Source organism: Ruditapes philippinarum, unplaced genomic scaffold, assembly GCF_026571515.1.
Source record: "Ruditapes philippinarum isolate M1 unplaced genomic scaffold, ASM2657151v2 ctg1168_1_1_1_1, whole genome shotgun sequence".
Taxonomy (NCBI): Eukaryota; Metazoa; Mollusca; class Bivalvia; order Venerida; family Veneridae; genus Ruditapes; species Ruditapes philippinarum.
Window position 1 is genome coordinate 14,553 of NW_026866966.1, and position 68,098 is coordinate 82,650.

General features: G+C 31.3%; 3 protein-coding genes across 4 annotated transcripts in view; 2 read left to right on the plus strand and 1 right to left on the minus strand.

Moving 5' to 3' along the window:
- LOC132734362 (interferon-induced protein 44-like) overlaps window positions 1-2,702 on the minus strand; it is a 10,656-nt gene extending 7,954 nt beyond the window's left edge. For both annotated transcript variants that reach the window (XR_009626304.1, XM_060721091.1), the window contains exons 1-2: window positions 2,558-2,702; window positions 2,222-2,270 (exon numbers count right to left, since the gene is read on the minus strand). Coding sequence is in view for 1 of the 2 variants with exons in the window: in XM_060721091.1 (XP_060577074.1) it covers window positions 2,222-2,270; window positions 2,558-2,566 (58 nt within the window). In the remaining variant the exon portion in view is untranslated. The remainder of the gene's footprint in view (window positions 1-2,221; window positions 2,271-2,557) is intronic.
- A 1,033-nt stretch (window positions 2,703-3,735) lies between these two features.
- LOC132734358 (uncharacterized) lies at window positions 3,736-11,018 on the plus strand. Its single transcript, XM_060721083.1, has 8 exons — window positions 3,736-3,884; window positions 5,040-5,090; window positions 5,650-5,733; window positions 6,896-6,926; window positions 7,414-7,647; window positions 8,044-8,397; window positions 9,051-9,275; window positions 9,841-11,018. The coding sequence occupies exons 1-8, from the start codon at window positions 3,864-3,866 to the stop codon at window positions 10,083-10,085; spliced, it is 1,245 nt and encodes a 414-aa protein (XP_060577066.1). The 5' UTR covers window positions 3,736-3,863; the 3' UTR covers window positions 10,086-11,018.
- Window positions 11,019-24,512: 13,494 nt separating this feature from the next.
- On the plus strand, window positions 24,513-59,787 carry LOC132734359 (gamma-aminobutyric acid receptor subunit beta-like). The gene is made up of 12 exons (XM_060721084.1): window positions 24,513-24,641; window positions 27,947-28,055; window positions 28,961-29,025; window positions 29,222-29,289; window positions 30,676-30,905; window positions 35,487-35,569; window positions 35,746-35,883; window positions 36,226-36,545; window positions 38,052-38,261; window positions 54,216-54,293; window positions 54,637-54,675; window positions 54,925-59,787. Exons 2-12 carry the CDS (start codon window positions 27,970-27,972, stop codon window positions 55,006-55,008), a joined length of 1,401 nt encoding a protein of 466 aa, XP_060577067.1. The 5' UTR covers window positions 24,513-24,641; window positions 27,947-27,969; the 3' UTR covers window positions 55,009-59,787.
- The last annotated feature ends 8,311 nt before the right edge of the window (window positions 59,788-68,098 follow it).

Here is a 68,098-nt window from a genome sequence, read left to right on the forward strand (position 1 = left end):
CTTAAAGAAGCGGTTTTACCTAAACCATCTGATTATTTTTCGAAAAGTGCGAGAATTTCTCAGAATGAACAGGCTAAACGAAATAAGCATCTCTTTTCATACACACTTTACCACATATAGTGACTCGATTGTGATTGTAAGCTGCACTGTTCTTTATAATATTAACTTAACGACGAGTTTGCAAAGGGCAGGTGGGGGGCGTTGACATTGATAGGCCAGTCTCCAAGTAGACATATTCCAGGGAAACGTTGTCATATCTTACTTGGGTATAATTGTTTTAGTATTTATTATTAATAAGTATTTTAGTTTTATCACGTGTTATACTCTTTACATAATATAACCATAGCGTTTATTATTTTATGAGTCCACGCCTTATAAAATGGAACTATTGAACTTCAAGTGCTTGCTTTGTGTAATTACTAATTCCGGTATTTGAATATAAATCACCATTGGATCTAATGACTCTTGACTCGTCAGAAGCTTCTTAAGAAAGTTCTCAACCATGATAGACATTAACCTCCTTTCAGAAACAATATGCCAAATGTTTGGTTTAACAACTGTTCAAAACGATAATCTGGCATTACGCAAAGAACTGCATCGACGCACATTCATTTCGAAAGAAATGGTGGATGTATGGTTCACTAATCTGAAAAGTGATGATCCTTACTGAGAATGTATGATCAATGATTCACGCCGCTGTTTTCCCATCTGCAATAATACCTGAACGTGCTTGCTGAAAAACGGAGTACACCATTTTTACCAAGTGAAACAAATTAAGGTGGACACCCCTAATGGGCACTTTAAGGAACTGTAAAATTGACAACCTAGGACAGTTATATGCCTAAAATGTCACCTGTATGTAAATTTTAAACAAAATTTACCGTGTGGTTTATGAGTTATGACATTTTCTGAACTAAAACTTTGGCATTAGAAGGTTTTTTTTTCAGAAATGAGGAAACTCTAAATAATCTATAATATCATCATGACGAAAAATGTTTTCCTTTTGCTCATTGTTAAGAAACAAATAATGACATTTAGGTGACAAATTAAACAAGCAAAATGATGTTTTTAAACGAAATGTATAATATAATATAATATGTATACAAATGTAACCCTACCCCACCCACTTTTAACACTTAATATTTGACCATTTCCCTATGTAAAAAAGCCCTATTTAAAATATCCCTATAATTTTCCACGATGAGGGGCTGTATTCAAAGTTTGACTAAATATTCTTAAATGTATATTGGTTGGTCTTGCAAAATATAGAATACTTTTACCGTGTAGGTTTTATTAAATTAAACTTTGAAAATATCTGGTATCATATTTGCTATTAAATTTGGTATCATTAAGTTGATAAATACCTACAATAATTATATAACTAAAATGACACTTTTTTCTTCACTTAGGGATCTGAGAGATTAATAAAAAATGTTTAAAAGAAAAAAAAACGAAAGAAAATATATATTAAATAAAGCAGGGCAAAATTCGGGCCAAAATAAATTGTTCTTTATAACCGAAAGTTCGCTATTACCGTGTTCGCTATAAGTGAAGTTTACTGTATTTGCATTGAAACGCCTGCTCATCCTATGTTGTCTGCTAGATTGATTTTGCACAAAGTAGTACAATCTAGTGATAGGTTAGTTCCTCTTATGTCGTTTGCTATTTTTTGTCTGCTGACAAAGATGTAAAGTGTACTGTCAAAAACACTGTGTTCGCTGATTGCACTATATCGTCTGCTTGTCCTGGCGCGCCTTCCGACAAAGTGTTACCATTAACTTTCATTAGCACCGTATCATCTACCTGTCCTATTGCGGTATGTAAGACATGCATCATCGATAATGATGTTCCATCTGCTTTGTCAATAGCACCGAATTATCTGCTCTAGCCACGTCTTCTACGAGGCATGTATCACTACTGAAAACTTTATACTATAATATATGCTATCAACAGACTCGAGTTTGGTGTTGAAACAATAGGCTTGTAAACAAATGTCATGAAGTATCCGTGCAATTCTACAAATTTTCTAACGACTACCTTTACAGTTTTGCCTTTCAAACTATTGTCGTTTTCTAGTTATAATGAGAGAATACCACCATGTTTGGCTTTACCTCCAGTTTTATAAACTTTGCTGAAACCTCAGATATAACGTCAACTAAAAGAGCAACCAATGTTTACCAAAGATTTCAGTAAATGTGTATATTTTGCCTTAAACACTTACCTTTTCGTGCTTTCCCGGTGACATTGTGCTTTTTCGTACTTTTAAGAAACTATAATGATAAAAATATAAGATACATCGTATGTAAGTCTTTCATGTATTATTTTGATATTCATTCATTATTTAGACTCAAAGGTAGTTAAATTGTGTAAGTGAAGTAAATTATTGCCAACAACAAAACAACAAAATGCTAATAGTAACAATAGTTCACTTTATTTATTTTTATTCCTATTTATTTTTTTTATTTAAACAAATAGAAAGGAAAGCACATTCAGAATATAATATCATATATAATATCATATAAATATGTAAAATATGGCTTTACATGCAAACATATACCTTCAACATATCTCCTTATATTCGTTTGTATTTTTTATCTTTAAAAAAATCCAGTACCTTATAAGAATGAGAAAACCTTCAATTAATTTAATAAATTTAATTGTGTTATTTTTTTTTCATAATCAACCACAATTTGTCAACTTAAAAGATCTTGGAATTTGTAAGTGCTATTGATTAATGCGTTTTAATTATTCGATGGTTTTAACGATACATACTGTTCATCAAAAACATTCCGTCTATCTTACACTTGCAATTCATAAACTGGGATATGATAATAAAAGTTTTGTTTGGCTTACTAAGTATTCTGTTTACATGGAATCAGTTTAGTATGCATGCTCAAGTCTAAAGAAACGCAGTCAATCACTTTAATTACCCAGGGTAAGTCGTTGTTTATATATTGAGCCCGAGCCGCTTAACTCGTTTAAAAAGCGATCCTGTTACACACCAAATGTCCTTATAAACAACAAAGTTAACGTACTTAATAAGAAAAGAAACAAAAGAATAGTTTCATAAATTGACAACAACCGTATTCATGGTTAATAGGTACGTCACGCTTCTTCCAATAAAATCTGACGCTAAAAACGTGCTGTTTTGAAAAAAAAAATAGTCAAGAAAAAACAAAAGTTATTTTCTTTATTGCTTTGAAACAGTAAAATTATATGACAAACAACAAATCTAAACTAAAATTTTACCATCATCGCATATCATTAATGAAATGTTTTTTCAATAGAAAAAGTGTAAAACTATGAACAACAAAAAAAAGTCATCTTTAAATTACAAGCTGTTCTCACTGCGGAATCGTTACTTTCCGCTACAAACCTTAAGACAACGTTTTAAAATATAGTTGTTATGTTGTTAAAAAAATATCTACCAATCAAGACATCAATTTCTAACATAATTATGGATAATCTTAGATCCATTTAGTATCACCACACCCGGGAATTATCATAAAGCCCTGATGATCAGGATACAGACCTTTTGGAATAGCTTTTTTGAATACCAAATATAATGTCATTGTAGTCTTCTTAATATGTTAACTTAACAGATAACGTCATAATTATGATACAAGGTGCGGTGCAAATTAATTTAAACGGACAGTTATATAACTAGTTTTTTTATCACGATATACACGCTTTTAAAGAGGATATTTATTTCACAGCAGGAGGTATGTTATATATTCCTGTCCACACATGTTGCATACCAATATACAGGCATGCCATTACATGGTTAAATAAAATGATATTTAGATTTTTAGATACAGGACTTATTGCTTAAATTTGTGTATCATTCTCTGTTGAAATGTAAAATGGGAGGAATAAATTCATGTGTAAGTTGTCGTCGTTATTTCAGTTTGATAAATTAAAATCAAAAAATAAAATGTACGGTGCCTTTGTGTATTTAAATGGCAATAAATATCGTTTTTCGAACGAAATCTCTATACTGTCAATGACAACATGAATTTATATTCCATTTTGGTTTACCATTATTTTGTAAACTGTGTTAGAATATCTTACAGCTTTATGTATTGGTTTATTTTTTTATTTACAACTAGTAAATATTTTTTCAACAGCGATACACTATTTAAGGTGTAGTGGAAATATTATGTTTCAATGAACGGGTATTTATTAACCTTGTACTGCATTTTTGTATATACTCTCTCAACATGGAAATGTAAAATCGTAAAGCATATTTTATATGTTTAGGAAAGGCAAACTTTAAGTGTGAACGATTGTTTAAGAGAAGAGAATATTGATGTTTTGAAGGGAGTTTTGTTGTAGTTGATTGCCTATAATTGTATGATCTTAATTGATCTATATTTATTGCTTGTATCTAGTTGTTTTGGTTTTTATGTTTAGTTATTAAGTAGTTTTTAAGATATATATAGTTGATATTTTTTGAGTTTTATATTGTCTTTCCCCAATTTATGTTAAGGGCAGATCACTTATACGAACGTCTATAACAGCTAATTTTGTTACTTTATATATCCTCTTATTTTTATATGCTTATTCAAGATGTTATTGAATGTCGTAGATTGTTTGGTTTCCAAATACTAAGCTAAAGTTCTGTAAAAGAATATCCTTGTTACAAAGTTTAAGCCTATTTTAAGTAGGCATAGGTGTAAGAAAATGATATTTATACGTAATATACAATAAGTTGCTCTTGAAAATTAGTTTTAAAATTTTATGGGAAGTCTAGTAAATAAGCTATGACTAACCTTGAAAATAGTAGTGTACATGAAAAAAATGGACAGTGCAATGCAAGGGCAGATTATCCGAAACTACTCCGTGACTACCATATCTCTCGCGAAAGCTTCTGTTGCCATATTGAATGACACAGTTGAAAAAAACTATTTTTAGAATTTGCCATAATGCATGATTCCATTCAAAGTACACGAAATATGATTCGTAGTAAACAAACTAATATTTTGGTCGAAGTAACATCAGTGACATTTAAGATACGTTTCTTCTCTCCTTTGTCATAGGTTAGTGAAAAGACATCTAAAAAACAAGATATTGAAGAAGTTTTAAAATGGGTAAGTTATACGATGAAAGTATGTGACAGGTGGTAAAAAAAGTTTCAGATAAGAAACAACATATCGGTTTTATTCATTATGTCGTTCAGATATTTATACTACAAATTTTGTTTCATGAAAGCATATGTAATTTGTCTTTTGCCGTACTTTGAATATTATGACAATTCCGTTATGTTAACGAATCGTGATATGTAGGAAGAAAACAAGATTAAAATTTGCAACGATCATTCAAATCGTTCACGAAACGACCAACTGTAAATGATTGCTGTATCGCAAATGATTAAAATACTATTTGTTGTATGTCTTACAAATTTAACAGGATGAGACATAAAACATCTGTGTTTTTAATGTGCTATGTTTCAACAAGTTTATTTTATTCAAATGATACCTTAGACATACCTTAAAACCTTAGACATACCTTAAAAATTACAATTTTTCAAAACAACTATACATCCACGCATGTTCACAAATCAAGCAATGGGCTATTTTTAGATTTGTTGTCTTCTTTTACTGTTTAAGTTCAAGTCATGTTCAGGTCTAACGCATATTATTTTTTCAGTTTCAGCATTTAGACCAACACAGTGATGGTGACGAAATTGTCATACCCAGGGAAACTTTCAACAAATTATTTGAACGTTTGAAGGTAAAGTTTCTATCTAACTAACCAATTTGAAATAAGTAAAGTACTGAAATATATCTAAACAATATAGACGGTTACAAATCTGATTTAATTTTTAGCAATGAAAAATATTTTATTACTTTTATAACATATGCATTTTTATATCACTGATTATTCAGAAAAGAAAAGAAATGACATACACATACACGCACGCAAACGCACAGACGCACACACGAGTGCGAAAACACTCCGTCCGTCCCTACACATACACTCTATACAAGTATTGGTTTAAACAATATTTTATTTCAGCAAATATATATATATATACACACAATATATTACAATAAAATGCAAAAAGGATTGAGTAGAAAGCTAGAAGCTTTTTTAGAAACTCTCTCCTTGAAATGAAACAGTAGTTATTAATGATAACATTCATATATAAACAAAATATTGTATGCTTGTAATTCTAAGAGTTCAATAATAATCCAAGTACAAAAATTATGAAAATGAAACTAAATAAATTAAGATAAACATTAAGACATTGATATACATTAAAAGAAAATTTAGCAAATAGTATATACAAGTATTGTTCTTTTTGTCACTATATTGTCGCTCGCATACCAGTTCTGCTTTAATGTTTGTAGTTGTTTTTCTTTTTTTTTCTTCTTTTTTTTGCATTTTATCTTCAGGTTCCTTTTATTTGACCTTTTTGAGAAAAAACAAATATATACTGACGCATGACTTTATTAAATCAAAACAAAACTATAAAGACACAATTTACATGTGAGAATGAATTAATGTAACCATCATACCTGCATTTTCAATAACGCCAATAAAACTTTTGTTCTCACACAAAACAGTTAATTTGTCCTTCTCTTTTCAAAAACCTGTAGGATTATACAAAAAAACAACAGAAATACAGTTTACCATTATCATGCAACTTTACAAATTGGTTTTGGCCTAATAGACAATTAATTATACAATAAAGTTATTTATGTATTTTAAAATACAGTATTCCATTTTTGCGGCACAAGCCGTACCGTGAACTATTTTAAATTTTTAGGCTGCAATCACAAGTTGTGACCCGTGATCAGCCTCAACTTAAAAGCACAGCAAACGGATATGCAGCTCTACTTTCTAACATATGAGGTTTCTCAACCCAGACTACCGTTTTTCTTTATTTCAGGAGATGGCAAATAAAGATGAACACAAAACTGGTATGAACTTAATGCTTCAAAGCACGCAGTTTGAAAATGAAACTACTGAAATAACGAACATTTATGAACATCTTGTTTAAAGATCAAATAATAACGATTAAGGGGGTATCATATTTTAGACTAATATCGTTTGATTTTAATGAACACTTTTCAACAGGTTGCTGACATATTATAAATACTATTTATCTAAAATTACTCAATGGTTAAAAGCCGTAACCAAAGTAATATTTATAATGATAAAATGAATGAAAAACTGTCCAACTTAAATGTAAAAGTAACAAAACAAAGGAAGTTCATTTATGTATGCACGTTTCCGATTTGTGTAAAATACTAAAATGACCTTGAGTATTTAATATTGTCGCATATGTGTACTCTGGAACAAAATATATATCCAACTTCTTAAGAAGTTCCTTAAGAACTAAATTATATTATCATGTCTAATAAACGCTTTCATATTTTGCACGATTATTTGTTTCCTTTTTACTAGATCAATACGTCAGTGCGCCGAGAGTTCAAATACTAGACACACGAAGCACATCGGCAGTTACAATGTTTATAAAACAGTTGCAATATGAGATAATGCATCGGAATCGTATTGATACTGCAGTTATTGGAACAGTAGCAGAGGCACTTCAGAAAACAGTTTTAATTCTCGTGTGCAACAAAGGACAAGGCGGATCCACAAAAGCGTTGGTTGAAAAATGTCTGAAAGATGTTGAACGTGATTATCCTTTTCGCTATTTTCATTAATATCTAACTTTAACAAAAAAAAGAGTAATTACATGCAGATATTGAGTCAAATGGATATCATTATATCCCCGTATTGATAACGACAATTGTCTTTTAATGTACTGTAACAATACTTTCACTTAAGTTTTCCCAGACGTTTTATAACGCTTAATCCTGGAACACTACATGACGTTTTAAGACTAGTTTCTTCGACTCTGTGATGTAAAAACAGTTCAAATCGGTACTATAGTAAATATTCAGTTAGTATGAAAGAAAGATATTAATTGCTTGCCTATAATTAAAACGATTAATTGTTTTATTTAACCGTAATCGTTCAAAACCTAATATGATGCTATGGCTACAATCAAGCATGAGCATTTTGTTTCAGATTGTCACTACAACAGAATTATTTTAGTTATTGTACACGTTATGAGAGAACAAAAACTTCCCAAACTTCCATCTAGTGGCGAGGTAAAAAGCGAGGAAAGTTTCATGAATATCGGAAAGATGGTTGATATGGGTTTCTATGACGACACTATATATCAGTGTGATATGAATATAAAAGCCATTGAAGAAATTGTGCAGTTCTGTAGAGAATTTCGTTACCCTGCTAAAGACGAGAGTCAAGCCCAACATACAATACTTTCCGTCTCTAATCAACCAAAAGATTCCTCTGACCAGGAGACAAATCAACCACAATTTAATTATAGGAAAACAGACGTCATTGCCTTTGATGGCAGAAGTTAGTCATAGTCTTTTTTTTTTTGATAAAATGTTTATATTTATACTATATGTATACTATAACTTCATACATATACCGGTACCGTTGGTCTGGTGGTTAAGGCGTCCGCATTCGGTACGGATGTCAAAGGTTCGAGCCCCACGGGGAGCGTTAATTGAAGGACGAATGTTTCTTGTAGGACTCGTTCCGCTTCGTGAGCCGCAAGGTAGTTAAAATGAATGGTTATCGATTCCTATCCGTCTGGCGCCTGGCATAGTGGTAGGAGTTGGGAGGTATATAATATTCAAACAATAAGTGTCTCATAAGTCAGAAACGGCTGGCCCTTTGAGTAGGGGTGACATTATAATAAACAAGACCTTTACTTATTCTACAAATAAACTCTACTATGAACAGCTTGGATAGTTTGGACTAAAGCATTTTAGAAGAATTTCAAAATATTTGTCTTTCATTAAGTTTCTTTAGTAAAGTTTTCACAGACAAAACATATATATATATACGTACATTTAAAGTTGAAAAATAACTATAATTAAGGAACCCTGTACTATTTTCTTTATTTCTGTTTATATACATATATTTACATATATCAAGTATGGTGAAAGTTGTGTTTAAAACTGCTTTAAACTGTTATTATGTCTAAATGCTTTTATTTGTAGGATATCCCCGCAAAGCGGTATATTTGATGACCCCGTCTAAAACGAATGCTATGTCAGCGTTTACTAAGTTATTTCAAGCAAGAATGAGGGGTTTTGGAATCGAGATCGAAGAAAAGGAGCCAAGTGATGCTAAGAACCTTGATCCTAGTTTGCTGTTGATGATAGTTTGTAATGTCACAACGCGCATTGAATCTGACATCAAGCGCTGCTATGATGACAACTTACGTATGTAACATTAATTGCTGTTTTTTTAAATTTCTTAATAGTTTTAGATCGGGACATTTGATCCTTACCAATTTACATTCAATTGACGAGATTTTGTAGCATTATATTTATCGATTAATGTTACTAATAAAAACAGTAGAATTTCTACATTTACCTAATTTGTGAATTGGTCCAAAATATATTGTCTGAAATAATATAAGTAATAAAATGCAATAAAATATGTTGATAGTTTTCATATACATGTTCGGAAAAAATATATTTAAAATAGCAGATAATAAACTGTGATCTAAAACAAATTATTAACATAAAAGCTCATACTGAATCACTTACTACTCTATCCATAATTTATTTTTAGGAAAAGTCTTATAACAGTATTCAAATTATGCATTTCTTGTGTCTGTTCATTGTTTATTCAATTGTTGAATGCTAATGGAAAATATGCTCATTGTAGACAACTGCACTTTAGGAGTAATTAAGATTTTCGACATACGTACACTGTGCCAAACATACTGTTACTTACATATTTACTTTAAAGAAAAGAAAAATATATATCTGACTCTTACAGAAGCCGCTCAAAACAGAACAATTTTGATAGCACTGCATGTCACTACAAAAGGAAAAGAGCCAAAGCTGTTAACAGAGCAGAAACTAGCAGCGGACAGTTTATTTCCGGACAGTTCATTGATTAAGATTATCGACATTGCTTTTAATACTGAACATGGAATATATGAATGTGCAATGAACTGCACTGCAGAAGATTATTTTCGTAATCTTGAGGCAAATTTAACACCCATCGACAACGTAATATAATGAACTGTAAAAAAAGATTTTTTTCTCTATTTTCCTTTTTTCTTGTATTTTATCTCGTTCTGTACTTTTATTATAATTATTCTTATAATTCGTTATAATTGCAGAAAATGGCAAAGAGGTTAATCGGATGGACGCGTTTTCTTTGTAGACACTTCTGTTTTGTGCTTTCTTCCATGTTTCTGCCCCAACCAAAAATAAAAGAAATAATGAGACAGGGTACATGAAACGTAAAAAACACAATAAATCAAGGTGTGTTTGAGAAGAAATGACGTGGTATTTCAAAGTCCTGTGTGTATAGCAATTGAACCTTCTATCAAACAGTCAGATGAGATTGACTGATATTTTTCACATTAGAGGATGCTAGTCTTTGTAGTTTCGTTGAATTGTTTGGTCACTGTGATTAAGGTCAATGACACATATGCCGCATTTGGTTGAGTGGTTTAGTTGGTTGACTGCAAACCACTGTCTCCTCACCGCAGGTAGTTAACTCTCAACAGAGAATGTGGAGTGTTCCATATCAGAATGCTGTTAAACTAGCATACGAATTGACATTAGTTTTACGCGGGGGCCAAATTATGTCTGAAATAATGCAAGGATTGGCATCTGAGGTTTATTGACACTTAAAAAATTGCATGCCACTGTACAAAAAACAGTAGTGGGGCGACATAACGCCTCCCCTTTCCAATAAGAGACAAAGAAAATTTGCTTTAAAACATGTTTTTCTATACAACCTTTAAAGTCTTTTTTATAAAATTATGTCTGAAACATGTCCTTAATTCTTCTCTACCCTGAGTGATTTAATTTGGGAGACAGCATGAAGATAACCAGTGCTTATACACACTGAACACACGTTGCTGATATTGTTGATTTTATATTTGTGCTTTATTATTATAACTCATTATTTTAACATAGTGTGATAATAAAGTTTTAGCTCTAAAGAAAGTTTGTAAGTGTTTATTGTTATATCAACTTGAACTTTAATTGGCAAAATATTTACAGTCGGAACATTAGTGCGTTTCAAACACACGTTGTGGTTATTGTTTTATTTCTTTTTATTGTACTATATCACTAAGTGTTTTATCCTTGTGTGATAACAGAGAATCGTTTATCGGTATTAAAATAAAAATAGGGTCATCGATGTGTACCTTTCGATGTTGACAATTCGAATATGATGAAATAATTTGTAAAAAGGTTTAATATGTAAACATGTTTCCACTTGCCCATACTGCACAACGACTAGAAATAGTATTTTAGCGGACTGTCGGTGGTAAAACGTCGTCTGCTATAATGTATTGTCCGAATTTAGAACAAATAAAAGTAATTTTGTCTGCTTTGCTTATTTAGACATACCAGTAACGCGTTTGTTGCAAACCAGATATAGCGTTTGATTAAAAAAATCAAATAGTAAACTGCTTTGAAGGCCCTCATTACTGTCCCGTTATCAATGGCGGACCTAAAACTGTACAGTCGTCTGTAAGACAATATTGCGACGTCCAGTCGCCACGCCAAAGTTGGCTAGAAAATTTGAAAAGGGGTCCGTGCAAATAAAGTCAAGTTTCCTGTTTAATTTTAAGCCGTGTTTCAAATAGTGAGTAAAAAGTGTTAAATTGAAGATTTAATAATCATCACTGTATAATTACATTTGTGGGATTAGTTCAAATAAGCCAATTTTCAAAAATCTGCTTTACTTAGGTAGACGAATACAAGGTGGTCAGAAGATCGTATATATTACTGTAAGTAGTGATCAAATTGAGCATGTAACATGTCAAAATGTGCTAACTCTGGCGTTTATTATTAAAATTTCCATTTTTATTAATTTACCTAGACCACTTTGCTTATTTTGTCTTGTTTTACGGTGCATCAGTATATTTTAAGATTTATGGTACCGGAACAAGATCGATGGTTTTTCCTACCCGCGAGTATTACAGTTTTAGGCAATACCTGGGAACTATCCACCTCATTTGCTGGAGCATAGAGATGCATATGCTTAAGTAATCCGAACACATTTTGTCGCCTCGTACGATTCCAAAGTGATCTACGGTGGTTACACCTCTGATGCCTCAAACCTTAAATGCACCACCTCAGCAATAAGGGGTAACAAATAAAAATGAACTCGAAATTGGAGGATTGAAAAGATAAAAACAAAATATAAACGATTATTATATTTGTTCAAAAAGTTTGTGCATACAATAATTATTTATTCTTTCCAGTGTAATTTTTATTATTTTTCTAAATTATGAATATCAATTTTGCATTTTAGTAGCGACTCTGTACGTGTAATGTGAAACGTACACGCTTTAAATTAACAGATGCAATACTTTCAACAATCAACAAACAATTTTAGACTTTTGGAAATCAAAGATTTGAAATAAGTTCAGATGAACTAGGAAATTAGGTAAAATAAAAACGAGATTTATTAATGCGCGCCTTGCTATATACAATGGAACAATAATGTCACGTTATTCATTAGAATTCTATAAATGTTTACATCTTTAGAATGGGCAAACATGACTCTCAGTATGTTAACATTTTTGGTTTTATGTTTGGTACCTGACAAAAGTAGTGCTATGTGTGCAATGATTTGTTATTAATGTAGTAAAATGATAACTAGGTAATATTTTGACTTCATATGAAAAACTAAATCAGTCTAAAAGTACTAATACCAAATGCAGCTGAGGAAAAAAATGATTGATATATTTATCCAATGATGAGCTTTAAGGACATTATAAAGATATGTCAATATAAAGTTTTTTAACAAATAAACGGCCAAGTATTTCTTAGGCATAATATACATTTAAGTACTTAATTATGTAAGTAGGCATTATTGTCATGTGTTTTTTCATATAAACGGAATAATAACTTGGAAAGACATTTCTTAAAGATTTGTTAAAGTCTCGTAAAATCTAATGAGCAATAACACATTGAAAATAAGAGACTTTCCATCTCCTTCAGCGCGTGTAATTTGCGCTATTCGTTATCTGACTATTGCAGGTACGATGTTCACCTTCTTGATGTCATGCGTCTCCATATCTGTCAAAATCATTCTGTGGTGTTTGCATTGAATTTAACATCATGTTGTGGCTACACGCTACATTCATTAGAATATTGCTTACCAAAACTCGAAATATGTTAGATGTTTGCAAATACTAGTGTTGCAATCAGTTTTAACAAACGGTTTTAATCAATCATTCTCCTCATACTACCAGAAAGGCGTCTTTTGCGATTTTGAGTTATAATTTTTCAGTCTTGGTGCAAAGATTGTTCAAAAATTGCAGGTTTACTACCGGTGGTTCGTACCATTGTCAAAATAAAATCTAAATATTTAATTGTGTTCATGTCAAAATTAAGGCAAAGTATTTCACTATGCTGTTATTTCAAAGGCCAATATTTTAAAGTTCGCCATTTTAAAACAAATTACTTTCAAACTGATGACGTAAAGCAACAGTCGAATATTTTTTGTGCTAAATGCAAAAAGGGCTTTATTGAGCACTAATTATTGGGTTGTGCCTGATATGCATACTTTGACAGTTATAAAGGATTACGCAAAATTCACCGCGCCTTTAAATTGAATTAGAGGTAATGTAGAGCATGATGTCAATCGGAAATCAAATGAAGTAAAAGATAAGCAAAATCCACGATTTACTGGGACGACCCTCATTTGTTATGTTTTTGTAAGAAAGATCGGGGACATTCCAAGCATATAATTTATTTAATGTTCCATTGTTTCGATGGAAGAAATGCAACTTTAGACAGATCATATAAGATGAATATTACATGGAATTGAATTATCTATTCACATTGTTTTGTTCAAAAATTTATACAATAATTATATTTGAATTGCAAATTTTCTAAATTGTTTTATATGGAATTTGTTCTGACAATATTACATAACACTTCATTATCCTCAATTTCAGATTCTCTTATAATTACTTATTTTTCCTAGTATATAATTGAGGAATGTCATTGTATGGTTGTTTATGAAATTATGATCAAATATTGTATCATAATATCTAGCGATAACTATCGCATCGTATTATATTATGCATATTTATTATGACGTTTTGAATAACATTTTGTGTAAATCGTGGAAACCATATTACAAGATCTTATATTTCACTATTGCACTTGTACATATGGTGTGCACTTTCTGCAGCAATGATGCTGAAAGCTTAGGACACCTCTTATTTTGACAATTTAGTTGTTTTTGATATGATTCATGGTCGTTGTGAAAATACTCATTTGCATTCGACAAGAGTACAATTTATATGCATACAAATGCAGATAATGAAACGAATATTTTCCTTTTTTTATTTTAATTGTAAAGAAGTTCATTTATAATTGTAAAATAAAGTTAAAAAAAAACATGTAAAGAGGTTGCCAAGCATCACATTTAATACTAATACCAAATCGAGAGGGAAACGCAAAAATAACGTAATTAACAAGGAAGATATTTTTGAAAAAACAACGGGAAAGATTTGAAATATATTTTCTTTTCTTCATTTCAAGATAAGTTTTGTAGTGTGGCATTATATCTTTATTATGTATTAATTATGTTTACATACAATATGAATAGAAACAATTTTCATAGAAATATTTAGAGAGATATTACACTTATCACAGACCTCTTTTTATTTTGGTTTGAATGTTGCATGTGTTTTTGTTGGTTCGATTTAGATATACATGTCTTTGTATGTATGTTTGTATGTATGTATGTATGTATGTATGTATGTATTAATCTTTTTTTTAAATAAACGTGGTTACCCTTTAAGGGCCTAAAAAGAGAAACTTAGTTCATAAACAAATGTGAATTTTAAATTACAACATTTGTTACGAACATTTATGAGAGCCTTGTCTAATGATTCTTAACTTATATTGAAATGAGAACATGTAAAAGATTTATTTTCCATATTCTATACCATAGTCATAAAACAATCAACAAGGAAAACCAATCATATATGTATATTCATATATCTTAATATATCGTTAGAATGAAACATGTCTTCACAGGATGCTTTTGTACCTTCATTTTCTAGAACAGAAAACTTTGCCAAGAGTTCAAGTTCATATACTTGACACCAGAAGCACGACATCATCCTCAATGTTTGTGAAAAAACGTAGTATCAAAATTGACAACACTGTTATTTTAATATTCAAATATACAATTAAAAACATTCTTAGTTCTCATGTGCATGGGCCTAGATATCAGTACACAGGTATGTCAAATGTAACTTGGGAATAGTCAAAGTGTTGACACGAGGTGGAGGGGAAAATGTTTGAACTATAAAAAACACTATCCCCGAAATCGAGGGACAACTGTTCCGAAATAACATATGAAATAACTGTTTTATTACCTGGTCAATAACTATTTTAACAGTACTTGCAGAAGAAAAAAGGAACAAGTAAATAGTTTTATAAATGTGTTAAAGCTTCCAATGGAAATCCTTTATGACGTCAAAACATAAGTGAAACAGTCAAACTTATTGACCGGTCAACAGTTTGCGAAGTCAACTTTTTGACATTCGCAAAATTTTTGTGACGCATAAAAATCCACTTATACAGTAAATTATACTAGGTGTGTATCTAGACAAAAAGCGACTTTAGGAACGTGCAGTATTTTACGTTCCATTTTAAAACGTAATAGATAATGCCAAATTATCACGTTGTTTGATTTTGTCCCGAAAATTCAAACCATGTTAATTACGAAAACATAGGGTTACGAACAGTATTTTAGTTCAGATGTGTATATAACGCTATCTTTATTTGCCTTAAGAAACGGTGCTCCGTTAGGGCCAGTGCGTTTTCTCTAAGACCAAAATGCTGAATAAGACAGTTAGATGATGACAGTGCGACAGGATGATGGTGACAATACGGCATTAAGATGGCGAAGCACGACAGCACAGTCTGTCATTGTGGTGTCGTGCTTCACCATATTACTGTTGTATTGTCACTACCGTACATCGTATTGTCACCATCGTACTGTCGTTCTGTCACCATCGTAACTATTGACTGATAAGCCCTCGTATAGCATCTTTTGGGATTCGAACTCACTCCTCTAAGAGAGCCTGTCTCAGTTCTTGGATGGTGACTGGTTTAACATGTTAACTGAAATCGCTTTCTGAAGAATATCAATGGGCGACCACCAAAGCAGACGACCGTTTTATTGTGTTTCAGGCACGACACAACCGCTTGATGAACGCCACATCCAAAATGAGGTTCAGAATTCATCAGGGTACATACAGGTAAACAGAGACGACAGGGAACGACCAATAAACGCTTGGCACCAGTATGCATAGCTAATTATGACCAGTATGGTGTGGGTTTGGTTATGGTCTGGGCAGGGGTAAGCATGCAGAGGAAGACCAAGCGTGATATTTTGCCAATGTGCTAAATAAAACTGAAACTGGAACATAATATATTATATTTATTAGTTTTTAATGTGCAGAATTAATCAAAATAAGAATTTTAATTGGTATACACAGACAAACATGCAATACATTGTCATGGTTACATTCAAAATGAAATATATATACAATATCATAACAAAATCAAAATCAACTAATGCTGTCTTTAAAAAAATTATTATGTTAATTTGCTGTAAGTGGCATTGCTATGGTAGTCTTAAGAATTTACATTGGTATTGACAGATTTATACATAGATATAAGTGTTATTTTTAAAACAGATAGAATTATGGTAACAAATTAAACTATTTACCTACTTATAATCTACAATGACAATCTTACTAGTAAGTAACTTACTTACTTACTTACTTAGTGGTTGAAAAAAATATTATTTTCTCAAAATACAGACGATAGGCTAAAATGATTAAAATAATCCGTTCAAATAAAACATACGAAGAAAATATATATAATCAAAGAAGCATATTCATTTGGAATAATCATGCTCAACCAAAATAAAAAAATAAATAAATAAGAGAAACAATTCTGGTTACTTATATACTTTTGAAGAATAAAGCATTACATACAAAAATAAGGCCTTACATACAAAAATAGAAATTCTGACTTACTATATGTCCAATGTATATAGAGAGTACATGTATATATGTATATATGAGCGGGTTCCTTGTAAAAAAATGAAAAGCGTATTGTAAGATAAAAAACTTTGTCAAGAAACAACGGATAAACACTTGAGCATGTCGTTAACAAATGAAGAAAAAGAACTCGGAGAGCACTGAAAACACAAAACACGATAATCACAATTGATTTCTACATTTTCCCGTGATAAATATACAGTCGTTGTGATGTTGTTGATATTAGAATCAAAATGTGAGATTGATAGTTTTACAAATGAAATTAAACTAAATATGACGAATAGGAAATTAATAATCAAAACCTGATTATATGTACGTCACTTACAATGTTGAGGTCGCACCTACATGACAGGTAGCAACCCTTACATCTGTGCGATACTGGACATTGTACGGTTATAATGGGGCAAACACCGTTATTGTTATTCGTACATTATGAACAATAATTATAAAGTTTGTGCTACATGATTGTATGATAAAATAGGCACATGATAAGGGCTGATATTAATAATTATAGACGAAAAAACAATTAAAAGCATAACAAATTAAAAACTCAAAATTAATGTTTCCAGAAAATAAATTCAATTCCGCCAAAGATTATAATAAACTGCCGCAATAATACCGTATATTGACAAGCACACGATAAAACGTTGACATTAACAACCACGAATTGAACCTGAAAAATAAAAATGAAAAATCAATACAGTTGACAACTTTTTTTATTCAAATGTTCACGCACACGCACGTACACATACTCAAATTCAATTTATTCCCCAAAAACTCAAACTCAAGCATTTGTAGTTAACTGTGAACAAAACTAATGAATAAATTAAACAATACACGGCTATTTTCATTTGCATCGTTCAAATGATTTCACTATCAGCTAAATAGTAAGTAAACAACCACAAACCGTTTCATGCCGGATTCTACAGCAAGATGCTTGATCACGACTTTCATTTGATATCAATGAACAATTCTCCCCTAATAAATCTTAAATTATTTTTCTGTCTTCTGTGAAATTGATTTAATAAAATAAAACAATACAAAAAACATTACATAAGTAACCTCTGTTATACATAACATATATATCATCTCGAGAGAAAATGACAAAAATATTCGGACTGAGTCTTATAACTTATATTCAAACAAAACTGGTTGTTACATTGAATTGTTACAAAGGTTTCTTACATCAATATTCGGTATGGTCCCTTGGAAGGCCACAGCAAGACGTCAACACAAATTTAATTTTAAATTATCAAAATGATGACATAAAATAATATTAAACGCTATAGACACAAATTAAAACTCTATGTTTATCTAATATTTGATACAGCTTAAAAGCAAGACAGAAAATGTCCAATATTTTTTTTAGTTTTTTATTTCTATACAAAATGTTAATGATAGAATAACTGAATAACTGTATGACATTTTCCCCATAAAATTAATCAACTGCATACAGAATGTAAAATATCCCAGGTCATACACAATCAGAAAATGAATCAAATCTTATTGGTATATGAGTGAATGCATTAAAAGTGACCTAGGGTGGGCCGGCTAAATCCATGCATCTGAATTATCTTATTGTATAGAATATATTCATTTTTAAGCAATGCTATACTCGTACTAAGCACTTATCCATATAGATTAAACTGTTTTCATATACAATTCAATGACACAAAAATGACACCTAGATTCAGAGGGTCCGACCTTAAACACGTAGCTCCATAAATGAAGACAAAAATAATGTAAGGGAAACCTTTATTACGTTTCAGGACTTCTTCTCATAGATTAAAGTAAAACATGGTAGATGGCATCAACCTGAAGTAATTCATTGCAATGAAAGAAAAAATATGTAATATTTGCTCTACATTAGAAGACAAACTTATAATGCGTAGTGTTAAATGTTGGGGATTAAAAAAAACAACAATAACTATACTGAATTGTTAACACCACAAAATGAAAGTGTTAAGGGAAAATCGTTAAATAAATAATATCTAATAATCTTTTAAATGTCTGCTTCAGAAACTAATGGTTATTATCTTTCAATTATATTTTATAGGTAACGTAATATTACATACTTGATTTTATTAAGTGAAACTTATGTTTAAAAAAAGTAAAACCACATGTAATTCGTCATTAATGAGGATATGTGTACAACATGACTATTAACAACTTGGCAAAGCTAAAGTGTGACATCGGGGCATGATTTACCTAATCTTTGTTGTGGACCAATATGCCATGCAACGTGGCCAAAACCTTGGTGACATTTTTCCCTATGCAAGTTAATGAGATGTTGTTGATTTAGGAAATGATGGTTCGGTCTGACAGCAGACGACATATCACGAGCAACATGCTTCTGAGCATTTGTTATGATTTCTGATATTGAAAGAAATTATATAATTATGTTTTCAATATCTAACTTAAACACCTTTTGAAACATATGATTACATGTGTTTGCCCAACAAAACATATTACATATACGATTTGCACTTACTTTTAACGGAAACATACTGTAACATGTCAAATAATTATAAAGCGTAATAGCAAAGAAAAAATTATGAATATTTGATACACACACTTTTATAATTATAATTTCACGGACTTATTCAAACTTTCATAAACGTACCTCTCTGATAAACGTTTGATACCACTCTTTTAGCTCTTTCTCGCCAAACATGTTTTGAGCCTTCTTAAAGCGTTTATCGGCGTTAAGCATTTCCATAATGTCCTTAATTCCCTCATGGATTTTTATTAAACATTGTGTCTCGTCTGATTCGTGTTCATTTTAAAGTAAAGCAAATAAATTAGTTTTATCATCGGTTAAGTACATTGCATTAAATAGGACATGTTACATGGGTGTGCTATTCTCATAATGTTTCGCCCTAATTTTCGTTATTTTCGCAATTAATTAATTAATATATAGATATATCATCATATATTTGAAAAATGTACCATTTGTTGTCCTTCGGGAAAAACACATTTAAATTGCTTTCCTTGTATCATAGTTAAGATTGAGACATTCATCATTAAATGTCACTCGCTATTCTCACTAATTGATATTTCACAACATTTCAGGTCTTGGTGATTTTTGCTATGCCAACAACTAGATGTATCAGCTTTAAACTCGGTTCATTATTTTGATTTTCTGGGCTTAAATTTTATATTGTTTATTAGATTTACGTCTTTTTCATTACTAATTCCTAAATGATAGCTTAATTTCTCCGAATCTACGGTTGACGCCGCTTATACGTCTACACCTGTGGCGAAAATACAGGGTCGGTCAGGTTACTGGAACCACAATATCATTTTGTTTTGGCATAATCTCGCGTGAATGAGTCTCGCGAGAATTGTCTTTGTTTTAAACATGAACGAATATTAGTATAATATAATTATTTTATAATAATTATTTGAAACAAAAAGAAGAAAAAACGTGATAAAATAATTCAAAATGAAAAACATATACTTTTTATTAAGACACGTGACTAAAGTTTTCGCTAAAGAAAAACAACATCCAATGAAAATGCGTTATTTACACCACGTGGTTTACACACGCATCGGGGTTTGCCTAAAATACGAAAGTGACTTTTTTTTGACGAAAGTGAGCGAAAGTGACTTTAAAAATATGAATTATAGCGTTTTAATAGAATTTTACAATAAAATTGCAGTTTGCAGACGAATAATATTAGAAACTAATTATATTTATTATCAAAAATAATCATAATATTGATTTAATCGCCATTTATTTGCATAATTTCTATACACAAGTTCTGAGATCTTCCTTTCGCTCACATTGAAAAATACGAAAGTGACTTATAAGATATAAAAAAAAAAGCTTTTAAATTGGAATTTATGCTAATATTGCAGTTTGTAGACGTTTATCATCAGAAATTATAATTATTCATTATCAAAAATAATCTTTTTTTATTATTAAGGTTCAGCGATACTCTTTCTGCTCACACTGAAAAATACGAAAGTGACTTATAAAATATTAAATATAGCATTTTAATTGAAATTTAAAATAATTTTGCAGTTTGTAGACGTATTTGTCATAATGACTGATACAAGAGTTTACATTTGGTATAAATAAGATAACCACTGAAATGGTACCAAAATTAATATTAGAATCAACTGCGTAGAAACATCTGTACTGGTGGATACTAGTTCAAGTCTGAAATGAAGAAAACAAACACAAAGGCTTACAAAGCACTATCAATCACAGAAAAAAAAAAGAAAAAAGGAAACAGATTTACAGTATATAACCGCTGAATTTTATTCAATTAAAGGAGCATCAGACAACTTGTTATGCTCTGAAACTTCCATAGATCGATCTCGGAATTTTGATCGTGATCAAATCAGTATCAAGTGATGTGAAATATAATAAAATATTTGATAAATATAAGTCAGTGTTCTAAGGACTCGGAAAAGGAAAAGAAGCAAATAAAATTCCATATTGATGAAAAGATTGTGCCGTCTGCAGAAAAATGTCAGAAGAATCTCTATTCACATTAGTGAAAAAGAAACCAAACATCTCAAAAATCTGAATGGAATTGAAAAAGTGAACGGAGCAACGCCATGTGTTTCGAACTTGCTAGTCGCACCAAAGTCGAACGCGCTGAATATGATACGCTTGTGTTTAAGGATGAGAAAAGTCAATCAAGCATTTAAGTGAGAGAGACATGTTGTTCATACAATTGATGGCATTATTCTTGAACTTAATGGCTCAACCGTATTCTCAAAGGTGGATATCCATAAAGGCTTTCAACAACTCGAAATGTCTGAGGAATTAAAAAATGTTACAGTATTCACGTCCAATATTGGACTCTGGAGATACAAACGGTTCAACTTTGGAGTAAGTGTCGCGCCTGAAATATTTCAGAACGAAAGAAGACACGTTTAAATAAACTTAGAAGGTACGCTCAACGTTTCAGACGACACAATTATACATGGACCTAGTGAAGAAATGCACATTGCCAGACTTGAAGACCTGCTCAGTAGGTTGCAAGATAGAAACCTAACACTCAATAAGCAAAAGTGCGAGTTCGGAAAAGCATCAGTCAAGTTCTACGGATATATCTTTTTAACAGATGGCATTTTCCGGATCCAGCAAAATGCACTTCTATCAAAAAGGTAGCAAGACCGAATAATGCAGGAGAGTTAAGATCATTTTTGGGCATGACAAATAATCTGTCAAGCTCATTGAACGCTATTCATCTATAATCGCGCCCCTCCGTCAGTTGCTGAAAGAAAATGGACCGAATGACAGCAACAAGCATTCAATCAACTAAAAATGTCACTCAGCAGTGATAAGGTGATGACGTATTTTGATCCGAGCAAGCAAACACAATTATGGTTTGATGCCCAGAGGGTGTTTCCGGAATATTGATCCAGGACAACAATGTGATCGGTTACGGTAGTCGGTCGCTTTAAAAACGATATAGTCAGACGAGAAGATTATTTAGCAGGTACCCAACTATTAATTGCCCTTCGCAGAGCGTGGCAGAAGAAAGATTATGTTAAATTTATAACCAAGCAGGCGTTGCCGAAATCACTTCGCCTACCAGATATGGCTTATACTACGCAGGATGATTGCATATTTAAATGTGTGATGGACGCCTTTTCAACAAACAGGAGGAAATAGCAAAAAAGTAGGAAAACGAAGGAATTTCAATGCTACATACACTATCAAATGAACTATCTATAGTGCATACTGTGAAAGGAACTGTATCGTTACGAGATATAAGGATATGCGTTCCGCAAAATCTGCAAAGATGCGTTGTTGATTTACCTTATGAGGGTCACCAAGGAAATGTAAAATCCAAGGCGTTCTTGCGTGAAACTACCTGGTTTCCCTACATTAATAGACTTGTGGGTTATGTAGTTCAGAATTGCATACCGTGTCAGGCTGCTTCTACGAAAATAACACCTGATCCAGTAATATGCCGTTTGGAGTAAAATTTCAGTAGATTTCTGTTGTCTTTTCCCATTTGGTCATTATTTCATGGTTATAGTTGATGACTACAGCCGCTACCCCATCTTTGTCGCCAAATGTCATGTTCTAAATATAACCAGACCCTTGAATGGATTGTTTGATAACACAGACCCGAAGGATAGTTTCTACCTTTTAATGTTTACTGTACAAATGTATTATAAGAACTCACTACAAGTATCAGACAGACAGAGCATGAATTATACATAGGAGGCGAGGTTTATCATAACTGACATCAATATACTACACCTGTGTCTAGCGGAACGTTATTATCACAGTCCTGTTCGTATCATGTAATACTTTAAAGCAGCATGCCTCCAGATCCATGCTAATTTTCATGAACATTTTAAAAATGTTTCTTAAGGTAAAATATTGCAAAGTGAACAAAGATATTAATTTACACATTGCAAACGGCGCGTACAATGCACGAAATCATGAAAAGTATGTAAAAATATGCAAGTATATGCCTTAATGCGTTACTAATGCGTTCAATTTGTTCTGTGCTTAATAATAAAAAAATCTTACTTCGATACAGATTATATTTATTTATAAATATTTTCCAGATCCACTGTGGTCCAGACGCCAGACAAAAATCCACAAAGAACATCATATACTTAATTAACTTGTTAATTATCGAATTTTTGCTTGGCGGGGTCGCGGTACGAAACACGCTAATAAGCTTTATCAAACTTCGCCTCGCGTCCCTGCTAATAAGCGTGTTTTCGTCCCGCAACTCCGCCGTTTTATTTTTTAAATCTCGCTCCGCGCCTACGCGGGGCGGAATTTTATTTATCAAACTTCGCCCCGCGCCCTCGCTTATTAGCGTGTTTTCGCTCCCTCCTATTTTAACTTATTAATTTTCGACTTTTCGTTTGGCGGGGGGGGGCGGGGCGAAAACACGAAAGGCACAAATCAGCCACCATTATTTAAAACATGTAAAGATCACAAATTATAATCTCATGTAATGCAAAGCTCGTTTTTAGCATAGATACATGGGTTTCTACATTACTATAATCTTAAAAATTATGTTTGCTTAAACTAATAGTGAATAAACTGTGCGCTGATTAGATCAGACCTTGTTGACATGATAACACATTTTGTGATCGATTGTACTGCTTTAAATGAGCGGATGTTTTTATTTGTCAAATGATAAAAAGCAAACTCTCAACAAAGTATGGAATGACCCTGGTATAACATACAACTAGAAATTCATAAATGTATCAATATTTCAAAACCAGATGTTTAGATGTTTCAAAACTAAATAGAACGGTCTGCTATCAATTAAGGTTTAACTCAAAAAAGTAATGTTAAGTTACCCGAGTACATAAAAAAATGATAGTGTTTTAGTGGCAATTAACCATATTGCTATTGCCATGATTGTTAAATTTGAGTACACACCGTTTGGGTTTTGTTATAACGTGTATTGCTTACTCTCTTATCTGCTCGACTTTGTACTGTTAAAACTTATTTTACGCCCCTTCTTACGAAGTTTGAAAAGATTCATCTTTAACAGATAAGTGCAAGGTTAGTATCTGATTTATTTATGTGAATATTATGTATTTATATTGATTGTGTGATTAAATTGTTCGCCTTTCGACTACTTTATTGAATTATAAATAATGTTCTAAATGCCTTTATTCAAATAAAGCTGTTCAATCACTTATCTAACTGACAAATTACATTATCAAAATTTATTTTCTCTGTACTAAGATAAAGGAGGTTTTTCACGATTTTATAAGCCACATGCAAATATATGTCAATATGACTGAAATTTATGGCGTTATTATATTTTAACTGCCTTATTATAGAAGTATTGGTAATTATGAAAACCCGTTTCAATCGATGCCGTTTCATCAATTTTAGATTTAAAAAACGAATGTTATTATTGAGGATTTACACATTTCTTTTCAGAATCATCGGTTAAGATATAACCCATTAAACGATATTTTGCACATAAATAGCAAAACGTCATCACTTTAAAATAGTATTATAATTGGAATAAGTAAATAAGTAAGTTAGTAAGTAAGTAAGTATGTAAGTAAGTAAGTAAGTAAGTTAGTTAGTAAGTAAGTAGGTAAGAAAATACAAAAGTAAGTCAAGTGAAGTAAGTTGTTTATAATGGTGACATATGAAATATATTACGCATGTACAATAATATAGACGTATTGAAAGCATCCGCCCTAATAGACCTATAAGTCACCAAATCCTAGACATCATAAGCAATTCAGGTACTGATCAATGTTATGACAACATAGATTGTAAAAAATAGAGATTTTTAGTTAGACGAACATAGATATGTTTAAAGAAGAATCATGTTATTTTATGCAGATATTAATAATCAATATATTTTGATGATTTTCGCGGATAATAGTTTAACAGATATGCAAACTAACCTACAAGATGCATGTAAAGAAATGTATTCATTCTAAATATGGGTATTTGGAAATGCAACTTGTAGATTTGAATAGGCTAGGATCCGATTCATGAAAGCCTTACACAAATAATATATCAGAACACTCCTATTATAACGCTTTAATTATATAAGCAGACAAATGTTTGCAACATTTCGCCGTGTTATTGCTATAGCGTCAGCAATGTAATTTTGGATCACACCCGGTTGTAATAAAGACCTTTTTTCTGCCGAACCGTGCATGTGCCTGTGATATGTACATGAAATGGAGAAACGTATTAAATAATCTAAAATAAAAAAAATTACGTTGGGCTAGTATTCGGTCTTCTTGATTAAAGGGGTAAGACCGATTACTTTGGAACACTCTTGTATCGATCAACTATTGTCTTCGCAGCACAATCCATTTATCAAAGCAAAGTATATTGAATAGTTTAGGCATATTTAACCCCAGCAATTAACAATTTGTTCCATTGGTTATTGATTTATGCTTAACATTATGAAAAGAAGCGTTAACTGTGACATCAAAATCATGCGAAATCCACTGGTTGGTTCCATATATTTATCGTAGGAAGGAGTACCTATCACGATAGGTAGATTGCATTCAACATCTTTCCATTCTTCCAACTGTAACAGAAACAAAACCTGTCGATGCAAGCTATTCTTTAAACAGTTGAATATCTTTAAAAGACGTTTTAAGTCAATGTCATTTACATACCGTTTAAATATCTTAATACGGACAATTACTATAATAATAGATAAAGGCTGAATAATGTTAAATTTTATCTTATAAGCTCAAATTGGTTTAAACATTCGGAACATGATTATATCAAGCTTAAACAATAACTTACTCTCTTGTGTACGAAGGCGCACGAAAGTCCGGACTCTCTTCATGTGTTCTGTTATGTTTCACATCTTAGATTATATAAACGAGACCTTGTGTACTATCTTATAATCCTTGAAAAAATGTGTGATAAGATTCGCTAGTTTTAATCACATTGAATTCATTATCTTACTCGATTTGATCAAGTAGCTGTGTGTAGGTCATTTATTATCATACTACCTCCGTAAAACAAAGTACCTTAGTACTGAATTGAACAACAACAAAAGATTTTTTTTAAGAATTAATAAAAAAGTGATTTCGTAAATATATCTTTTCATTTTGATATTCTGTTATCAATGTTAACACTATTTTTTAATTTCTGTTTGCTGTATTGACCTTTTATTAAAAGAAATAATTTGCTACATACTAGGGAATGCATCGGACATTAAGGTGTAGCTTAATCCGTGAGTCTCATAATCAGTTTCCCTCCTCGATGATTCAGATTTTACGTTGTTTTCACCGATGTATTATATATCACGTTGATTCTGCAATAGTATATAATTAATAGTCGGTAGCTTTCAGAGAACTTGGTAATAACTTGTTTCTTAGATGGAAACCCTCTTAGGTAAACCACATGCCAAGATATTGTAAAAAAGTGTTTTAAAAAATAAAAAATTTGGAAAAGAGAAGAAAATAAAACATGCATATAAACCAATAAGGAAAAATGTAATCTATTTCGGTATCTTAAATTGAATTGACAAAAATATGTAACACATTATATTATTAACGGAATTCCTTATAATGTGATTTTTATGTCAAAAGAAAAACATTTAAAACATTAAAACGTAGACAATAAATGAATTACTGATACAATTGCTATTGATTTAAGCAAAATGATTATATTCAATGGCAGATGACTCAAAAACATTTAAATCATGTTGTCATTTGCTTTTCTGTATTTGGTTTGATATTGTTGTTGTTGTTGTGTTTTTTTTTACGAAAAAAACCGACTTTTACAACATTTTGATATAATTTCAAATTTATTAAAATAGATTGAGAAGAAGATGTATCAATTTTACATTTTCACGGGATAGATGGGGTAGATGTTATTGTATAAGGCGGATCGTAATTTTGAAATCGTGCACAAAAATATTATAACATGAACATGTTTTGATACTTGTACGATATGACTTTGAGAGTAAGTAACCTAAATGTCGTTATCTTTTTTACTACTTGAATGATGTAAGATGTTTTATGCCTTTAAATTTATAACAATTTTTTGCTCTGTAGGAATGTCATGAAGCTTCATGACAGTTGTAAATGTAAGGTGGTGAAAATGTTTTACAAATAATAATGTTTTACATGTAATAAGTTTTTCTCATAGAGATATAGGTTTTGATTGGATATTTAACTTTATTTTGTTAAAAACTGATTTACTGACATTCAGTGATATCATGTCAAACTTATATTAGTTATATTATTTTGATATGTACCAATATTTGGTGTGTAGTATCATTGAGTACTTTGACTTATGCTGCATAAATGTTGATTGTCTTTAATATATTAACTGATAATGAAATAAATCGTTTATACTTTCAGGTCAGGTCTTGACAAACAACATAATGATTGTAAATCTGATGCTTTTTAGTCAGTGTATTCTGATCATAACAGTGACTGGTGCCTTTTGTGCAGACATAGAACCTACCCGGTAATAAATTATGCAAGTACAATACAAATACCTAAATGACCGAAATATTCACAACATAATATCACAAGATGATAATACATAATACATTAATGTTATCATGTTTGGATGACTAATCAACGTAAACTCCTTTGAGTTTTTGCATTTTGCTTCATGTATGTCATCTAACAATAACATTTTATTGCTGAACTGTCCTGACATGACACATCTGCAGTAAGCATTTGATAAATTATTTTATTCGAACAACAAATTGTCTTTAAACGACACTTTATTTATAAAAAAGACTCTCTAATGATGGATTGCCAACATATTTATTTATAAGTCACACAGTGGACATCACTGTTGGTCACGCATAGCCGGAAAATTTGAATTGTACTTTTCCAATAATTATCTAACTTCAACAATTTCTTCAAGCTCGCTGGTATGTTCATGCAAAGTACAAGTGATATATACATTAACGAAAATCCTTGATTTTCAGATGTGAAAATTCTAATTTCACATAGCATTTTACACAAACTTTACCATTAATATATATTTCCTAAGTATTGATTTTTTCTTATACCAACCCAAATACATATGAAGTTTTTAAATGTCATTGGTGGTCAGCTTTAGCTTAACTGCCCTCATAGCAGCAGGAGTATCAAATTGTTAAGTATTTCTATTAAACGTAACACATGTTAGCCTGATGTTTTGAAAGCCAAATAGCTTAGGCGTTATTGCGACCGCACTAAAGCATGGCAGTATGGCGGTGCAATCAAATTAGATGCATATGGGAATAACGCAGGCATTAAAGATAAATGCAAATACAAATTATGTGATTATTTCTATAGCTAATTTGCAGCTCGAACCATAAATTTAAATGAAATAAAGTACCTCAGATTGAAAAGGACCACACATGTTCACTTCAGGAATGATCTTATGCGTTATCTGTTGGAAGAAGCAGAGTATGATCATAACTTTCCACCAAGCACAGGTACTTTCCTGCATATTAACTTTTATTTTAATCATGAACTCTTTAAGATTTCATTTTCCAATTCTTAAATTTGAATAATGTGATCCTTTACATAAGGGTTTCCTTACTAATAAGACAACATTTTTGCATTATTTATTTTAATTTAATCAAACACAGTAACAATATTATATTAGATAACTATTCACTTACTTTACAGAAAATGTTACAGATGTTTCTGTTCAACTTTACATCACTGATTTTAACTCTGAGAGTGATAAGGACAGGGTGTGTATATCATTGTATTATCTCATTGTTATGCGATCTTTACGTACATTTGATATGATTATGTGCAAACAAAACAAATTAATATTACATAACGACTAGATCGCCTCTTTCTTTAAATTGTTCTTCCTCTCCCTCCAACACCGTGGTTTCAGTTTAAATCTACAATCTACAAATGGTTAGTACTAATATGGTATGTAGTATTTTGTTATTATAGATGTACAAAATAGCATCTGGAGCTTCTTTTGTCAGTTTCAAACTACGATAAACATCTACCAGTGAATCCTACATGACTAAAAATCAATATTATCATTTCTGAGAAATCCTGAGCTATATTCTGGAAATTGTGTTGATTATGACTCTAACAGTTTTAAAAATGTCAACAGTTACTAGTTATGAATAAGTAATGCAGGCTACGGCCGTTTTAGCGCAATCTACATTCTAGAATGTTTGAGCTTATAAAACATCTCTTTAAAGGCAATATTTTGATACTGCTATACATAAAGGGAAAACATGACCTTATTGCATATGTTTTTACTATGATTAGTAAATTGAAAATAAAGATGCATCATAACTGCATCACAAAAAATGGCTATCGAGAGGACGTGTTTTATGAACATAAGAAAGCAGATGGTTCCGAGAACCAGTCTGAAAAAAAAAAATGCTGCGGAACATATGCAATAAACAGGTCATTATATAGGGCGAGTGTGCCTGAAGTCAATATTGGAACACTTGCCCTCTGGCAATTAAGTCACCAAGTGTGCCAATATGGACTAAAGGCACACTTGCCCCATGTAATAACATCTACTTATTTATCTGTAGGTTGAGACAATTTGATAGAATAGATTTTACGCATATAATAAAAATGTTATAAATCTAAAACATTTTGACATTTTGAGTGTGTCTATTTCCCTTACTTTTGATATGGTTGGTGTGTATAACACATGCATCTAAAACATTCAAAGATAATGTGTCTACAATTTGATACACAATTTGAAAAATCGACATATATAAATAGCAATGTATCATTTAAAAATTCTCAAAAAAAGAATTAAATAAAATGTTTAAACAAATTAATAAAGTTGTAGTTATTCTGTGTGATAATAATTTAATAATTTGTTTAAAAAAACAAATTGTATTTTATTTGAGAATTTTTTTCATTATTCTTGACAATACACTTAAATACCATGTGTGACAGATTACAGCAAAAAGGTGCGTACTGTTATATTTGTATAATAGACAAAGTAACTACAACAATAAAACAGCTGAAAATTTTCCTTGGTCACATTGGATTTCATTTTTAGATATAAACATCTGATAATCTTATCAACTGGTATCTTATTTTATGTTAGTATACATAAATGTAATGCTATTTTGATATTTTTGAAGGAAATTGAGTTTACACTCTACCTACGAATAAATTGGACAGATCCCCGGCTAGATTTTACAAGAAATAAAACAACATACGACGTTATAAACTTTGGAGATGATATGGTTAAAAATCTTTGGATACCTGACTTATACTTTCTCAATGAAAGACAGTCACGTTTACATGGTTTGTTTGAAAGAAACCAGCTGGCATACATTTACAAAAATGGAAGCGTTTTCTACAGTGGCAGGTATGACATCTAGTTATATAGCAGCCGGGTTTCTTTTTGCCACGCAAATTCTAGGTGATTCAACCAATATTCTACGCACTTTAATTGTAATATTGGATAGATTTTAAAGTTAACATACTTCCTTTTTATTTATTTTTTCTTGTGGCGAGATATGACAAAAAATATGTTAAGCTTGTCAATATTTCAAACAATCAATCAATTAATTCCTCAATTAATCAATAAATCAATCAATCAATCAACATCATCATTATCATAATCATCATCATCAAAGTATCAGTGCTTCGTGAGAAGTATTAACATTTTCTTATCTTGCAACCGTCGATTCTTATCATGATATTAATCATCATTTTTTATGCAGATAATGTCTTATAACTACATAACTAGAGGTGACTTTAATTGTATATACCGTTCAAAGTATTAACTAGTCTACTTGTTATAAACACGACTGGTTTTCTAAAAGTAACAGTCGAATATGAATCGGTATGAGTGTTATTTCGTTTACTTTCGTTTATCCGTAATTTCTCTACCCTAGACAAGGATTGAAACAAATGGAATAAAATGTTTGCATGCGATATTTGTTATCTTGATCATTAAGGTGATTCCGCTTGGTCAGTCATGCTTGTTTTCACTAAGTGGGTCCAAAGTGAAAGTAGGCCAAAATACATATATTAACAACAAAGCTCAAAATGTAAAATGAGGAAACATTTGAAAGTACACTTCAATGTCTATGTTTTAAGGACTATTATAAACAAAAATATAAAATGATAACAATAAGAATATTTACCTTGAATGTGCTTCATTTCTTCTACAACTTCTTTTCTTTGATTTTAAGTTTTTGCAAGTTTTTGGGTCATGCTGCAAAAAAGCATTTGTCTGCTCTAAAACTGACTTAAAACTGGATATTAACATTCATGAAATGTGCATAAAACTGTGCAACATATTGTGTTTAGTCTCAGAAATGTAGCACATTCAAAGTAATTATTCTTATTGTTGTCAGGATTCATTGAGGAAAGTCAAAAAAAATTAATGTGTGTTCGCAAAATAGAAATTATGTATTTATAAATATAATTATAAACGTAATGCATTTTTCTTATTGTCAGTTGTAAGCTGTGTTTGAACTGACATCTGTATTAACATTTAAAGGGAACCGTCATTTTATTATTTATAAGGCGGATTTTTTTTCTGTGGACTGCCTAGTGTATTCATTTGATGACATACATAGACTAATGAATAAACAATTCAAAGGGAAGAAATAAAGATTGTGTCTGTGTCTCCCTCCCTTTAAATGTACACTTAAAGGCCAATGTGCATTAAAATGCTATAATTTTTATTTCTCAATTGTTGTGTTTTTGTATCTTGTAACAGTTTCCAAAACTAACTCATTTGCCACATAGATGAATTCCTTTGATAGCATCACTATATGCTAAATGCCTCTTGGTCTTTTCAATCTTCTGACCGTGCCGACCTCGATAAGAAATAATTCCAATGGCAAGCACCTCTAAATCAAGTACAATCCTGTTCATGTGTTATAATCAAACGGATAATGTAGACATCAAAGTGCAAATACAGATGCTTATTTTATAGAAGTGACCACGTAAGACAGTTTTATATTACATTATGTTGCACAGTTTGCATATAAAAATTCACAGCAGGTTAACAATTTTATAGAAAGAAAGCAGAAATCTACAAAAGAACATTTTCAAAACACATTTCATAAGTTTGGTGGACATATTTTAACAATGGTCAGTACTTTTTTTTTTTTTTTTGAAAAAAAAAAATGTCATAAGCTGTTAATAAATTACAGTCGATTCTTGTTATCTCGAAGTCATCGGGACCGTCCAAAAATATCGAGATAACGAAATGTCGAGATAAACATATTAGGGTTTGAATAAGGCAGAAACTGATTTTTACAAAAGACATGTGCATACCTTATGTCAAATAGAATATGATGTCCCCATGTCTTGTTTTCATAGGCCTAGTCAATATTTAACAAAGTAACATTAGCGGATGTTAACCAGCGGTTTCTGTGATAAAAACACATAGTGAGGTTTACTCAGTAATACACCAATATAGTGAAAACATTGTTTTCAGGGTGGTTGATCCGGATATCCTTCCGGATTAATTATCTAGTCTTTCTCGATGTTGTTCGACCGCTGATTGATTTTGTGGTGATGTTGTGAAACAATATTGCAATGATAGCGTTTCTATACTTTCACTATTTCATTTACATTTAAAGTCATAATGAATTGATACAGTGTTCGAATATTTATAAAGAACGTAAAATTCACTCATTTTGGACATAAGTCAATCATGACGCTAAATAGATTAACTTTTATAAAAACAGCTAAACATGATACAAACATAATCATCATTATGACATGCGCTATTGAGCAATTATCGTCTAGTTTGTGTTTTTCACACGTCTGAAGAGAACAGACGATAGAAAACTATTAGTCGAGATAAACAAAGGATAATAGTGTGAAAATAACTGTTGGGGCTGAAATTGTACATCGAGATACTGAAAATATCGAAATAAAAATATCGAGATAAACAAATATTTCCAAAATAGATAAGGAAGAAAATCGGGACTTTCAAAATTTCATCGAGATAACGAAATATCGAGAAAAGCGATGTCGAGATAACGATAGTTGACTGTAAATGATAACTACATTTTGTTGATAAGAAATTTCCAAAATAACTGTTTCATACCGAAAGAATTATCATTGAAACAATATTTCAGATCTATAAAACGGAACATCATTATACTGTATTTTATTTTGGTGTGTCATACTTATGTTTTGACTGTCTACATCCCAATTTTGCACATAAATAGATGTTAACACTGACAGGCGAAACAATCATTTTTATTTTGAACATTGTTTGAAGAAAAAGGTGAATAGCCCTCTTATATGAATGAACTGCTAAGTTACTGCTTTTGTCCGTACAATTGGTACAACAAAAGTGTACAGTCATAATGAAATTGTCACACTTACATGTTTTACTGATATACAATTTGTTGATGTTGTGCAATTTCTTGGCAACACTTGATCTCTTAATATATGAGCATCATCAAACACTAAATAATTCATTTCAAGTTCACTTCATCAATCCTGGCTACTATTCCTGAACTAAAATTATAAAATATTATTTATTTAAGTTATTCCGGCCATATGATTTAACTGTTTCTGATCTTTTGCAGTCATAAAGAAAGGAAAGTTGTGTACTGAATTTAAGCAATATTTTGTCATTAAAAATTAATATTGTAAATTAAGAAAATTTATAAAGATCGGTCTAGCGGCTAGTAAGCTAATCCAAGCATATGGCCACAACAAATGTCATAAAATATAAACTGATTAAATATAAAATATTACTTGAGAAATGCTTTTAGGGGTTATTTTAATGATTCACAGTTAAAACAATATTGTATCATCAGAACAAGATCTATTCAATTTTTAAGATAAATTAAAAGATTTGTTTTCTAAACATTTGTTCAAAACTTCATTATTTCTACATCTACCACGTCCCTGACCATTCTCTTCCCCGACTCAGATCCAATGCTCAAGTGTTATATTTGGATTCCCCATTTGGGCCTCAGTATCAAAGATTTTTCAAGGTTTTTTACAAGTATTGATTTTACTTTCCTCTCTCTATTCCTGCAGACAAATTATTCGTTTAACTTAGAACCTATGAACAGTTATAGGTCTTTTAATAATTTGGAATAAATATCGGAAACCACTAACTATGTCGCTCATTTCCCTGTGACTAGTTGCCATCTTTGTTTTGGTGTTATGGAAAAATCCTGGATGACGCGTATGACGTAAACTAGCCTCATAAATATTAATTTATTCATGTTTCGATCAGATTCAATGAAATATCGTCTGTAGCTCTTCATTGATATTTGTGGGTTAAAATTAACGAAAGGAATATTAAAATGAAACATTTTCTGTCAAGTGTTTCTTGATTAAAATGTCCTCATTGTCACTTGGTGACAAATGACAAAACATACAGCATTTGAGTTCTTGAAAAGCCAGAAGTATGTGTTTGAATAAAATTTAATACGCTTTATGCGTTTTTAGTTTTTTAGAATATATTGATTAGGGATGATATTCTTGCCGATAAAATACCGAACACCTGTAACAAAGGCCAAATTACTATTGAAATTTTACAAAAGTAATGAAGATAGAAAATGAAACGTTTTTTTTTCGAAACAAATTTAGTATTACAACACTTTAAGATAGGTTTAACTTTTCTAAAGCACGTATAGGTTTTTATTCGCCAAAAGTTTGAGTGGCAAAAAGCAATCTGCAGCTATTCTAAATTAAACAGAAATCGCTGAAAGAAACACACATTAGTGAAAATAATGTTAAATAACTTGTTTAAACCATTCTTTGAAACTAACATGTAAAATTGTTTAAATTAATGACACTTTTAATAATTTCAGCTAAAATTTAAAATTTGAAAATAATTATAACAACAATAAGGATTTGTTACGAAGACAAACAAATTAATTATTTGACCAGCAAAGTATGTGTGCTCTTTTGGTAGTATCGTATGGAAACATAATTATGATTTATATTGTAGGTTTAACATTAAGTTACACTGTGTTATGACCTTTGAGAAGTACCCATTCGACACTCAAAAATGCCCAATAGAAATTCAAAGCTGTAAGTATTTCTTTTCATTTCACGTTGATAAAGGGGGAAAAATGTGCTGAATAGGTTTTTAATTAATGAAAATACTTGGTTATATTAGGAATGGATATCTTTGTAGATAAATATTAGTCAATTTAACGGTGAAATGATTTTTTTCTCAGTATGATCAAAACAATTATTTTTTATAGATGCTTATTCGACAGACTATGTACTTCTTCACTGGAATGGAGACCATGCCGTACAAATTGACCCTTCGGCTGATCCATTTCAACCTAAAATACCGTTACAGGACCAAAGCGTTGAGACAAGATATACGTACCCAATAAGTAATATATTTGGCAGATATTTCCTAGTTACTATTTCAATTTAAATATTTCATCAGGTTTTTGCATGAAGTCAGTTGTTGTTATGCAGCTACCGTTGTGCATTTTTTAAAATCAACATTTCATAACAACTAACGATTTCTTTACCCGTATGTAGCTACTTTTTTATTTCTATCTTTAATAAAAACCCGTACTGTTTTGAGCAGAACGTCCCTGAAAAAAGTTATGTATTTATGTTGACTTTTCCTGCATTTTTTTTCTTCTTTCAATTCACGGAAATGTTTCTTGTTTTCTTTATGTTTCTTTTGACAAAATCTGTTGTACGACCGATTATTTCTATTGAAGCTGGAGAATTTTCAACACTAAGAACAGAAATACAAATACCACGTCCAAAAGGATCGTATATCATGATGATTATAATACCTTCAATCATTCTTGTTGTAACAGCGCTTACCTCTTTTCTCCTTCGAAACAATATAACTTCACGTATAGGTGTTCCTACGGGTACTTTGATCTCGATGTTTGTACAGTGGTCAGGAACATACGGTAGACTATCACTTGACTCAACGTCGATGTTTTTGGATATATTGATGGTTGGAAACTTATCTTTTCTCGGGTCCATTCTTATAATAAATGCCTGGATATGTCATTATAGATACAATGAGGTACGGATTATAATTACGTGTAGTAGAGTCATGGGAAATATACAATACTATTTGTCTATGTTAAAAAAACAGTTAATATTGTTGTCTTGTATACCTGATATTATTTGAGCAAGGGTAGTGTATTTTGACGTAATATTTTACATTAATTTTATTCAATGTTTAAATGCAATAACCACAAAGCTATTTGAAGCCCGCGATTCTGTTCCTTGATTCATGTTTTAGTTGTTGCTGTAAATTAAAGGCGCAAACACGAGTACCTTTAATTTACATCTAACTCATGCATTACCGCTCATGTCAAAATACAAAACTAAATGTCGGTCTATAAATTATTTGTTTAACCAATTAAGTGAAAATAAGACATAATATCGATCAGTTTTTTGCTTCAAAGCATGCTCTTAGCTAAATGTTTCGTTCTTTTTTGGCTAATACATTCCCGATATCATAATATTTATTTTTCTTGTTGGTTTTTCCTTAATTAATGCAGAATTAAAAGGAACATGTGAACTATTATCTCAACATCTTTTAGTCAGTGTCTCTTTATTGTTGACAAACACAAAAAGGGAGACGAAACATATGATGAACGGTGTAAATGCTTACCCAATGCTAAGCAGATACAAAAACTTTATAAATGTACTTTTATTATTATTCATATGAAAAATATTATACTATATATATTATACTATATAGTTTCTATTTTTAAAATATTGACTTGTTTATCCTTACGAGTAAGTAGTACACTTTGAGTCAAGCGTGTTCTTAGCTTACTATCATATTTACTACAAAGATTGAAGTCTAACCGAAGTTTGACCTTTTAATGAGAGCAATTAAGAAATAGATTCTAGAATTTCATAAAATAACATTCACATTACTGTTTGTTAATGCTCAACGATCTCTTCAAATATCATTCAGCAATTCATGTGACTTTTTGAAAGAAATTGGATTACCTATAACAGAGAACAATATTAAATTCATCCAGACTCATTAGATATATCACTGTGTGAATCAAAGCCATGAAAGCAAAGACGAAATAGAAAAAAAAATTGACACTGAATGTGCCATTATTTATTTAGTAAGTCGTTTATCCCCATACCATAATTTAATGTATATTACTTAATACTCGATTAAAACGTTGGAGATCATGTCTCGACAATCATTTTTTGGTATTTACTTAAACTTTGTTGATTATTGGGTTATGATAATGGTCACAGCCAAGAGGTTATGAGATTGGAATATAGCCTACATTTAACTCACTTGCGATATTACCGCCAAAGCTAATAGTCATACTAATTGACCTTCCAGTGTTGAAATATCGCCACTTGGTTAAATGTCATTGCAACTGAAAGAAATACCTTTGCTCTAGGAAATTGAATTGAATCCATTATTTAATTCTAATATAATATATAGAATGATTAAAACAAAGTTAACATATTAAAATGATATTGTTGATTAGTTGGAACATTACCATCGAAATATAACCGTTTATAATATTTTGTTTTCATGACAAAGTCATCATCCATAAATGGAAATCAAAAGGAGGAAACAACCATAAATGGAAATCAAAAGGAGGAAACAACCATAAATGGAAATCAAAAGGAGGAAACAACCATAAATGGAAATCAAAAGGAGGAAACAACCATAAATGGAAATCAAACGGAGGAAACATATCCTCTTTTGCACACGAACGACAAATCGACAGGTGATGCAGATATGAATCAGGTACATATAATATGATTTTTTATGTAATCTTTCTTCATATAATGATATATTGGAAATTATATTTGAATTTAACTTTAAATTGGTGTTGTTTTTTTTGCGATTTCTAGTTCTGTTGAAGTGTTTTTTGTCCAACCAATATTTTTTCACTTGAAATTTTACAAATGTTTATTGTCTACAGCATCATTATTCAAATTCTAGAGTTGACTCTCGCAAAAGCATGTCATTGTCCTGAAAGTGTCCTTTTCGCAAACTGGGTATTTCATAGGATATTGAATACCTTTCTAAACCAGAGAACGGACAAATTACTCGTGGATTCGGAAGCTCTTGTTATTTGATGTTAAAAGGGAAAAAAATCTTTATAACATTGATTTGGTTTTAACAAGAACACTTCCAATATGTTTGTATGTAATAGATATGTTTGTCAATTACCTTAAAACGTGAAAGGCACATGCAAGCAATCATTTCTAAACGGATGAAACTCTGCTTTAAATATTATATTATACTAAAAATTTAGTAAGAGACTTGATGTTTATACTAAAAAGAGCTTAATTTTAGGACCGACATTTTTTGCTTGTGAAATGAAGTCTTAATTCCAAAGTTTTATTAAAATGATTAGATAACTATGTTTCAGGAGCTTGCATTTTAAGTATATGAAATAATCATTTACATTTATAAGGATATTTTGGTCCGGTTTCATCTTTTTTGATGTAAGTGACAAATGTCTAATATGTAACAACTTTTTCTACAGTTAACCATCAAGTTATGGAATATATATATATTTTATTAAACAACTGCACCCAATTGTATAAACGTTGGTTAAATTAACCATGGGTTAAACGCTAACCGTGGGTAAAATTTAACCAACTTTGGTTAAATAACCAATCTGGTTAGTCACTTGTTTAATCCGAGATAACCAAAGGTTAACAAATCAAAATGGTTAAAATTAACCGCTCGATAAACTAACCAATACAATTCCCGACATGCAATAAATTCTATATCCGGTTATCTTATTTTCGCGGAATATGTCAAAATTGACACATGGTTTACGCTTCCATCTTTATTACAATCGAAGATTTTGATACAGTAGGGTGAACGTTTCGGTTGTCAAAAATAGCGTTTTTCGTGCGTCCGTTTTTCGTGTAACGTGCGTGCGTATAGCGTGCAACGTGCGTTTGCTGAAACGCTTTCTCAAGCGTGCATCGTTTACAAGCGTTTAACGTTTATCGTTTTCCGTGTATCGTTTTTCGTTTATCGTGCGTCTGAAAGCGTGCGTTTCTTATTCCCAGAAACGTAGAGCGTGCGTCTGCGTTCGTCAAAGCGCTTAAGTACGGTGTTTTGCGTCTGTTACTATTGAGAAGTAAAATAATATCTTAGATAGATATATTATGTAAATTTGGTGTTTCTTAAACATGTAAGAGATGTTCTGTGTCCCTATAAAAGAATAGAAATATTATATAAAGAAGTATTATTGTGATATTTACATTAAAGATTTAAAGTTTGTGACCTCGCGGTGAATACTGGTCAGATTTCTACATGCTTTACGCCGAAGATTAATTAGTTTTAATCCTATTTTACATACGCATAAGATATAATTACTAATTAATTGCAACATTTTTGATATTCAATTCAGCAACCAGGTGTTTATATGCGTACCAATATATATTAGATATGAGGTTCGTCTGACATCAAATGATGGTAATCAGACTAGCACCCCACCCCCTTTACAAGTTCATCTTCTGACTTTTCATCAAAGACTGTCCGAATCCTATCCGAATACTATTTAGGGTGATAATTATTTTAGACAGTTCCTTCCTATTTTTCTTGACAGATTTATATTGATATGTAACAGCCTGGCAGGGACTCGAACCCCTGACACTCGGAATACGATTCCGCGGCTCTTGAGTTCCTCTGAGCTATTCGGCCGCTTACACGTTTTACTTGTTTAAATACTGAATAGTTATAAACCTACTCAGTATTTAAACAAGTAAAACGTGTAAGCGGCCGAATGTGACTGTGTATGCAAATATTTCTTCGAATTTCCCAGGGTTACTTAGCATTGTGAATTAATTTCTAGCTGGGCTATACAAATGTTTGTCAGTCACAGGGTGAGAAAAAAGTGCATCCTGACATGGACTCGAACCCGTGACCCTCTAAATACCGTACCGCAGCTGTACCGACATTTGTTAATAGTTTCATTATTTGTACATGAAAAGTGAGCATTTTAATAATTATAAATTGTACATTGTACTATTTCTATATTTTTGTACAAATAAAAATAGCTAGATATTTTTCTAGATAAAAAATTCTATGGTGGCTAAAATATACCATGTTGTACTTTTTAGACATGTAATCACAACAGACAGGCTAAGCCACCCTTTACAAAATTCCCCTATCTGTCAGCTCATAATCAAGGCATAGACTACTATTTTTGTATGTGGCCTGGGCTTTTACTGTTCACTTACAAACCGTATAACACTGATAGCCAACAGATGCGCAGGCTGGTCTGGATCCATGCTGGTCGCAAACCCATTATGTTGGTTTTATCGTGACGCGGCTCAAATATATCTTAATCTTATATGAGGTCCATAATATAACCCACTTTGATAAACATATATAGCTTTCTTGATTTTTATTCTGTATATTATCTAAAATCACTTTTAAGGTTTATCAATCCGTAATCATTACTTAACATAATACCCCTTCGAGATACCCGAGATGAGCCTGTGTCGCCCTTTGCTAACTTAAAAGTATATAACCTATCCATATATAACCATATAATTCTTTGAAGATTTTTCTCAGCTGAGTAAGATAGGTATGCTGTAGTCCCAAGTCACTTGTTTAACTTCCCTCAAGTAAGTTATAAACCTCATAACTGATAAAATTCTAACTATAATATACTTAAATATCACCTATGTATTTATATAAATTTACAAAAACCCATTTTGCATACTAATATATCTTTTGGGACCTGTACAATTTCAATTGATTGTAATTTTAATTTTCCTACAATATCAATTTTATGCTTCATAGGTAGGTCAGTTCATTAAAAAGAGCATAATACAAGATCCCTATGAAAAGTAATGTAATTGATAACTCAATCCAAATAAACTTTATTAATTAAAAGCTTTAATTAGATGACTTAAAAAAGAAGATTTCAATAATTGTCCAGGAAAAATATAAATGTTATAGTAAATTCTATGTGGACCCCAACTATTAAAGAAAGCAGTGCCACATAAAATGTTGATACACCGGGTAATTTTACCTTAAACTTAACCTCTTAGGAAATGATACAGAATTTTTTTATATAACATAAATCTATTATATTAATTAACAAACATATCTAATTGACTAAAATAAGGTAGTCCTAACAAATTTCATTACAAAATATGAGAATTATGGCAAATCTCCTAAGATGCCTAAATGTCCAAGATAATGCACTAAATCACTACAAAATATGAAAATTTTACCTAATTATAAGAGCCTTGGAAATTAAACAAAGCTACAAGAGGAACATTAATCTATCATATTAATTAACAAACGTATCTAATTGACTATAGTAAGGAAGTCCCACCAAATTTCATTACAAAATATAAGTTATTGCAAATTTCCTAAGATACCTTACTGTCTTAAGATAGAACACCAATTCACTACAAAATGGGGATTTTTACCTTATTATAACAGCCTAGGAAATGAAACAGAATTATAAGTGCAACATAAATCTATTATATTAATTAACAAGCATATCTAATTGATTAAAATAAGAATATCTCAATAAATTACATTGAATATTCAAAAAATTATGGCTTATTTCCTATGATGTATAACTATACAAGCTTACACACTAATTCATTAAAAATGGGAGTAATATTACCTGATTATAACCTCATGGTAAATGAATCAAAGTTATATAAGCAACATAGTATTATTATATTAAGTTATACCTACATCAAATTGACTTATATAAGAAAATCCCAACAAATTTCATTGAAAATTAAGAAATAATGGCTAATTTTCTATAATGCCTTATTAATAACTTTACCACACTAAATCATTGAAAATTTGGGTAAGTTTACCTCAAGTTATAACCTTCTGGTCACTGAAACAAAGTAAGTAAAGCCAAATAATGTTATACTATCAAGTAACTACTACATCTAATTGACTAAAATAAGAAAACCCCATTGAATTATATTGACAATGAAGAAAGATAGGGTAAATTTTCTATGATGCCTATTTGTTCAAGCAAATACATTACATCTTTAAAAATGGGGGTAATTTTACCTTATTATAACCTCCTAGGAAATGAAACCAAGTTAGTAAGGCAACATATTACTATATATTGAGTAACAATTACATCTGTTTGATTGATATGGAAAAAAATCCACCAAATTTCATTGAAAAATAAAAAAAGGTATGGCAAATGTCCTATAATGCAGACAGAGGTGTTCAGATCCACTATCCCATTACTGGCATGGTATATGGAATCACAAAAAAGATACTGTAAAACTGATTTTTTCATTTTTACAGCTCAGAACTGTTCACTATTGAGGGGAGAAGATGTGCAAGCAGACTGATAGCTTAGCCGGTAGTCAGCTTCGACACTTTATTCAAGGGGTCCCTGGCTCAAGTCCCAGTCAGGCTGCATATTTTTCTCACCCTTTGACATTTGACTCCCAACAGTTAGTAATAAAACAATGTGAAATTGGCCTTGAAGTTTCATACCATCACCAATTCCAAAGGGGACTGTGATGGATGGTGTAAAACTCAAAGTCCTATTTCACATTGTTCCCTGTACCCATTCAAGGACGAATTTCAATAAAGCAGGGGAATATGTAATGGTTCCGAACTGTTCACTATATAGGGAGATGATGCGTAAGCAGCCTAATACAATATAGTTCTGTCGGTTGAGTGGCGGAACGGTATTCCAAGGGCCCCGGGTTAAAGTCCTGGTGAGGCAGCACCTTTCTTTTTTAACTTATGACAGTAACAAAAAAGGAAGGTATTAGGCATTTAATGTTCCTTAATAATAATATAGCATATTATAACATATAGTGCATAAAATGTCAATAAATTTCAATTTCAATACTATGAAACATATTTTCTGATGCGCTGCTCTTTTGGTAAATCCATATACTTTACAGTTTACACATGATTCACAAATTATTGGAGTCCAACACTCCTCCCCTCCTGGCACTTATGGATCGAGGTGCATGAGGTTGACAAGTTTCTCCATTTTCCTCATTTTTTTCTCGCTTACAGTTTCGGGCCTAGGATGTGTAAAGTCCTGAAACATATAGATTTAGCCCTTGTCTGGAAAATATGTTGGGCTGGCGGTCTGCAATGTATGTTTTCCTTTGTTTAAAAAGGTCAATGTAATATGAAATTAGGCAAAGCCTATGAACGGGGAAGTCGTTAAAAATTCCTTTCATTTTTTCCGTTTTAAAAGTGTCATTCGGTATTTCATGCACCACTTCCGTTTTCACTCGGAACACTCGACGTTTATTATTTATCCGAAAAGTTGAGATTTGTTCCGTTATCGGAATACACCGTCTTTTATCATTGAGTTACATTGTAAATGGCGGCGCCTAACTAGAACTGACACTGAAAATTTCATTGATAGGTATAGAATTCTATATTTTTTTTTTATTTGATTTCCTTTTAAATATACACGTGTAGTCTATAGCCGGGCAAGCCAAAGCCCGGGCCCGCTTCGCGGGCCCGGACTTTGACTTCCCCGTATTAATTTCATTCGCCTGTATGTAAATGATTTGATAATTTGATCGCTGATTTGCTAAAGTTACTACCATTCGTTTTATTTTGTTTACGCCAGAAGCGGTGTCGAAGTAATTATTATCTATCTAAGAGATTCCTGGTATAAAGCAAAGTATTTTTTCAGAATTGTGCATAAAGACGACCCTGTTAAATAATTTTTAATGCATGTTTTAGCGCTTGATGGCTTATAATTTCAATAATCAATTGTTTAGGCTGCCCAACAAAAAATAATATTGTGCCATGTTGAGTGCATTCGTAGATTGATATCATTACAGCTCTAACCTGGTACATAACATAAACCCGTTTAAAATACATGAATGGCTAGCTATCATTTAATCAAATCACTAAACGATCTAGCTAAAGCTGTTAAAAATTTATATGATAAGGATATTTTATTAACATTTAGAAACGTTTTCTATTTTGCGTGCGTTTTAGCTTGCATATATCGTTTAGCGTATTTCGTTTTGCGTGCGTCTGCGTATTTCGTTTCATAAAGCGTGCGTGTAACGTGCGTTCGTATAGCATGTAACATGCGTGCGTTTTTTCCGGAACGTGCGTTTTGCGTGTACACTGAAACGTTCACCCTACTGTATCACATACTTAAAATAAAGACCATTTAAAGTGAAATAAGAGTAGTTTTTCATTTACGCGCCTATAGTATAACGCTAACATTTAGCGCGTCTTTACACAATGTTTGTTTAAAGCTAATGACGTCACGTCAAATTATATGCACGGATGTGCAATACCATATTTACTGAGTGGCAAAATCGGCACCGGTGTGTGATAAAGCATATTACGGGGAAGTCAAAGACCGGACCTGCTTTGCGGGTCCGGGCTTTGGCTTGCCCGGCTATAGACTACACGTGTATATTTAAAAGAAAATCAAATAACAAACAATAAAACTATATAGAATTATATACCTATCAATGAAATTTTCAGTGTCAGTTCTAGTCGGGCGGCGCCATTTTCGATGTAATTCAATGATAATAGGCGAGATATTCCTATGGCGGACAATCGCAACTTTTCGGATAAATAATATCGTCGAGTATTCCGAGTGAAAATGGAAGCGGAGCATATAATACCGAATGACCCCTTTAAAACGGAAAAATGAAAGGATTTTTTACCGACTTCTCCGTTCATAGGCTTTGCCTAATTTCATATTAATACATATTAAGCGCATGTCAATAAATTTCAATTTTAAGTGAATCACAACAGAAAATATTTTTCATATCACTGATATGAAAAATATTTTCTGTTGTGCTGTCTTTGTAAATCCAATAACTTAACATCACAACCAGTTTCCTTATTTTCCTCATTTTTTTCCTCTCGATTACAGTTTCAGACCTAAAATAAAATTGCGTTCTTAAAACGGGGAAGTCAAAGACCGGGCCCGCGAAGCGGGTCCGGGCTTTGGCTTGCCCGGCTATAGACTACACGTGTATATTTAAAAGAAAATCAAATAAAAAACAATTAAAAAAATATATAGAATTCTATACCTAACAATGAAATTTTCAGTGTCAGTTCTAGTCGGGCGCCGCCATTTACAATGTAACTCAATGATAAAAGGCGGGGTAATCCGATAACGGAACAAATCTCAACTTTTCGGACAAATAATAAACATCGAGTGTTCCGAGTGAAAACGGAAGCGGTGCATGTAATACCGAATGACAATTTTAAAACGGAAAGAATGAAAGGAATTTTTTAACGACTTCCCCGTTCATAGGCTTTGCCTAATTTCATATTATTTATATAGATCTATACTCATATATTGTAATGCCCTAGAAATTTTACCTTTTTTAGTGATTTCACTGTTTATTTCTACTTTCACTTTCGTTTTGAGAAGCTTTTACTGGCGACAACACAGTATAAATCATGCGGTGTCCTAATGAAACATACAGGACATCAACTTAAATCTACGTATTGTGCCAGCAATTTAATCATTCTTGATTCTGGAAGCTTTTCCTTTAATGTTATCCATTTCCCTTAATGTTATCCGTGGTAGAATCCTGTGTTTTTAATCTGTTTTCGTGACTTCTGTCAAAATAGTTAATTCCTTTTTTTTACACTCAAGATTATATAGTTCGATTGTTTATGATGCAGCCTCACTTAATATATAGATTTGCGTCATAAATCCATCTGAATTTAATTGTTGGCACTGTATATTTATGAAAAAATGCAATGCATTTTTCAATGTCGGCCATCATGTTGGACTATTACGTAGAGATTCTTTATCCGATTGCGCATAAAAAGGAACACGTTACCCTAACTATTTTACTTTCGATATTAGCGCATGATAGCTTATAAATATTTATAAAAATCATTTGTTGAGGCTGTGACAAAAATTAATTTCGGTGCTAGGTTGAGTGCATTTCAGTTCTTACATAAACTCGTTTAAAATACATTTCTAGCTACCATATAGATCTATATGATAATCAAAATTTATCGCTAAACGATCTACATGTAGCTATTTTAAGTTGTTAAAAACTTAAAATGATTACGATGTTTTAATAAAGGTTTAGAAACGTTTTCATTTTGCGTGCGTTTTAGCGTGCGTATATCGTTTAGCGTATTTCGTTTAGCGTATATCGTTTTGCGTGCGTCTGCGTATTTCGTTTCGTTTTGCGTGCGTATAACGTGCGTTCGTATAGCGTGTAACGTGCGTTCGTATAGCGTGTAACGTGCGTTTTGCGTGTAAACTGACACGTTCACCCTACTGTAGTAGAGTTAAAATCGGTTGAAATTTTCAATTAAGATGTTAATTGTGACCACACTTATTACATATCATCATTAAAAAATGTACAAAATATAACTTTTACGTAGGATGAACTTGTTTATGACCTCGGAACTGGTGTCAAGAGAATTAAATTTAAATCAAGTATACCACGAATATCGTCGGTATAGATATGCCTATAAACATGGCTCAGAACAAATTTATTATGTTTTTCATGTAAAAAAGTAAGAAATTGTGATTATTAGATGATGAAGTAGCGAAGATTTTTCCATTTTTACTTTTTGTCGGTTCCTGACGGTTCTTGTCGGTAATTAGGGAGACCGCATGGTTGCTATGGGCTTTGTTTACAAATTAAAATGTACTGAAAATGAGCAAACATTCGCTGACATAATGTTAAAAACCAAAATCATCCGTCAACTGGGTTAGAACATGGTTAGAATGTAACTAAATATAATTTCATACAAGAACCACTCCATGCAAAAGTATTGACGCATATATTTTCTATCAAATTCGTACCTAAAAGGTTCGAACCCAAAATATTTTGTACAACAGCAGATGCAATTTTTGAATGATTTTTGGCCAAAACTACTCTCTGTAGTTTCTCTATGTAATATACGAAACTTCTGTCTCAGTAACATACAGAATTAAACCATATTATAGCAAAAAAAAATAGAATAAAGGCCTAGTTATTGCTTATTAACCACCCCCGCCCGCCATAAATAAAAACAATCACACCCTGCCACCCCCCCCCCCCAAAAAAAAAACAAACAAACAAAGAAAATAAATCAAAACAACAACAACAAAAAAAAAACATGAAAAAATACATTAATGAAAACAAAATCACTTAATCACTTTGCTCTCTTGAGACTGTATGACTGACATCCTTTATTTTAAACATTCAACATGTTTTATCTTTCTCACTAGTCACACAATCAAATGCAAAATCAGCTTGGTTCCCAGCAGTAAATTTACTAAACAGAGGAGGAACTAAATGAAAAAAGAAAACAATAGTCATCTTGAATTAACCATTATTAATTTATGAACAATCAAAAGTGATTTTTGATTTACCTCTACTTCAATTTTGAATTATGTTTATTTAATACCTACAAGATTTACATGTATGCTTAGGAATTGTTACATCTTATAATATTTATTACTTATACATGTAACTTGTTAATAAAAATACTTAACACTTAATGAATGATTGGAAACTGTCACTGGCCAACATTATACTAGTCCAGTAGCTTTTAAAAATTTTAGGAATAGGCTATATGTCATTGAAGTAGGTAAACCAGGATTTCAATATATGTACATAATGTAATGAATAGTATTATGACTGTTACCATGAACAATATGTTCTATATACTTTAATAAGTGCATAGTCTATAACTGGTTGAAAATTAAAAAGTGTCCAAATATGTTTTCTAGAGTTCTATCTATTGTTAAATTATTATTATTTTGTAAAATATTCTCATCTACATTGAAAGTCTGAATAAATTATTTAATAAATAAAATACATCCTCATTTAACAATGGAAAAATTGTCTAAATCTCTCTCTCTCCCTCCCTCTATTTATGGCTTATTTATTAAACCCCTCCCTCCCCTCTAAGATATATCAAGAGAAGCAATGCGGATGAGACAATGAATAATATCTCCACATGGCCATTTCCCAGGTATAATGCTAAATATACTTAATAATGCTTTCATTCATATGAGTTCAATCATATATATTTATTTTCATTGTTTACATTATATAAAGAAGAAGTATTTAGAGTCAAAGCAGTTTAATTCAAAATTATAATAACTAGATGGGCAATGATGGCCCTGGGTCGCTCACCAGAAACAACTGCTTTTCAGTGTTGGAAACTATCCATTGTCAATATTTTCTGATATTCAATTTGAGCAAATCAAATTAATATGAGCAAACTTGATAAAAGACTACCAAATAATGCTACAAGGTTTAGTGATCATCTATCAATTATTTTAGTAGCAAATGATGTTCAAAGTTTTTTTCTTCTATTTTTAGCTTTAGTGGTCCGTAAAAGGGGCCAGTCAAATTAATATGAGCAAATTTGATAAAAGTGCACCTAAGAATGCTACACAGTTTGGTGATAATCCATCAAGAAGAAGACGTTTAAAGGGTTTTCTATTTTTAGCCCTAGAGACCCTAAAAGGGGTCAATCAAAGGGTTTTTTCTATTTTTGGCTTTAGTGGCCCGTAAAAGGGGCCAGTCAAATGAATATGAGCACATTTGATAAGAGACTACCAAAGAATGCTACAGACAAAGTTTGGTGATCATCCATCAATTAGTTCACTAGATATAGATGTTTAAAGGTATTTCTTTTTTCAGCTTTAGCGGCCCTTTAAAGGGGTCAATCAAATTACTATAAGCAAACTTGATAAAGAAATACCAAATAATGAAACAGACAAAGTTTGGTGATCATCAATCCATTATTTCTGTAGATAAAGATATCTTAAAGTTTTGTTTCTATTTTTAGCCCTAGAAACCCCTTAAAGGGGCCAATCAAATGTATATGAGTAAACTTGATAAAAGACTACCAAACATTGCTACATACAAAGTTTGGTGATCATCCATGAATTAGTTTTGTAGGTTTAAAAGTTTTTTTTCTATTTTTAGCTCTGTTGACCCCTAAAAAGGGGCTAATTGAAATGATATGAGCAAATTCAAGTGTGACTGTCACAAGGATGCTACTTACCAAATTTGAAGTAAATCTGCCCAGTAGTTTCAGAGAAGAAGACGATTGTTGACGCTTGACGACGGGCGCTGGAGAATCCCCCTTTGATACTAATAGCTCACCCTGAGTCTTCGGCTCTGGTGAGCTAATAAAAGAAATGGACATAAAATTTTAAAAACAAAATGTATTTCTGTTTGGGTACATATAGAATGAAAATATTAATGTTTAGAATTGCCTTTTTCCCATTCAGTACTATATTGTGTCACATTAAATCAGACCTAAAGCAGCTTCCTATCCTTAGAAAAGTAAAACAATCTTTTCAATAATTCATAAGTGAGAGCAAATATTTTGTTGTTCAGTTAAATTCTGAAGAATGTGTCAGTGTGTATATAAAATACATGAGCCGACTTTTAGTTAATTTGACAAAAGACCTCTATTGGGGAAAAATGAGGCTATTTGGGAACATTTTACAAGTTGAAAGTTTCAAGGTTGATAAAATAACTTGATGATATATACTTGTGTTGGAATTCATGATCATAAAGCTTGTAACTTTCTTTAAGAACTAAGTAAAACAGTTTAATTTTCATCAGAAGATGACATTGTTGATTCTTCCCTGCTGCTAGAAATAAACAAGCCCTTTATCAACTTTTGATGAGAAGACAAATTGCCTAGGTCATCATTTTGGAAATTTTGCTGATCAAATTAGGAAAAAGCAAGTTTTTCAACAGGGAATTCTTCCTGAATAATAGAAAAAAATGTATTGTTCTCTACAAAAATAAAACAACAACACACACACACATGTACATACAAAAACATTTGTCTGTAATGATACTGAAATTAACTTAATTAATAACTAACTTTATTGTTTTGGATGTTCCAAATTTCAGTTTGAATAGGAATTTAGTTAAAGATTGGGAAAAAAGCATTAATATTTATAATACAGTATTTGCCTTTTGAAATCTGTTTGATAGAGCTAAAATAATAATCAATGTACATGTATCATCAATATTCGTTTTGGAAACTATTTAATAAACATTCTATTTTTTTACTAATTTTACACATGATGTGCCAACATATTTTCAGCAAATTAGCTTAAAAATGTACATTGTACTAGGATTTTAAGAAAAGGCAAAATTCAAGTTTTAAGTAATATTTTTTATAACAGTTGTGAACAATTGATGATTGATTTTTCAGTATTTATCACCATATTTCTATTGTATTACTATCGCAATAAGGACTTTTTGCATATTTTGATCTCTTTCTAGTCATTTGTATGGTGGCTGATATGTTACACTTTTGCATGTTGCGTTGTCTTTTATTGCCTTTTTATTTCTTGGCGCTACAAAACATGCCAGACTGTGGCACGTTGTCCCAATGTCTCTAGGCTTATATCAAGAGAATTGCTTCTTATTGTGCTATCGCATGGCTGGATTCGTTGTCGCCAGCAACAAAGCAGAGATCTCCCGCTGCGTCCTGGTCCAAAATGACCAAAATCACTTCGTAATTTAACTTATAAATTGTCCTTTAAGTCTATCCTCAGTATGATCTTCATTAAAATGACATTTTGTACCAAGATTTATCCGAGTTATCGACATTGACAGCTGTTTTTAAAAACTGTTTGTTTCCATTCCCTTCACTACGCAACTAAAGGAAATATCGTTGCCATCATATATAACCGATAATAGTCTATTTCGAAGCAAAATAAACTAAAGCTGAGACGAAGCGTTTAAACGGCAGCCATTTTATTTCTGGTTAATGTTTGGTTAAAATTTAACCCACCTCCTATACGTGGGTTAATTTAACCAGAAATTTACGCTGGTTAAATTTATTAATAACCAAAATTCTATACAATTGGTTAACTAAAGTTTAACCCAAAAGTTAATCTAACCATGGATTAAACCCAGTGGTTTAAGTTAACCAACGTTTATACAATTGGGTGCGGCTGTTCAATCTAATAATAAATATTTCATAAGGCAAAAGCTAAATTCCAATAAAAGTCAACCTACAATATTAACGTTTTATCGTACTTGAGAGATGTTATACAAACTGTAACCTATAGAAATGGTTCGGCATTTTGGGCGTATATGTTTACAATATTCAGGGGATTGAAAATAACACCTTGCTTCACCACTATTTAGTGGGTTACATTACTTCCGAAAATGGAGACGCCAGTGTTCGTTTGGTGTTCGAAAGTATTTATGTCGGGCCAACAAAGTTCACAAGAAGACATTATTTCAGACACAATCGGACATCATTTGAGTCATTTTACACCATTTCGCCCAATTATATAAATACGTCATGCATTTATAGAGTTGTCGTAGAATGACAGGTTTCTGTCTCAAAAAACAAGGAAAATATATTCATATACACATTTTGCCTTGACTTATTTGGTAGTTATGCAGAAACTACAGTTGTTTTAATCACTTTTTCCAAGTTAGGAAAGAATATATGAGATAAGTGTAACTTTTCTACATATAATTAAAATACAACTGATATTGTTATTGTGTAAATCCGATACAAAATTTGAACTTTGTCAATATTATACAAACGAGATGGTGACCTTTTTATAATTTTTGGTATGTATGTCTATTATACAGTAAGGTTTAATAATGTAAAGTTTTAAACGCATTTTGAAAAAAGTGTCAATTAAATATTTTTAGTAACAAGCTCGATGATTTAGTATAGAATTCAAATAACCTAGATCGTTTTGGGAACAAAAATGTTTTGTAAACGATCATTGCAGCATTCCTTTAGAATCTTTGAAAGATCTTTTAGAGAAATTTTGTTTAGGCCTTGTTGATGAACACGTTTCAGAAATTGCTCTATTCGATGGAAATTTATCTAAAATTAAGAACTTTAACTCAGAAATTACAGAAGAAGAAATATTCATGAGTATTTGTTCATTTAAAGGCGCAGAGACTTGATGAAACCCACCAAATTTCTTTAAATTCACATTTGATTTAATAATGCGATTAATGGTCAATTTATAAAACACATTTTTTTGTTTAAGGGGAAATTCCAGATTCATGCAGTACCGCTATAATAATAATACCATTAGACAAAAAGGTTATCACAATGATCTAGCGAATAATCGCGGAATCTCCTTGCTTAACATTTAAAGTAAGATGTACACATGTTTTTAATGAAATAGACAAAAATAATATATAAAAGTGAATCAATTGGGCAAATAATATTGCACATATTTTATGATGTAATAGGTTTGGGCACGTTTGGTTGAACCAAGGTGTTCAAAATGAAAGATTGTTTCTCCATCATTTTTCTATTAACTATTAATTAGTTATTAATTATTTGCAAGGATGATATAAATTGTCTCTCATTGTATAAGCGTATTAAACAATTATGACCAAGAAACTTATATATATCCATTTTAAATATCATTAGAATTACGCTCAATCAGGTCTTTCGCATTTAGAAGTGACTAAAAAGTCATGTAGGAAGTTAATTGATTTGAATTGTAAATAATGTTCTTTAGGAGTATTTGAGAACGAATTTCATTTTTACTATTCTGTCAGGTATATGCAGATTTAAAATAAAAATATATGGCTAAGAAATATTTTACTTATTCTTCTCAAATTGAGTATATTATTATCGAGTAAAAATGAAAATGTTATTAAAAGTTTTGTTAATTATGTTTTTTTTTATGCAACAATCCGAAAAAACATGATTATGCAGTTTTGAATAAGATGCGTCTATATTTTATCTTCAATAACGTAATGTGTGTAATTTGTTATAATTCATTGATGTGTAAATTCAGAAATATCGAATGTTGAGCTGAATATATTGATTGTAAAGCTCAACATAGGAAATTTCGAATGTATAGCTGATTGTTAATTGACGCGATATTGTTAGGAAACAGAGCTGAAAGGTTGAGTTAAATGCCGATTATCTAGCTCGAAATTGGAAATTCTGAAAGTCTAGCTTGAAAGTGGATTGTCTACCTCAACATTCGTCCCGGAATTATAATGTTAAGGAACGGAAATCAAATGTTGCGCTGAATGTCGATTATTTAGCTTAATATAGATCATTTTGAATGTCTAGCTGATTGTTCAGTATTAAGCTGAACATTTGTTTTGAATGAATTGAAAACTTGCGAATACCGAAGAGTTACATGTAAACTAAAAGGATATCGAATTTCAAGTTCAACGTTGATTTTGTAGCTCAAAATTGAAAGCTGTGATTGTTTAGCTGATTGTTGATTTTCTAGCTAAAAGTATGTTTTGGAACATATTGTAAAGAAACGCAAATCAAATGTTGAGCTGAATGTCGATTGTCTACATCAACACAGGAAATTATGAAGGTTTAGCTGATTATTGATTGTCTAGCTAAAATCTCGTCAGGAAACTATATTGTTAAGAAAAAAAGTTGAATGTTGAATTGAGTGCCGATGGTTTAAACGTCTAGCGGATTGTTAACGGAACGCTTGATATTCGTTTCTTTTTTGAAATTGTACCGAAACCTTTCGAATATCGAATGTCATGTTAAGTTGAATGTTGACTGTTTAGCTCGACATTGAATGTCGATTTTCGATTGTCGATTGTTGATTGTTTTATCAAGTTATTTTTTATGACACATAAACCATGCTTGGCAGTTTCGAAGGAGCAATTTTTCATATTTATGCATTTTCTTATTAAATTATAATATACAAAACCAATATATGTTGCGAATACAAATGTACTTCAGTGTCATATTGCCTTTTTTCAATAGGAAACAGAATACAAAAATTATGATTCATTGCAGAAAAAAGATTCATCCATTACCAGTCAAGATAAGAAACATCAACAAAACAAATGCAGCGACTGTTGTCTTTTCAAATGTGTAAGTTGGTGTTTCTTCTATATAACTGCTTCTAAAGGTAATGCAATGATAATTAAACGGTTTTTTTTTTGGTCCAATAACAAAAACATTTTTATCATATGTCCGTGTCTACTATTATAAATTGTGCTTTAATTTCTCAAAACTAAAATATGCCCCAACGGAAAAGCTGTGTTTCAATTTATGTACATAAGCTTCAGTGTAAACCGTTAAACAATCGGATTGGGCGCTTTTGGTTTTGTTTATATTTTCCTGGGTTTAAGTTATCAAAAATAGCATTATGTTTAAACGTTCGTTTGAGTAAATGAGAAAAAAAAACTTTGTCAAGTATGAGTGAATATTTCAGGTTAACGACAAGTTAGAAAGGCTTGCTAAATGGGAATGGGTAAGTTAATAAATATCACATTTGTATGAAGAAATAAAAATATTAATTTACATTGAAGCGTGTTCCTATTTTTAAAGGTCTCAATCAAAGTAAGAATATACTATAATATGTATACCTTTTGGTTTTTAAATTTTCTGTAATATTTATTTTAAATATTTCCGCGTATACAAAATTCTCAGACTGAGCCTTCAATATAAAATATATCATTTGTTTTTTTTATTAATTTATCTATTTATCTTTTTATTTCAGATCAACATAGCATCATTCCTCATTATATTTGTATTTTATGGTATTTCTTTAGCTATTTTAATACCTTTATGGCTTTTAATTTAGTGAATTTAAGAATAAATAACCAATATATTCTTTGATACCTGTTTTGTAGTTTCAATTTCAATTTACTTGTAAGAAAACATTTTGACATTTTTTATACCTTGTAATTTTCCAGATTTCGGTTTGAAAGTTATTTGATACAAAAACCATAATAATAATCGTATTAACAATCAGGGGTTTGACCTTTGGCCAGTTTGATTGTTATATTTTATCATAATAAATCACAGAACTTATAATCACGCGTTTTTCTCCTGTAGACGGTTAAGTCATAAAATACAACTGGTCTAAGTGAATTTACGAGATGTGTTCACTTTCTGATAAAACACAACCAAAAGCACGTAATAAGATCTTATAGCGTACAACAACTATGCAAAGCGATTTAATAATGTTAAGTAGTGTATAATAATATAACATCGCTTTTGAATTGATAATTCAATATGGTTAGGCGAAAAATTATGATTCAGTTGAGGGTATTATTTCAGGTCCTTTGAAACAAATTATGTCCTACAGAGACATTGTGAAACGAGTTTATAATAAATTGCAATAAATAAGCAAGGTATAATGCAAACCTTCAAACTTTTTATGAGATAGATATTTTATACCCTTTTATGATCATATTCTTTTATTTACGTTTTGCATGTATCACATTTCTACTAATTCATAATGGTGTTCTTGTAAACAAAAATATCCCTTCATTCCTATTATCAGTCTTATAATTATAAATTATGATTTTGTTTATATACTACATGGGTGTGCGTATGTATATTTGATTTATCAAATTTGCGTTTTGTTTGTTACATTTGTGCCTTGTTTTTGGATGTTATATACAGCTTAACTTGTATAATTTATCATGTTTAAGTCATTGTGCCAATTTCTTTGATATAGTAAATATCTTTTTTTTAGTATCATTGTTAAGTATAAGACTTAAGTAAAAATCTGTAATCACGCTTTTTGTAATGGATATTTATGAAATAGACTAATTGTGCTTGTAATATTATATAAATAACACATGGGTTTGTGGGTAACAGTAAAAATATCATCCCGAGGAAAATACTGTTACCCGAGGCGTAGCCGAGGGTAACAGTATTTTTACGAGGGATGATATTTTTACTGTAACTCACAAACCCATGTGTTATTTATTTCATTACCCCGAACAAAAATACTGAGATGATCTGAAAATGTCAACTAAATCTAACTGTAATAAAAATAAACCAAGAGTAACAATAACAAAACTGTCCTTACCTTTTAAGTTTTAAGTGTACTTTACTGTAGGCCTACTTGATAAGTTTTCTTTTTCTTTTATTCTTTAAGCAAGTGATGTTATCTACAAATCATAAACATACAATAAGCTAGGTTTTATTTAGGAAACAAAACACTAACCCATTTACACGGTTATGATCTGTGAAATCTGATCCTTCTGTTTCCAGAATATTCTTAGCATGGTTTTTGACAAAATAACGATGATATCCTATGTCCACCATATCTGTAACGTTTCACTGATTAAATTTGTTAAATAATCCTTTGTTGCATGCTTAAATCTTCTGCATGTTTCAGTTTGACACATAATTATTTACATTGCAATCACTTCCGTTGAAAACGGATGTTCACTTTTTGACTATTGAGCAAAAAGATATTTTATACGCGAAAAGTACACCAGGGTACAAACAACTAAATTTTACGAGTGTCATAGGGACTCCAGAGGAGAAATTGATGTCCTATCGGGGTTTAACGTCGAAAATAAGAATGAATCGAGAAAAAAATGGCGGCCATTTTATTTCATTTTATTTAGGAAATAGACCACGTGACCGCTTAAAAAATACTGTTACCTATGTAACAGTACAAAATTTTTAGTCACGTGGTACACTTGCATTAACAGTAAAAATAACTCCCAGAGGCCTATGGGAAATTAGCATTACGAAAAAGTGAGGGGTAATAATACATATTATTCATATATTGTTGGTTATTCTATGTGAGAGTAAATAACAATTTGTCAAGTTGTCTCCTGTAGTCAGTATATTAATTATACTATGTAAGGATATATATATATATATATTTGTATTTGTAATCAGGTTCTTTTCCTTTAGTCAGTATATTAATTGAATATTAATTGAATATGAGTGAATGATGCGGTAAACAGTGACATAGTGTTTTGTGACGATATGGCATACGCTTTTAACAGTACTTTCCACGAAGGTACATCATACTTGTTCATATTTTGACAGCTGCCTTAAAACATGTATATCATCCTTTTTGTCTTATTTAATAATGAAACTTATGCATCGTGGTTTATGTGATTAATAATTACATTCTTGACTCAATACATCGGAATCCATTATACTGACAAATTCAAATAATGACAGTGAATTGGTGGGAACCAATTTTTTTCAACGTTATTATAATCCTTTATAACGGAAAATTAGTATTCCGACTCTGACACAATAAAATTGGAAACCATACATGTTATTTTCTATATAATCAGTACACATTATACTGACACTTGGTCAGTCAAGTGCGCGTATCATTGACCCTGTTAACAAAAGCCGCAAGGTGTTAAAACATGTATTGTAGCTTGGTCAGTTGATTGTTACACCTTATTACAATGTTATCATTTTCATATCAATATTTAACTATTTTTTGGTTATTATTTTAATAAAGTTGTTGTATTATGTGTATGATATGTAATGTGTATAATAAAGTGAACACATAAACACACAATTTCTTTTCATTATAGATGTTTATTATAGATCTAAATACATAATGTTCAGATAAGAATAAATAAGCATATCATTTCATGATGAATGATGAAATTCAATATGCTGACAAATTCGATATACTGACATATTATTAAAAGATTTTTAAGTTTTAAAAAGGACATAGTAAACATAACATTGGAATTATTATCATGTGTGTATTTCTTATTCAAGAAAATGAAAAGGTATTTGTATTTAATTGAATTCCTTTGCATTTCTAGCTCACCTGTCACAAAGTGACAGGGTGAGCTTTTGTGATCGCTTTTCGTCAGTCCGTCCGTAAACTTTTGCTTTAAATGACATCTCCTCATAAACCACTAAGCCAATTTCATCCAATGTTCCTTTGGTGGTCACCTTTAAAAATTTTTCAAAGAATTTAATTCCATTGAGAACTCTGGTTGCCATGGCAACCGAAAGAAAAATCTTTAAATATCTTCTTTTAAACAACCCTCAAAGCTAGAGCTAAGATATTTGGCATGAAACATCTTCTAGTGAGTGTCTACCAAGTTTGTTCAAATAAAAGCCCTGGGGCCAAATTGGCCCCGCCCCAGGGGGTCATTGATTTTCCCTATATGCATATAGTAAAAACTTAAAAATTCTTCTTTTAAAGAACCCAAAGAGCTACAGCTTAGATATTTGGCATGAAACATCTTCTAGTGAGTGTCTACCAAGTTTATTCAAAAAAAGTCCTGGGGTCAAAATTGGCCCCGCCCCAGGGGGTCATTGATTTTCCCTATATGCATATAGTAAAGCTTACAAATTCTTTTTTTAAAGAACCCAAAAAGCTAGAGCTAAGATATTTGGCATGAAACATCTTCTAATGAGTGTCTACCAAGTTTGTTCAAATATAAGCCCTGGGGTCAAAATTGGCCCCGCCCCAGGGGGTCATTGATTTTCCCTATATGCATATAGTAAAAACTTAAAAAATCTTCTTTTAAAGATATATAGCATGAAATATGTTCTAATGGGTGTCTTCCAAATTTGTTCAAATAAAAGCCCTGGGGTCAAAATTAGCCCCGCCCTGGGGGTCATTGATTTTCCTTATATGTGTATGGCAAAAACTTAAAAAAAATCTTCTTTTAAAAAAACCCATATAGCTACAGTTTAGATATTAAGCATGAAACATCTTCTAATCAGTGTCTACAAAGTGTGTTCAAATAAAAGCCCCGGGGTCAAAATTGGCCCTGCCCCGGGGGTCATTAATTTTCCTTTTATGTGTATAGCAAAAACTTAAAAATCTTCTTTGAAAAAACCTAAATAGCTACAGTTTAGATATTTAGCATGAAACATCTTTAAGTAAATATCTACAAAGTTTGTTCAAATGAAAGTCTGGGGGTCAAAAATGGCCCTGCCCATGGGTTGTCATTGTTTTTAACTATATGTGTAGAGTAAAAACTTAAAAAATCTTCTTTATAAAAAACCCAATGAGCTAGAACTTAGATGTTTAGCATGAAACATCTTATGGGTGTCTACCAAGTCTGTTCAAATAAACAAATAAAAGCCCTTGGGTTAAAATTGACCCTGGGGGAGCTATATACAGGTGAGCGACCTCAGGGCCATCATGGCCCTCTTGTTCACTATATTTCGGTTTGACTCAGAAATATATTTTAAATTATCGTGGAATAGATTTTTTCAGATTGCTTTATAATCACAATGTTGTTCACTCTAATCCTCACCAAATCCTTTCTCAAGATTTCTTTGAAAATGTTTTATTTAAATCAAAATCGATTTCTAGGTCTTCTTTAAATTGTCAGTTTTATAAACACTTGAAGTATTTAGAATAAGTTATCTGAAAGGACAAAAATATAACAACACTGTATTAAGTAGAATGTTAATCGCTGTGCCATATTCTAATATCCGTATGGTATATTTGGGAATAGAAATAAATGCTGCCGCAAAGATTTCAAGAGGTCACAGACTATTTATATGTCTAAGTTTGAAACACGACTCATTATTTTGATTATGTATGCTAGTCATAATTAGTTAACAAAACAATTGTATATATTAAATCGATTAAATTGGATTTAGTCTACTATGTTTTCAGTTTTTATTCAGCGATATCCATAGTTGCATGTTGTTTGGGCACATCAAACTTAAGAGTGTTATTGAACTGAACTCTCCTGGTTTAAGGTTATTTTGGTTGGGTTTTACATCCCGCCAACAAGGTAGAAGTCATATGGCGACTTTCCAGCTTAAGTGGATAAGAAAGACCTCACTTGCCCCTCCGTGCATTTATTTCAGGTACAAACGGGAAACTAAGAAGATCACCGACGTTGCGTGTTCTAGCTGGATACTTTCCTCATATTTAAGAACCTAAAGTCCTTGGCAGGATTTGAACCCAAAGCGGTGTGAGGCAAATGAAATTTCTGATTACAGTTGGATTCAGCTAGTGAATAGTCAGAAGCTTTATATGTTAGCAAAAGCCAGATACCTGTAATGTAATTTTATATATAGGAAAGGAAATATTGTAGTTATGTTTAAAAAATGATACCTCCGCTGCCGATTTTCGTAAAACGCTGTTTCGTACGCTATAGTTGTTCATGTAAAGTAAAGAATAATACAAAAACATGTATCAACTTATTATTCAAGAATTTACTTATGAAGTGTTCAACAATCTAAACTTACATGTCAGACTGATTTTATTAGATTTACATCAGTGCTCGATTAATCACTCTTCAAAGTCCACCATGTCAGTTCAAGCAACGTCATTCTGGCGCATTTATAAATGCATTGCAATCTTTGTAAAGCGTCATTACGCTGCTTACAAATAAACGCCAATTTTTCTGATATAAATTTTGTCAATCGTTATGGATAACACATTTGGCGTCTCTGTATGTTATTTAAGCATCATATCAAAAGAAAGCAAAATAATAATTCAATGTCTTTAAAAATGCGCTATTACTTGTTGACTAAAATATACTTTTTAAACTATCTTATCGGAGGGAGAAAACAAATAGTAGCTGCATATACATGTAGTCCATAATCAATATTTAAAGGCAGTTTACCACCTTTTTATTTCTAATTTGTGTTAAGTGACAAAATCAAGAGAGTGTTAGAATTATATAAAATGTAAATAAATAACAGGTTCTCTGGTAAAAATGACTAACAATGACATTGGAGCAAAGACATTTGTTATGTCAAAAGTAAAATTATTATGAGGTTATTTATAATAAACATAAGTGCTTAAGTACGGCATAAGTACTTGATGGAACCACATACTTTAACGGTTTAAAACGTATCACAGAAAAAATATTCATTTTCTTTTCTTCGTTTAGGGGAAACGTTATTTTGTCCAAGAATATTTCCGTTATAATTTTCTTCACGAAACGTATATCGATCATAATTGGATGATACGCATTCATAGAAAAAAGGCAATTTTAACTTTCAAATACATCATTCTATGCTCACATGCTATCGGACCTTGTTATATCTTAAACAAAATAAAAAAAAATAATCTAAGACGTCTCTCAACACCTCAGCCACAGTGGATAACAATTTAAAATTAACTCAAAATTGAAGGGTGAAAAATAGAAAGGTAGAATATTAACGGTTATTCTCTTTTTTAATATTTATTTCACAAAGTTTAAAAATATAGTTGTTTATTAATTGTTTCCAGAGTAGTTTCTATATACTTTAAATGTAGGAGTTTTAGAAAAGACTGTGTTTGTGATAAAGATGCATTAATTTCAACAATCCACAAACATGTTTAGACCTTTTGAAAATTAAGGACAGATGAACAAGGACATTAAATCTTATACAACCGAGCATTATAAATGTGAGCTTTGCTAGTTACACTGGCAACTATCTAGGAACATTATTCTTGTAATGTTATAAATGTTTAAATTGTGGTTTTAGAACATGTAAGATATATCCAACCTTAGGAAAGGAGTCCTATGTGTGCAATGATTTGTCATTTAGATTGTAAAATGATAACAATGTGGTATTATAACTTCCACATTAAATACAAAATCACTATAATAGAAATAAATGCCAAAATTTAACTGAAGAAGAAACAGATTATGGACATAATTGGACAATAATTTTCTTTCAGGAGATAATAATAATATACCAAATATCTTATGAAATACGGAATCTAACGGAAATTAATACAAGCATGATAGGCCTATAAGTACCCATATTCTGTAAGTGCAAATTATAAGCATGTGTGTTTATGTAAGCGGTATCGTAACTGTGAAAGTAGTTTCCGAAAGAAATGTAAAGATAGAAATGTAAGACTTTTTCCATCTCCTCAAGCACGTTTATTTGCGCTATTCGTTCTTTTTCTAGTGTTGCTACCGTGTTCAAAAACGACGATTTTCCGGACTTGATATTACCCAACAGTAAAATTATAATGGCGTCAATGCCTTATTTGATGTCGTGCATCTTCATATCTTTCAAAATCATGTTGTGGTACTTGAAATAAAAATCAACATCATGTTTCGGTTATACGCCATATCGAGTAAATTTTTGCTTTCGAAAACTGGAAATGTGTGAGATTTTTACATCAGTCTTGATTGGTAAAAACACGTTTACTACTTTTGAAATAAAAATAAAAAACAAAACAAAAAAAACATCAACATTCAAATGCACGCCGTTTGCGGCAAATAAAAATGAATGTGACATTTCAGACATTGCTAAAAAATCAATAGAGATCGTAGATAAACGTGCTTTAAACAATTAAAGGTTTTCAAGTTGGAAAATAGTTAACAAAATAATAATGTAAAAATGACTTGAAAAAATGGAACCAACATCCTAATAATTTCAAATTGAAGCGAATTATAGGAGAACTGTGCACTGCATTAGAAGTAAAGCACTGATGATACTAAATGGTTGTAATAGGTAGTAGTGAACTTATCCACAAATAATTAACTGTTTGAATGTAACGTAAAATTGTACATTTCTCTTCTGTCATCTTTGTTTAATGCTGTGATAACTCACACTGGTTTGATACAGATTTTATAATCATCTTACATTGATGTCCTTGCAAAACATATAAGACTAAATACCATACAATGCCGCTCATTTACATTGTATTTTAGTTTGCTGTTATGTTTGTTCGTTTTTTTCATAAATGTCCAATACATTTCTGCTTCCAAGACATGGTCATCGAGTAACGCCATTAAGACCTCTGTGAGCCAGCAAATGTACCAGAGAGGACTGTAGATGTCCTAATAAAAATGAATTTATGAGCTAATAACCCACATAATGAGAACTCCAATCTACCACAGACCATAACAATGGGTTAAAAATTTGAAGTTTCAGATATATCTTCCTTGCATTTAATACAAACCTGTTATTATAAATGCTACTTACCATAAATGCTTTGTTTCATCCCTTTCATCATCGGTATTGTATTAAAGATTCAAAAGTGAAAATATTTCGGATTTGCAAACTTATTTCAGTGTCATTATTGATGACACTCTAAATGTCACTGCAGTTTTGATCTGATTTGCTTCCATAAGCAAACTTACTTTAACATATTAAACCATTTTAAAACCTAGTCTATATTATAATAATCGTCATTCATGCAAAATTGCAGTAATTCCGAGCGCTACATTTTCACCTGCAACAATGAATCGGTCATTGTCAGATGCTTCCTATGAAATACATCAACTTTTATAACTTAATACTTCATGAGTTATACAGCAGTATTGGTAAATGTTTTTTCCGTGTATATTTTTAAGGGGGCATTTAACTTGATGGGACATGTAAACAGATCCAAAGTAACAACACTGCAGATATCAATTTATAAGATGACCAATGTTAATACCTCTCAATTGTATTGCATCAGTTTTTTTTCTGGAGATGTTAGATAATGATCAACGTAGAATCGGTATGAAATTATATTATAAACACATATAAATTTGAATTGGTTGAATAGTCGTTGAGAGCCTTGTATTTATTGGGAATATGGACCTGGAACTCATTTTCGTTAGATACCTGTCTGTTTATTATATGAAACACGAGTTAATAAAATGTGTTTCAATAACATTTTTCATTCATTTTGATCAATACATATTGTTTTTTGTTTGCATTAATTGCAACATGCAAATGCGTACATTAAGTGACTCGCATGCATTAAAGCATACTGGTCTAGTTATGCAAAATATAATAGAAAATCATACAAAAAAAAAAAAACATTTAAAAATCATTTGATTAAACCCTTTCAAATAAATGAGTCTGACACTTTGTCACCGAGGCTAGTCAGTCACGTGATATGCTGGTAAGTAAAAGCATTTAACGTTGTATCATACGTGAAGACTCGTATGGTTCCCTTCAGAATCCGAAGTTACCGACAAAAGATCGTTGAATATTCAAATGTCACAGGCTAGTATTGCAAAATAATACACCTAATATAGAGATAAGAACATGTCAAATATTAAAAACTTTGGCCGTTGTATTATTTATATTTTATCTTCTTTATTATATCGTATGTTTTTTTACAATATTTTTGATATGAAATTGATAAAGATATTGATTGAAATTAGAAAGAATCTCCATTCAGGAGAGTCAGCCATTACTTCATATATCTAATAAAATATGTCTTCAGAACTAAACAGTTTTTCAAAAGCTTTTTTATTATTTTCTAAAATCGAACAATATGTAAAATGTTCCAGTTCAGATACTAGAAACTAGAGGCACGACGGCATCCTCGAAGTTTGCGAACAAGTTGCAGTGTGATGTATCAAAACAGGGTCACATTGATGCTACTGTTATTGAAAACGCACTTTCAACAGCAATTTAGGTTTCTCTTTGAAACAAATCCCAGTGCGGATCCACTCAAAGACATTCAAGGTAATTATGCATAACAATTATTCTTTCTAAATAACTTTTATTAAATATAGAGTCACATTGAACTTTGAAATAAGTAAAACTTTTTTATTTACATAATGGAGTTTAAGTACAGTCGACAAGTAAATACTATATAACAAGTATTAAACCACTGGAACATTGATTCATATTCAGAAATTGATTTTCTCAAATCTAACAAATAACATTTCCTTTTGAAAGTAGAAAATTTATTCCAGATATATTTACTAGAATCCAATATTAAAGGACTCGGTGTCATAGAATAAGTTTGCCCTTTGGTATTGAGAATTTCTGGTCTGAGAATTTTATTTTCATGTAATGCCAAGGGTTATTGTTACATTTAAACTTACTGTTTACTCGTTCCAGATTAGTCTTAAAAAATATTTCTGATTTTCAAATTCAACAATTTGTTGAAGACATTCAAGAATAGAACATATTCAAACCGATATAACAGTTATAATGGTCATTATATAAAGATAATATTTTAAAACACATAAGCATCAATTCAATTAAAAAAGAAAGTAAGCATGTTGTCATTTTTACCAGTATTGGCTCATTTTTACATCTTGTCTTTATTATCATATTTCTACGAAAATTAGCATACAATATGTTTCAGATGATTACTATAAGAAAATTAGTCTGGTTATTATACACGTTACGAGAGAAAATAATCTTCCAAGACTGTCACAATGTAGCATAATTAAAGGGATAGAAAATTTTAGAAATATTGGAAAGATGGTAGATAAAGGTTTCGACGAAAGAAACATATATCCGTTTGATACAAATACAAAAGCAATTACATACATTTTGCAGTTATGAAGAGAATTTCATTCTTCTGACCAGAAGGCAAATCAAGTTAAAAGTTTGTTTGTTTCTACCTCTGATCAGAATACAAAGAACCCAGTGACTTGATAGTTACTGCCTTCTCTAAGGTGACAAAGAATCTCAAAGATTCCAGGGTTGTTGCCTCCCCTTAAGAGACAACACATCTTGAGGATTCAATGGTTTCTATCGCTCCTTAGGAGACAAAGAATCTCAAATATTCAATGGTTTCTGCAACTCCTAAGGAGACAAAGAATCTCAAAGATTCCAGGGTTGTTGTCTCCCCTAAAGAGACAAATAATCTTGAGGATTCAATGGTTTTTACCGCTCCTTAGGAGACAAAGAATCTCAAGATTCAATGGTTTCTGCCACTCCTAAGGAGACAAAGAATCTGAAAGATTCCAGAGTTGTTGTCAATCCTAAAGAGACAAACATCTTGAGGATTCAATGGCTTCTAAGGAGACAAAGAATCTCAAAGATTCAATGGTATCTGCCACTCCTAAGGAGACAAAGAATCTCAAAGATGCCAGGGTAGTTGTCTCCCCTACAGAATCAAATTATCTTAAAGATTCCATGGTTACTGCCTTTCCTAAGGAGACAAAGAATCTCAAATATTTCATGGTTGTTGCCTCCCCTTAGCAGACAGAGAATATCAATGATTCCATGATTTTTGCCGCTCCTAAGGATACAAAGAATCTCAAAGAATGCATGGTTCCGCCGCTGCTAAGGAACCAAAGGATCTCAAAGATTCACTGGGTCGGCGGCTCCTCAGGAGGCAAAGAATATCAAAGATTGCTTATTTCCAGCCGCTCCTAAGGAAACAAAGAATCTCAAAGATGGCATGGTTCCTGTCGCTCCTAAGGAGACAACGGATGTCAATGATTTCATTGTTGTTGAACCTGACAAGTCACATTCTTCTGAATCCATAGTCAAGCAATTTGAAACTGAGCAAAGATGCAGCATTTATTTCGAAAGGAAAAATTGTTCTTTATCTTTATTCTTTACCCAAAGTTGTTAATATTGCAACACCCGATATATTACATTATATTTGCAAGTTCTATAATATTTGAAATAGGTTTGTTTTTCTTAAGCACTAACAAAGTATTAATTTTGTAGGAGACCCATGCAGAAAGGTTTACTTGATCACCCCGTCGAAAGCGAATGCACAGTCAACCTTTGTTGAAACATTTCAGAACAAAATGGGGGATTTGGAATCGAGATTGATGTAAAGGAGTAAAGTGAAGCTAAAAACTTCAACCCTAAACTGTTGATGATAATAGTTTACAATGCTGCCACTCGCATTGAATCTGACATAAAGAGTTGCTTCGATGAAGACTTAAGTATGTATAACTAAAATAAAATATGATTAAAAAGTGCATTCTTCATACGATCCACCATATTTCATGTATTTAGGAACATCAAACTTCAGAAACATGTTTTGAGGTTTTAAGGCGAGGGAAAACATTTAATATTCAAGCATTAATTAATTTTGTGCGACATATAACTGTAGTATCTATCAACTCATTTCTACTGTGTTATCTCTTTTTTGATAATAAGTGCAGTTTACTGTCTTAGTTCACTTCGCAATTATACGCTACATTATTATGATAGACAGAAATTTCCTTTTTGATTGCGTTTGCTTGAGAAGTATAGCATGATATTATAAACGTTATTTTTTATACTATGTTTTTTATTTTATTTTATTTATAATCGTTAATTGTAATACAGAATGGATATCAATATTTATACTCTACTTATGAATTAAATATTGAGTAATATTGATGAAATAAAATGCGATTTTTTTTATTTTCCGTATTCACTCCAAAAATTTACTTTTTACTGCAGGGAAACATTCTTAGTATTTCCACTTTTGTCTTGCCGGACAACTATCTTCTTAATTCAGACATAAACACAATTTAAGGGAATTCTTATCGTTATTCAAAGGGTATAAAGCTAAACATTTACTGCAAAATAAACGATTCAATGTAAAGTAATGCATCAAGACTGCATCTCAAACTTATGATAGGAACTTGCTTTAAACGCGAAACGCGCAGGCATGAACTCACTTATAATTGGATACAACTCTACTTAATATAGCCAAATAATAGTTAACTAATACTCTGTTTTGGAACATTTTATTGTTTTTATGTATTAAATAAAGAGACATACTATTTAGCAACTCCAGAATCGATTATATATTGTGGAACCAATATAATTTTGTTGTTGATAATTTTATTTTAAAGAATACTTTAAACTATTATATAATGTATAATCTTTAACAAAACATCTGCGCGTTAACAGTATATAAATAACACATGGGTTTGTGGGTAACAGTAAAAATATCATCCCGAGGAAAATACTGTTACCCGAATATTTAGGACCAAACATGAAATGTATCATTACACTGTGGAGGATTTTTTTTCCGTCATTTTGATGAAAATATGACTCCCCTAACAAGCTAAAAATATTTGACCTTTTGTGTTCTGTTTTCTTTAGCTGTATATACAGCTTTGTGTTTCAATAAAAAGGAAGTAAAGTTATGACCCCTTTGATAAAACTTATTCAATTTACTAATGACCATGCGAAAATGCATAAACGGATTTTGGATTAAAGCGGCGTATGCGACTGTATGTCCTTACGTGTCTTAGAAAATCGAAATAACTAATGTCCAAGTATTTGACTAAAGATAAATATATTTATTGAAACGGTCG

Coding starts and splice junctions, on each gene's coding strand:
- LOC132734358 (XM_060721083.1), top strand. CDS start 3,864: ATGGGAGGAATAAATTCATGT. Junction 3,885..5,039: donor TGGGAGGAATAAATTCATGT/GTAAGTTGTCGT, acceptor CCTTTGTCATAG/GTTAGTGAAAAGACATCTAA. Junction 8,398..9,050: donor CATTGCCTTTGATGGCAGAA/GTTAGTCATAGT, acceptor TTTTATTTGTAG/GATATCCCCGCAAAGCGGTA.
- LOC132734359 (XM_060721084.1), top strand. CDS start 27,970: ATGATTGTAAATCTGATGCTTTTTAGTCAGTGTATTCTGATCATAACA. Junction 29,290..30,675: donor CTGAGAGTGATAAGGACAGG/GTGTGTATATCA, acceptor ATATTTTTGAAG/GAAATTGAGTTTACACTCTA. Junction 35,570..35,745: donor CCCAATAGAAATTCAAAGCT/GTAAGTATTTCT, acceptor TATTTTTTATAG/ATGCTTATTCGACAGACTAT.